General features: G+C 42.1%; 1 protein-coding gene across 1 annotated transcript; it reads right to left on the minus strand.

The window, feature by feature from the left end:
* Positions 1-13,535: 13,535 nt before the first annotated feature.
* Positions 13,536-16,594, minus strand: sox11a (SRY-box transcription factor 11a). Its single transcript, XM_034222465.1, has one exon. The coding sequence runs from the start codon at positions 16,444-16,446 to the stop codon at positions 15,358-15,360; it is 1,089 nt and encodes a 362-aa protein (XP_034078356.1). The 5' UTR covers positions 16,447-16,594; the 3' UTR covers positions 13,536-15,357.
* Positions 16,595-72,089: the final 55,495 nt, after the last annotated feature.

Below are 72,089 nucleotides of genomic sequence, written 5' to 3' on the forward strand. Positions count from 1 at the left end.
ATAGCACTCTAGGCAGCAATAAGCAAGATGAGATGCAGTAATATGCACACTGCAGGGACAGACTCCTCTTCACTGGAATCTGAGCTACTTTAAGTTCTTCAGAGAAAGAGGTACTTAACTGATATTTCTTTTTTATGTGTTGATTGCTTTATCTCATCCAGCCATTATCTCAGGTGTGGACTTCTACACACACACAAACTCACACAAAAAAGACAATATGCTTAGGTTTCCAAAATAAAGAAATGTAGTCCTTGAATGCACTAAACATAATTTTCTGTCATTAAAGGTCTCTCATTGAATACAATAACAAAAGTGTGGTGGTGTACTGTACTACCAGGGCCGTCCCTGGCCAACATGAGGCCCCACACAAAGTTATATGATGAGGCACTCTGTTTCGCGAGCGTCGACGGGGGACGGGGTGCTAGTGGAGCCTCGCAGCGGCGAAACTGTGCCGCGCCACACTAATTGTGCAGCATAAGCGCATAGGTGCGCCGCATTTTCGGCTCAGTTGAGGCACCCTCCGCAAGATGAGGCCCCCTCCGCAAGATGAGGCCCCCTCCGCAAGATGAAGCCCCCTCCGCAAGATGAGGCCCCCTCCGCGAGATGAGGCCCCCTCCGCGAGATGAGGCCCCCTCCGCGAGATGAGGCCCCCTCCGCGAGATGAGGCCCCCTCCGCGAGGTGAGGCCCCCTCCGCGAGGTGAGGCCCCCTCCGCGAGGTGAGGCCCCCTCCGCGAGGTGAGGCCCCACGCAGTCTGCATGATCGGCCTGTAGGGAGGGATGGCCCTGTGTACTACAATTGGACATAGCATGGCTCAAGGTAAAGACATGTTGAAAATAAGTAAACGCAAGTATCTGACCATAAATAAAAACACTACCAACTGACCAAATGACAGTGTTCAATTATGTAAAGAAAAGTTTTCCTACATTTCCGGAAAACTAAGTGTTAGTGATGTCAGCAGCAATATATAGTCTATAGTTGTTTTTGTTTTTTTACATTTTATTGCTGTAAAGTTTCATATTATACCTTTAATCATAATTGTCCTCACTAAGCAGATGTTACCACATCTAAGGCTAGTCTCAGTAACTCCTAGTCTTCTAAAAATACACATAGCTGAGGTGGGCAATCAAAAAAGAATGATCAAATGAAATCATATTTAGATTAGGCAAACAATGTTCTTATAATTCAACTAACTCTTAATCACATACATTGAGTTTTGTGAGCATTGTATGCATGTCAAACCCTCCATCAGGCTTCTACATTGTACATAAATCATTTCTAGTGCAGAGACTCAAATAAGCACTGTCTGCTCCTTTCCAAAACAGTAGGTTGTCACACTTTCAGGAACATCCCCTGATATGATGGTGTCCATCCCCTGCTATGTGATAAATGATTTTCAGCTAAGAGCGCTATTGAGGTGTGCAGAAACCAAAAGTACTATAGTATGACAGGATGATGCTGAGGCCAATCATCACGTCGACAGACAGGAGCCTGGCAGCTCTGTTTTTTGTATGTGTATTTCTCTTCCAGAAAGGCTGCTTTTAAAACCTGGCCTCTGTCTGTGCAGTGCTTTTAAATTGTTCTCCCTTATCTGAAGGGGAATCTGCAGGAAGTCACAGAACCCCAGCTTATCTTGGCTAATTGTGGAGGTTTGTGTGTGTGCGTTTGTGTGTGTGTGTGTGTGTGTGTGTGTGTGTGTGTGTGTGTGTGTGTGTGTGTGTGTGTGTGTGTGTGTGTGTGTTGTGTGTGTGTGTGTGTGTGTGTGTGTGTGTGTGTGTGTGTGTGTGTGGAAAAGGAGGAGGGGACTTGAGAGGGTGCCAAATGCCGCAGGATGCAGCAGAGCACGTCGGGACAAGAGAGGCAGAGTCACCGGCAGGACTGACAGACACAACACTAACATCTGACGGACACAAACAACACAAGTGCATACACAACAACGCCCATACAGAAACTGACGGAAACACCCAGGGCATAGGTGACATTTAATCCATCCATCACATTTGAGCCAAAAGGCAGATGTCAAGGATACTCAAACCTTGTGTGTGCACTGTTTGGGGGGTAAATGTAAACCCTGAGATGATTAGTGGCATGGAAGAATTTTAATATAAGCAGCCTAATGTAACTTTAAACATAAAGGGGTAGTATGACAGACGTTGAAAAATGCTTCTTTGCCACATTTTCATTTAGAAAAAGCAATTACTTATTGTTTTGGGGCTCATGTCCAATAGTAATGCACCAAAGGGATACGCAGCATGCAGTTGTGCAACATAAGAGATGGCTCCAAAGGGTGTCTTAAGGAGGTGATAAAAAGGTCTGTGACCTTCCCCAAATGAAAGCTCCCCCCTGATTTGTGAGCCATGGCCATGGAGAGTGTTTAAGGCAGAGAGAGTGGGTGGTCTGTCTCTGGGTTCATGCACCTTTCTCTCTTTACAAACAGCCCACATTTACATATTTGTAATGGTCGCTGTGTCCACTGGCTGTTATAAATCAAGAGAGAGGTTTTAACCTCTAGGAGCCAGCATGGGTTAATGCTGAGGGCAACAGCCACTGCTGTTTTGGCCTAGGACCGAGCAAAAGGACGCCCTTGAAAACAACATGCTTCAGACTGTTAAAGGGCATTTTTGTTACTTTTGGCTTCGGTAGCTGGTATATAAAATAACTTAATGAAGAGCATGTGAAATGATGTCATATAAGATGTGACTTCCAATATGGCCTTTTTCAATAGATATACAGTATAATATTCACATAATAGAATATAATACGTAGAGCAAATGGTGTGATAAGTAAAGATGTTTACTGGGAGATTCTCAATGACGAAAGCCATGAATGAAATGCAGAAAACAATTGTGCTTTTTTTACCCTTTCCTCTCCATATTCATGCACAATACTTTTCCCCACTGGCATTTTCCTCTGCCATCATAAAGGGCATTCACGCATCCTGAGATATCCCGAGCATAAACGAGCAATCAGTGTAAGAGCAACACACCTGGTAAGGCTCAGTACTTCTCTGAAAGGCCATCGGCGCACCAGGAGAATTGGCTCCCACGTAATTGAGATCCTGGCTGATTATTCTCATTTGATTGTCTAATGATCATCTGAATGAAATCCCTACCATAATAACAACCCTATTTGACCAGGCGCTCCAAGAGACCCATGTGTCAATCAGATACTTTGCCTTATTAATTATATATATGCAGCATGAATATGGTCAAAACAATCAGAATATTTAGTTTTTGCTAGATTTTGTCTGCATAAAAACATAGAAAATAATCTTCTAGTAGTATTCACTCTAGTATTTGAATTGGAGCACTGGGGTATAATCTAATTAAAACAAAACATATTAAATGGAGAAATATGCAGTATTCCTATGTTAAGACTGTTGTAAAGCGTGACTTATGACCAACAATACAGTTGACTTTACAATGTAAAATGAGGAACATTGTGATTGATTAGAATTCTGTGGCAAAGTGGCAATTTTTGACCTGTCAAACCATAATTCCCATTTGTCATTGCTTCATCAATGTTGATGGGGCTATTTCGGAACAAATTCTCTGAGCAGAAGAAACATGGGCTTGACCTCATGCAACAATATAAAACATTGCTTTACCCAACCCGCCATGATTCTCCATCCACATGTTGCACAGTTCAAATTAAGTTATCGATTAAGCTAGCAAATATGGCAAGGCAAGTGAATGACACCGCACTTAGAGATCATTGCACAAATGTACCCTAAATCACAAAAATGGAGGAGGGATAGTTACTGGCATGGACGTCGGCCTTTTCGAGGGCACTCTTGCATTCGCTCAGTGTTTAATCAATGGATAAAACTGTCTATCCATTCAAGTATTGATGTTCCTCTATGACAACTGCTTATCCACGTAAAGCAGGAAGACACCAGAGGCCTTTCAATCATCCGCCAGCTGAAAGTGAGCACTGAGAGGAAGAGGTGGGGTGTGATACGTGAATCTCTAATACTGGATTCATGCCGCATGCTCAATTATCCCAGCGCCACAGTGCACGTTAAAGCAGAGGAGGAGTCAATCACAGGTTCTGCCACTGTGTGAGAGTCCGACTTGGTCATTCCCTTACAATGGCAGTTAATCGATATAGATCCACTCCTTTTGATCTGCTGCCTCTGACCAACAACAATCACTAACAGCAGTGTAATTGCAATGACCATAATGGTGCCCATTCATATCATCCTAGAGCGAAGGAAGAGGAGGAGGAGAAAGGATGAAAGACGGCATTTGGCCTGTAGGCTTGTGAAGTCTCTCAAACATACACTTCTGCATCATCATGCTCTGCGCCATTGTGGTATAGACAGTCAGTCCAGTCACCTTATTAACATCATGTTTAAACACATATCGACAGGACTGCAGTGGCGATCAATCTGTGGTAAGGAAAGACAATAATGCAGAGTTCATCCCGCATTGTCTTATGTCTCTAAGGCTCTTGTATACTTGTAGATAAACAATAATCAATTCCCATAGCTATGCATGGTAGCACTCAATGATTGAATTAATATCAATTAAACGCATTTCTTATTGACTTTTAAGTAAACTATTTGGGCCATTTTGCCAAGGGCAGCATATAACAGGCACAATATGAATGCAGACTTGGATTTATTGAGTGCTAAAAGGAGTTTTATATGATGATGACAGCCTGCGCTCATACTAATAGGAGCAGGATCACTTAGCGTTTGATGACTAATATAGCTTCTTAATCTCTTTGACGGCGTGAACCTATGACAGATCTATGAGATGATGGAACAGACCTGTAACATAATAAAGGCGCCCTTCTTCTCACTCAGCATCTCTCATATTAATATTTTCATCCTGTGTAATAACTAAAAGCCATTTCATTACTCATTAATCAGTATCTGAAGCCGCCGCTTTCCAGTACACATGGAAATATGATCCTACGATTTCACAGGAAGAGCAATGTGTAATGACCCTGCAGCTGGCGGAGGTAATAAAACACAGTATGCATGTTGTCTGTCAAGAAAACGTACCTAGGCATACAAAAGCACAGACAGGCCAAAGTGATATACTAGACTCTTTCCAAACGTGAGGACAGAGACATTGTATCGTTGTCGTGTATCATCCAGGCCTCTGTGACAATCAATACTTAAAACAACAGCTAGAAAATATGTGGAATCAGCAGCTATGAAGTAAAAGAGCGGCACAATTGATTTGCAGAAGCTTCGTTCAAGCATTCAAGGGATTTAGAACAGTGGACAACATTTCTAGTCAGATCACTCGTCAAATCCATATCAAGCTGAGGGCTTATCAGTTTTCTTGTTTATTAAAGTGAATGATGAATAGGATAGGTCAGCATAAAACAACACTACCTGAAAATGGAGAGACGTTGAATCTGATTTATGCGTATGGTCATCTGCGTCAAGAAGTTGTGCGTGTGTGTCCATGCATGTGTGTTTTCTTTGTGTGTTTCAATCAATGGTCATCCCCTGATACAAGATGGCCTCATAAATCATTGTTTGTTGATCACTTGTCAGGAGGCAGGGGCCTTATGGCGTTCTCCTAATTATTTCAACTCACAGCCCCACTGGATGAATACGGACAGGAATGCCAAAGCAAATCAAGGCAGCGGACTTTACAGAAATATGGTCATAAAGGTGGTTTAGTTTGGATGGATGAGGTGGGGGTTGCAGGAGCAGAGTGAGGAAGTGCGTGTGTGGGTGGTAGGGTTGGGCAGGTTGGATTCTAGGGTGCACTGAAGTGAGGAATCTAGTGTATGAGATATCAGTCACGCAATTCCAATGTGCTAGGGGACTCTGTCATGACAGGAACAAGCCGGCTGCCTGATTGAAATTGGACAAAAACAACTAAATCTGATATTGTGACCACTCAGTCACTTTGATGCCTTGTATCTCACTTTAAACACAATTTGAACAACATATTTGTTTCCACTCTCAGTCTATTCCTCACCGTTATTACCCTCGTGGACAACAAGTCTCTGCAGTCTCTGTTAGGGTCTTGCAGCGTAATAATCCATGAACGCCAGACCCTGACATAAAGTTAAACGTTTTTCTCTAATTTTTTTTGCATGCTTGCCTTTGTAGCGTTCAGAGCAAACGTGGGAAATGTAAAATCCAGTTTTTGAGTAAGGAACTGTGTAATGACAAATGCTGTCAAACGGTAGGACTAAGTGGTTGGGGTATAGTATTGGCTTTCAGTGTCATTAACTTTTCAGCAGTAAGCAGGTTTCTGTCGCCACTGACCAAATTGCTTTAAATGCACACCAATTACATGGTTGAGGCTGGCGCTTAAAAGATGAGTATAGTTACTGTAGTAAGACCTAATGGGATTATTAGTGAGTTTTTATGAGAGGGGAACTTTCAGCGCACAGTAATACTAGAAGTGGGATTATGGGTTTCAGTGATATACCGTGCCAGCCAGATGCTCTTCATGTTAATTACAAGATTACCCTTTCTAATTAAGAATTATATAAAGAGGAGTTTAATAATTCATAAATTCACAGTGGAACAATTCCTTCCTCTTCTTCCCTTTATACACATTTGATTTTTTACCTCAGTGGCTCCCATGTGCAGGCACAAAGGCCATAACACCTCGTTACTCGGAGTTAAAATGTGTTGGCTTGAGGCTTAAACATAGCCGAAGCATGTTTAAATCATGCTGATCATATCATAGAGGCTGTGCAGGCTGTTCCCTTTGAAATGTATTTGCAACATAATGTGTGGTTTTGAAAATCAATGAGCGGTCCTCTTTTGATCACAGTTGTGTCCCTCATCTCATCACTTCGAAGAAATGGCGTATGACCGTCGTGCCGCAGAGGTGAGCCACATACAGACTGTACGGAGGCACAGCTTCAAGACTGGGTCTGGGGAGCAGCAATGACCAAGTATTTTGATTAAGAGTCTGGTGTGAATGATTTAATGCAGAATAAATGGTTGAATGTATGTCTTAAATTAGGTGTGTATAAAAAGGATATCAGTTACACACATTCACCGTTGAGGGAGGCCCAATGCAACCAGGAACCTATTTTCTTTAGCTACTGCCCTACCCGATGCTTCCTTATGTTCTTGAGTAGTTTATTAAGATATTAAATAATTAATTTATAGTCTGAAAAACAATCCCAGAGTTTATAAACATTGACCTTCACAGGAGAATTTAAAACTATTTACAATATGCTGTTCTTGGCAGCAATACCTCGTAACATGTATGTTTAACAGGATTGTTAATCCAAGTAGACATAATGAACAAAAGTTAAAAAATGGATGATTTTGGGAAATATATTTTCTTTATGCAGGTATTTAGTCTTAAACAACATAAAATACAATTTAACAGATAATACGTGTTTGTATATGTGAAATTAACTCTGGTACAGTACGTCTATGTATTTTAGTTGTATAATGTATGAGCGAAAATAACACTATTCTGTAGGGTCTCGGATTAGCGATCCGTGATTTCATCAGGTCCAATATGAAATATGTGAAGGAGGGAAATGTAGGTCATGCAGAACACCATCAAACAGCAGCACTCAGGCAGCAGCATGCAGGCTCACGTTTGTCTCCTGTATCTGTGAGGACATTCACAACCGCCTGTGGGTATTTGTAATGACCCAGTGACAGCATTGCTCTGCTGGCGGCTGAGGTGCTCAACAAAATGAATAACTCTGACGAGCCAGGAGAGAAGCAGAGAGAGAAGGCGAGTGTGTGTGTGTGTGTGTTTGTGTGTGTGTGTGTGTGTGTGTGTGCGTGTATGTGTGTGTGTGTGTGTGTGTGTGTGTGTGTGTGTGTGTGTGTGTGTGTGTGTGTGTGTGTGTGTGTGTGTGTGTGTGTCACCAGTGTTTGTGTGCATCAGTGGTGAGGAGTGGGGCTACATGTCACATCTCCTCAGACACTATAGCTCCATTCCCCACCGGCTACAAACAATCTACAACCACCCAGAACCTCCCACAGAGGCTGTGTGCCACATATGTGGCAGTAGTGCGTAAAATATGTCGCTACACTGTCTTGCTTGTCGCCTTGACCCGGCCACATGTTCCTCTGGTTTAGGCCTCAAAGTGAGAACGCAGAGGAGACAATAAAATCAACCTACAGGCCCCGCTGGGAAAATATGGGAGTTGCAAACTGTGTACTTAACTCCCAGAAATACAGATTTACTTACTTGTGCCCCAACAGGCTTTAAGTTGTAGCTTTTGGTGTGCTGTATTTTTCATGAACAACGCTCCATAGTGGATATAGATTCAGCATGATGCATATGAATTGTTCATCCATATACTTATGAATTATTCAGCAGCGTGATTCGGTTTGCCCTTTTTTTTTTGGGTTCAACATGCACCGGAGGGCATAGGGGGAGGAGGGGTTTTTAAGTCCCACTCAGCTCCTGGCACATTTTCATTTAGTCGCTCCATCTCTTACAATAACATCTGAAGTTGCATCTATAGTTGGACAGAGAAAATCTACATGCAGTTAATGGATTGTTTGGCAGGAGATGCTTTTTTATATAGGCAACTCTGAGAGCACATTACTTTGTCTAAGTATCTCCTTTACTAATTAGTGAGGTCACATACACATCTGGCAATTGTTTCTGGTTTGGTAAAATATGTATTGCTTTACCAGAATAACACATGTATTCAGTAGAGTGAAGCTTGACACTGATGCTATGATTTGAAATAAATGTTGTATTTGACTGCTGAACATCCACTATAATGCATTACACAGTATGTTGGTGTTAAAAGATGTTTTACTCTCTCAGTGACTAGAAAAGTATATCAACATTTCAACTTGACTGATTGCAGCACATAATCGCATTTAGTTCAACAAAGCACCTAAAAACATCTGTTTTCAAGAATTATTCTCTCATCAGCTTGCACAAACTCACAGAGCCAAAAACAGAGCATTTTATTGTACACTAAAGCTGAAAAATATCACAAATTAAATCAAGTCTGTTTAGCTTTTCCCCATTCACATTCATAATTAATTCTAGAAGAGTATGTGCAATGTTTTTTTCACGTAGACAGTGTTGAGTAGGAGGCAGGGGGCCCGCTATCAAAAACCTTGCAGGATAGCAATCATTAGAACCTTAGCCCCCCTGGTAAGCCAGCCATGCTTCCTGCATAGGGCCCTAGAGGATTCAGTGTGCTAATTATTTACTGAAGCAGCAAAGACTATCAAATGAGACCCTGCGTCGAGTCTAACTGTGAGGGGGGACCCTGACAGTGTAACCTGGGTTACATGCAAATGGAGGGAGAGAGGGGGAGGGCAAGAAAGAGTGAGAGAGAGCGAGGGAGGAAACACAGCATAATGGTCAGAGTGCATTGGAGGAGTCGAGGTTCACTGGTGAGTCAGGAAAGGTGGGGCCACGGAGGGGCACAGCAGCAGAGTATTAGATTTCAGATGCATATGAATGACCAACTGCTGGCTCTGCTCTAGCTTTAGGGGGAAATTGCATGGGCTCCCCCCTGAGCTGCAGTTTGAATCTAGATTACTGCCTGACTTAATCCTGGGGTGGGGAGGCAGGGGGTCATGAATGTCTGTTGTTGGTATCATTAAATTGAAGACTTGCAGAGGAGTAAAGCCATTCTCCTTAACTGAGTTGTATTACAACTACTATACCATGGTGTGTCTGTGCTTTTATCAGAACCAGCACACTCAATGGTTAGAACCAGTATACTGGTCTATGATAAATACCCGATAGCCCCCCAAAACAAGCAAATTATATAAGCTTACAAACAAACAGCCACATACACAGACTCACACATGCAAAATCTCTGACTCCAAAAAACCGGGGGAGGGGGTAACGCTGCTCTTAAATCCATGCATCTGGGCAAAAAGCCAAACAGACTATTCCTCAGCAGCTACACACATGCAATAAGAGAGCAGTGCGCTCTAATAATACACTCCATTTGATTAGAGGGCAACACCATTATCTGGTCAACAACCGCATATAAACACATATGGACCACCGGATTATCTGAGGCTATAAAACTAAACTAAATGATTGCGACTTGATAAAAACACACACCCTTACTCTAATGTGGATTAAAATGTGATTTACTTCTAACACGCTGCGTATATTATGACCCATTATGACCCTGTTGGACTAATATAGTAGGATTATGCCCTTTTTTCTTATTGGAAAGAGCAAGGGACTCCCTCCTGCAGCTGCTGTAAAGCTCTAAGATAAATATCTGGCATACAGGCACAATTAATTCCAAACAAGGTTATGTAAATCCTAAACTCACCGCAATCAGGCCAACCAACTTGCGGGATTGCTCTCTAAACAGAGCTAGATGTCATTGCAAGTTGGATCTAATTACACTGAGCCCATTATTGTGGCATTTTTCAAATCGAAAGGGCTCAATTTATTTTCTCTCAAACATTGAGTGGTGCACATAGCACATATTGAACCCTACACTTGCAAAATGTCACCCAGGAAACTCCATTCAATTAAAACAATACTCTAGAGTTGGGATTGAAAAAAGAAGCAGGTGTGCAACTGAGTACCTGCCCTCTTAACAGATCATTCACATGACTGATGCGCGACCTCCGGCAGCTACCCACAAAAAAAGTGACCTTCTCCCAGTGAGATCTTACCACGTGTCAGAACATATTCTGGGAGGAGTGATTGAACTGTTTGTTTCTGTGTCGACGAGACAAAAGCACCGCCAGTTTCAACTGCTCGGGACAACCTGCTGTGTCTGCTTTTCTCACCCAAACTCCTCTTCAATGTCTCATTGCCTTTGCTAAATAATGAAACACTACAATGAAGTTGTGAATGGGAAATTAGGCAGCCCCAGACTGTGTGGGTTACTTGCCTCCAGCTACACACTTATTATCTGTTACACCGCCTTTTTTTTTTATATCCAAGCCACATCAAGTTAAATCAAAGTTTAACTCTGGTTTATAGGCACCACTTTTCCACTCCATCCATTTGCCCTCTTCTTTTACTCTCATTCACTTCCTTCTAGTGTGTGTGCATCTGCCAGAGTGCTAAAACACCATGAGGGAATTGGGCCTTCGCCACCCCTCCTTCTCTCAAATGTGAAGGGATAGTAAATATCAGTGCAGCAGATGGGGCCGATGCTCCCTCTCTGTTTCCCTCCCATACACTGGGAGGGCAGAGCAAATGGATAGCCATCAACAGCAGCAGGAGTCGCCCCAGGCCAAGACTGGAGCAGAGGACACAGGGGCTTGATTGTTGCAGGCAATTTTACAGACACATTTGCCCTGACTATCAGCTATAGTCAACTACACAACATTATAGGAATTCATACTTATATGATCATTATATCTTATATTTCTAGGAAGGGTATCCTAGAATTAAACATGTTTTCTGGATTCATAGGATAATAAATTATATTTATAGCCGAATAGATTTTCTTTACCTGTTTGGATCATAGCGCTGGCCTCACTATTGCACAAGGGACCAATTGCCCATGTGTCATCTCAGTACCTTGTCACTGGCAGTGCCTAACAGCATGACAAGCTTGTGTACCAGAGCAGGAGAGAGGGGTGTCAACACCGTCCCAATTCCAGACAACAGATCTGGAGCAGATACCATAAATCCTGCCCACTAGTCAATTAACAGACAGTAAACAGGTTTAAATGTAGGCAAGTGGTGCTGTTATTGTTGTTATGAAACCTCCAGCATCGTAGAGAACATATCAGTATTCCCAGAGCAATATTAGACAGCCTCCCACTGGGAGAAGAGGAGCACACGTGGATCAGCGATGACACAACATGGAATCTTACTGCGCAGCGGCATAAGCTAAGCAATGATGTAATGCAACTGAGCTCACTGGGTTAGATTCAGTGCGGCGGAAAAAAAACACATAACAGGTCTTATTATTACTGGATTTAACATCAGTAGACTTAGACAGCGACCGGTCACATAGGAATTTTATCTTTGAGCACAGATAGCATTGGCATATTTTAGATGTCCAATTTAAGCAACTTGCAAAGCGAGAGATCAACCTCCACTCTTCAGGTCTGTGGCAGGGGTCTTTGTATAGGTGTCACGTAAAGCATTTGACTGTGACATCCTGGGTTCTATGAATGATTTAAACACTCAAGGGATTGGAAATGACTTTCTTTTGTCGCCACAATATCCCCCTCGCTGAATCCCTGGGAGGACGCTATCTCACTCAGCGTCTCCGGAGCATTCCAGATTTCCATTTATTTATTTAAGGAGGAAATAGAAGGAAATTTCAACGGGTCACTAATTTCATTTCAACATGTACCGGTGGCATTAGCCCTGAGCAGATATTTCAGAGGAACACAAAATCAATGTTGAGATTCTATTGGGAATAGCCCTAGAACCCATTAGCAACTTTGACCAATAGGTCAGGTAAAGTAATAGCTAGATAAATGTTTTATTACAGATTTGCAAACCGACTTAATGGGGGGGCTAGTACCTGTGCAGCCATGCATGGCAAATATTCATCATTAGATTCTATTGCTGTAATGAACACAAATCTCTCCGTGGCCAAGGCCTCTGGTTCTCTATATGCAATCTGTTAAAGGTGGGTCTTTCTAACTGGGCCTCAGAGGAGACAAAGGGCTGCATCTGTGCTTCCCTGGGGGCGAGACTGTGAAGATGTTATCACTTCAAATTAATGGTTTGCTATGCTAATTGTATTTTACATGACATCATATGTGGCTGGGATGTGCTGTGTTATAGTTCATCTGTTTTTTTAAATAAATAAACCACCTTCATATAAGAGTACTTACAAACAGTAGCAGTGCCTATGACAACATCATTGTAGCGCAGTCTGTGTCATTACACTTTCAGGTCCGGTGGTGCAGAAACACATTGTAGACAATAATATAAAAGCATAAATAACATAATCCTTTATGCTTTTCATCTTATAATTGACAAATGTTTATGTTTTTCTTTATAAAATGTCATACTCCTTGTCCTCCATTATTGCTTCCCTACTTGTTTTGTGACCTACTAGCTATTTACTTTTATTTAACTGAAATCCCAAGTGCAAATGAGGCACTAAGCGATGAGAGAGACAAGCTGTACGCACGGCGTGCGACCGGCAACCACTGGAATCATTACTTTAGGCAACATTACTATTCACACTGACCTACTACCCCTGTTCCCTACTGACATAAATAATTAGTGGACTATCTTTAGTTATTTTTCACATTTAAGTTATGTTTCTGAAGAAGAATCTACACATTTTCATTGTTTAAACAGTATCCGTTTGGAACAAGTTCTGATGTTTATCCCTGAGTGAACATATGTCACATTTAGAATTAGTTTCAGCCCTCTGTTCACACAGCACTCACGCCGTTCTGTGCCGGCAGAGTGCTACTTTTCTGAATGGAAGCCAGACAGACTGAGAGCTCCCACACACTGCGAAGGGCGGCTCCTGTTTCCAGCTCCGTCTCCAAGGGGACCACCAAGCCCACCAATCACATCGCTCAGCACGGCGGAGCGGGGAATTCAATTTCTTAAAGCTGTAGTGTCCGTTTTAAAGGAGTCGTTGGGAAAGAAAGTTCAGTGAAAACAGGGTCAGTAAAGCACCTCCACACTGCAGTTTAAAAGTTTCCTTTTTTTCCTTTTTATTAAATGTGAATTCACATGTTAGTTTGAGCCCATCCAATACAGATGATCTGCCTACATACAAAATAGGCATCAATCTGTCATCACATCGTTTGCAAACGTAACAAATAACACATTTGTGTACATATATTCACAAACTGAAAGGACAGTCGATGGTGGTAGGTACTTATTTACTAAAGATGAGTCAAAGACAGTTTCACACTTGGAATGTGAAGTAACTACTGCCTAGAACTTCCAACAAAATGTCTTGGTAATAATTAGGTCATATTCCAAAACCTTTTTATCAAACAGACTTCATATGTCCCAAGACCCACATAAAAATAAACAATATCTGCTTTTTTTAAGTGCAAGAAATAAAAAATACAGGTTTATGGTTAATGTTTTAAAAAAAGAAGGCAGTCTTCAGTTTTAAAATAAAGTTTCATTTCATGAAACAGGACTATGGAATGTTCTTTTTTGCTTGCTTGTCAAACTAATGCCAGACCACCACTGGATCAGACTATGCCCTTCTGCAGAACTCTGTTTCCCCTAATTTACAGTCAGATTCTGTTTGGAGTCAGATATGCCCATTATGTGTCAAATTACATTCAAATCGTGATAATCAATCTGTTTATATAGTATGCATCACACCATGAGGCCATATTATATTGTTTTGTATCAGTTCCAGCTGATTTGTTTATTTTTCTGCCTGGACAGGCTTCAGCATCATAACATGAAATGATGTTGACAGTGCACAAGTCTGTTTTTCCATCACTTGCTACAATTGTTGATGGTCTGAATCTTAAGAGTATATATTGCACAAAAAAATGAGAGGGGGAAAACAGTATGTGCCATAAAAAATACCAAAATCCAGTTTCACACCTGCGATTGGGACCCATCCACATATCACGAGTATGATATACATAAACTCCTAACTTTACTATATTACAGTACATATACAATCTTGAAACTAGTTCCAGCTCTGAGGTATGTGTTCCCCATGATGCCATTGTATCGTCTACAAATACTCAACAAATCTGCTCTACAACTGTACAAAACCTAGTTTGAAATCACAAGGCATTTTTGATGCAAGTTTTAATTTAACTTAATCCTTAAAACCAGGACTCCCTTGCATGCTAAAAACAAATGATAAAGGGAAGAAGTGCCTGAAACTCACTGAAAGCACAGTAAGAACATTCCCTTTTAACTGTACAAAAATATGCCTGAAAATATCTTACTTTTCTTTTAAAAAGATGAGGTCTGTTATGTATCAAAATGTTTCCTCCACACCTGTAGTCTGCAGAGGTTTAGGCTGCTTAAGTTACCAAACCAGGAGGTAAACTGAATCAGTTACAAAAAACAAACAAACATTTGCGGCATTTAGAAATTACATAAACCGTTGTAAAGTAACATCCTGAACATATTGTCAGTTCACAGATTTGCTTTGAGTCAGTCCACAGTCCGTTTTAAGCTCCCTGCAGTTTTGTTTTTAAGAGGATAAGATGCATAGAAGTTCACGTATTTTTCCCTTTGTGGTCCGTTTAAGCTGAACCGTAAATGCAGACCTACTGGGAAAAAATCCATAAAACCCTGTCATGCTGCCAGAAAAAAACGTCTGCAGACTTTGCTTTTTTTTGCTACCAGCTTCATAAGCATCTCATTCCTCAAACCTCACCTCGCCTCTTGGTCCTCCACCACCCTACAGGACCGTTCAGAAAACCCACAGGAGGCAGGGCTAGGGACAACTTGACCAGGACACAGATATAATTTACTTTCTCCCTTCTCTGTTATTACTAGAGGAACTTTTTTTTCTCAATTCAGTATGTGAAGACCAGGTCGGAAAAGTTCGCCTCCAGCCAGTCCCCGGCAATCATCTCACTGAGTTCTGGCGTGCAATAGTCTGGGAATTCAAAGTGAGAGCCCAGGCTGCCCTCACTGAAAGAGTCCAGGTCCTTATCCACAAGAGACAGGGAGAGGTTTCCTGAATTGGGGTTGCCCAGCTCCGAGCCTGGGGCGCTGGGGGCGAAATTTAAACTAAAGTCAAACAGCAAATCGTCCGCTTCCTCGCCGGAAGAGGAGCTGCTGGAGGAGGAGGAGGATGTAGAGACCGACCTGGAGGATGCTGGTGAGACAGAAGCAGCGTGCAATGTGCTCTGCTTGGTAATGTTTTTGATATTATAAAACAGTCTGTTGTTGTTCCGCACTTCTTCGTACATGCTCGTGCCCTCGGACTCGGCCGAGGAGCTCAAAGTTGGGCTCGCGGGAACTTTGGCTACGTTGTACGGCCTCAGCCTCTCCTCGTCCCTCGCCTTAATCCCCATCCGGTAGTCCTCTTCGTACTCGTCGTCATCGTCCTCATCGGTGAGCTCACTTTTCACAATCTTTGTAACTTTGAAGCTGGGAAACACACAGTCCTCACTGTAGCTGTGAGAAGACTTGGAGCCAATCTTAGTCTTTATCTTTGAACACTTCTTGCTGGGAGTCTTTGTAATTTTACCGCACTTCTCCGGAGACGGTGCTGATGATTTTGAACTGTCGAGCTTTGGTTTTTTCTTGGGTCTGTACTTGTAGTCGGGATAGTCAGCCATGTGTTTTAGCCGCAGCCTCTCTGCTTCTCTGATAAACGGGATCTTTTCGCTGTCCTTGAGCATCTTCCACCTCTTTCCCAGGCGCTTGGAAATCTCCGCGTTGTGCATGTCCGGTGACTGCTCCATAATCTTTCTCCTCTCGATTTTGGACCACACCATAAACGCATTCATGGGTCTCTTGATGTGACCGGTTGCCGTCTTGCACCAGTCCGGGTTTATCGGCACGGGGCTGCATGCCATAAATTCACTCTCCTCGGAGTCGGTAGCCTCCCTAGACATGCTCCCGTCCGTCTCGCTGTTGTCTGTGTGCTGCACCATTGTCCTCTGTTTCAAGTCACTTTGTGTCCGGACTTGTGCTGCCCGTGTCTATCAGCCAACACGGCTCAGCTCTGAGTGTTGCGCTGGTTCTTCCACGTCCACTGCGTTATGTATAGTCTCAAGCTCTGCACTCTTTTTCCAGAGTTACAAACTGCCTTCTTAACTAGTTATCAGGTTTTTCACGTCCACTACGTCACACACAGCCATCCAATCAGCTCCCTTCTACTCCGCCCAGCAGACTCCATCCAAGACTCCCCCTAACCCTTTTATTCCTCCCCTCCCGAGCTCTCATTGGAGTGGAGGTGGGGATTTGTGGTACACAGTGTCTGGGGCAACACGCCGGGGCGAGACAGGCATATTAAACACACAGTTAGCACTCTGCGCTCCTGAGACACACACCACGCACCAAAGCTCACATAAGACTCAGGTCTATAGTCTTATTTTAAAAAGTGAAGAAAAAAACACACGAAAGAACACATTGGCTTCCTCAGGCAGACGCTCTGTGCAGATGTGTCTGGAGGAAAAGATGTAGGCTATGTCATTTTTTTCTCCCTCCCTCAGGTTGGGAACTGAAGGTGGCGCTTGGACACTGTTGCAGGCGCGTGGATGCGTCGGTGGCCTGCCTGTCTGCTGTAGAAGGATGCATTTTAGCAGCTGGTAATGGCTTTAGAGGAAGAGTCGATGCCATCATTAACAGTGGTAATACCTTGTGCATTTCAGAGATAATTTAGAGGGGCTAAGTATTTTTTTGGCACGAGTTCTTTCCTGTTTCTTTCCATGCCTGCATTTGAATGAAGGAACTAGGTCAGTAGTACACTCTGCTTAGTAAATCTTGTGTGTTGTGTGTAAGCACCCAAAACACATCTGCAGCATCCCAAATAGACCCATACTGACACGCATTTTGCCTCTAAGAAACACATTTTTTTTTTCTCACAAAAATCAAATGTATAATAATATAAAAACCAGTTCCCTATAAAAAAATAAATCTGAATTTTGAACAGAAACACATGCTTTGATTTCTTATCCATTTGGATTAATGTTCTTGTACTACAACATAAAGCATGCAAGCAAAGTAATAACACTCATTCAGATGGCTACATTTGGCTGTGCAGCCTTGAGTTGAGCGCATACTGCCAGGCGTGGATGGAAGGCTCCCTGCTGAGTTTGCTGTGTCAAGAGGCAATGTAGCATCGAGCTGGCGTCTCCTGCAGCCCCCGCCCTCCTCCCCCTGGCTCTGGGTGGTAGCCAGCAGTGCTATTGGAGGCTGGGGCGATAAGGCGTCCTGCTTTTTTCTCTCTGCTTCGTCCCCTAGAGGGCAATCACTTACCCTTTTGAAACCCTCCCCCCACCAAGCCACCGTATTTTCCCCAGCTGGGGCTTAAGAAGTGTCTCTACTGATACAGAGAAAAGCGGCTGGAAAGGCAGAGAGAGGAGAGCAGGGAAAAATAAAGAGTAAAAGAGGCACACAGGGGGAAGGAGACAAGGCTAAGCAGACTGAGGTAGAGAAACGCTGAGATATAGAGGCGCTCTTGCCTCTCAACCCTTTGAGCAGAGAGGCAACCCCCTGTCTGCGTCTCTCTCAGACAGAGATAGGGCTGAAATGCTTTATCATGACCACCCTGTGCTGATTAACCCTTATCAGATATATGTGTCGGAGCAGCAGTCTCAGGAGGTTTGCGTATGCACATGCATGTTTTACTGTCAGCCTGTTTTTTTCCTGATGGATTCATTTGAGAAGTATTTTATCTTCTGATCAGTACAGATGTGGGGAAAGGAGGTAATTTCAAATGAACTGATAGCATGGTGTCAAATGAAAAATTTGCAAGCAGTTATAGACTGCATGTATGTGTTGAATTTCCAGGAAATTCCCCATTTAAGACTGATATTCCACCATGGTATAAAAGAGAATAATTTATTTCGTAATTTCCCCAAAGGGTACTCATTTCATAATACAACTATTTCTGAAATATGGATCAGTCATATACAAAAACAGTATGCATTATGGTCCTATAACCTTTTCTTTTTCATTTGTCTATCGTATTTCACCTTAGCCCGCTGCAGCCAACCTTATCTCTTTATATGATGGTTTCATGCTGGACATGAATCACGGGACTGCTTAATGATGAGCATGCAGGGTGGCTGTCCTGCTCATTAGCATGGCTCATTATTGGCTGTGAATGAGGTGCTGGTGTCAGCCCATACATCCTATGAGTCATTTAAGGGAGGGTCTCATTGCCATGTCTACCTCACACAGCAGTATAGCCCCTCTCCCCCTCCCTCACACTCCCACACCACCCCAACCTCCACACTGAGGGAGAGAGTTGTGTGATACTAAAACATGTTGTGTTTTCATTTCATTTTCACTCTAGAGATTACATATGATTAAACAGTGAAAATCCAGGGAGCTGCATTATCACTGTGTGATTTCTAATACAAGGCGCTTTCCAATACCCCAAAGGCAGATGTTTTAATGCTTATTTGCTGCTTCTCGTGTCAAGGGAGAGGACATTTTATTCCAGAGCGATGGAGTGTTGAATTAAGTGATGGTTTTCATGTAAGAACATTGAAAGAGGTTTTCAGGAGAAACAATTCCCTTTGCATTGCTTATCTAAAAGGCCCCCAAAGCAGCTGCTGCTCTCACAAAGGGCCAGTGAAGCGTGAGATCAATACTAACCCTGGCTAGAGGCTATCTGATGCTCAAAATGCATGGATCCATCTCCTCTGCATAGCCCTGAGACAGGTGTGGACTTCTGGAAGCCACTATCTGATGGCCTCACAATGGTTAAAGGAGGGTGGGAGGGGAGGGGGCCTCAAAATGGGTGGTGGGGAAAAGAGGGGGTTGTTTTGGTAGCACATAAAATTGCAAATTAACTTTTCACTTGACAGACAGATTCTTGAGTACCCTGTGTACTCAGGTTACTATGTTTATTGCCATCCAGTGAATTGGTGTTTTGCTAGCCCATAGTGGAGTCACGTAATGGGAATGTAGTGCTATGCATAGAATTGATGTAACAAGTTCCAGCAGTCAGCTATAGATAATGATGCTCTTGTCTATTTCCATACAGACTTAAAGCCCTTTCTATCCAGGCTGTGGTTAGAGGTGGAACCTAATATCAGCTTTTGAATGTGAAGATACATGAGTTGTAAGCTGTTGTTTTTTTGCCAGTAACTCTTACCCATCCGTTGTCTTAACTTGTGAGGCGATACTAAAAATGAGCTATGTCAGCTGGCCTAGAATTTGTTTCGCTGACCGCCTGTCGCTCCGGTCTCATTCCTCAGAGATCATGCTGTCTTCCTCTCTCTCTCTCTCTGTAAATGACCTTTAATATGTTTAACCTTTTGTAGAGGTGGTTATATTTGTGTGCCGATGTGGTAAAGTTTTAGTTTTGTACTTTTATTTTGATAGTTAAAAGATCCGGACTTTTATTTTTGAAGGGACTTTTGCCGGAAGTGAATAGAGAACGGAGGAGTGTAAACCAAGCTCCCAGGAAGTGCGCCGGACTCAGATGAAAATATTCGTGCTGGCCAAACGGCGGTACTACACTTCCATTTGGTTGCCAGGCCCGGAAACAATTTTTCCCATTGACTTACATGGGGAAAGAGTGGTCTGTAACTCGTTGGATATTTTTTTTCAAACTAAATAAACTACCCAGTATGAACACTTGTATAGCCCTTATTAAAAACATTCGTTCCTCAAGTTGTAAAAACGTGCTAATAACGTTATTCTGAGAGTTATTTCCCTCTGCATTATGAACGAGCATCTAACCCACGGGACCGCGCCGCCCGGCACGTTCATGTTACGTGTCCCGACCAATCAGAGCACACTGTGCTCACAGGGAGGGTGGGGGCTGGAGCTATTGGAGCTACAACGAGCCGTTAAAGGCAGAGAGTGAAATTCAGTGAATAGGCTACAATACACGTAGTTTACAGAGATGCTGTTTGAGAAACCAATGTGAGTTGCGTTTATCTTTACCCATGGATGCACAATACGAACGGACCCATATCGTCTTACTGCCATCCCACGGAGCTGTAATAATGGATATATTGCACATGTTTGCTGTAATTCATTATCATACTACATGGGCTGTATGATTAAATCTTGTACCGTAAATGTTGTATTAAATCAAGTTAATATTACTTATTATTATAAGTATATATATATATATATATATATATATATGTAGGCCTATATATTATATACATATATATATATATAATATATATATATATATACAGTGCAATCATTCTTTCATGCTAAATGAAGCTCTGTTGGATATCACTAGATCCTGTTACAGCGTAATATAAGTACATAACGATTGATGTGGACATTAGCATAATTACTAGCTAGCCGCTAGCTGCCGCCTCGTTAATATCAAATCCATCATAATAACAAATCATTACCATGCTGTCATGAACGTGCGGTGCTGTTACGTGTACGCAAATTGACGTGCTTGATGTGAACAAGCATTTTGGTTAAAGTTGCGCATGCGCTATGAGCGCACATACGGGTACTTCTCAGGCATGCCGGGTAATCTGTGACGTTTCGCTCTCTCAAAAGTTGGGCCATTTTATCATCATGCGCTAATGAGCAACTCTCATAGGAATGAATGAGGCCCCGCCTCCCACGCTGTATCCAGTTCTTATTATACATCCATGGTGTAAACCAAGCGGCAAACTCTGGGGAAGAGCCGGGACGCCAATACGGAAGTGCCACACACTGCAGTTCATCTAGTGGCCAGTAGGAGCAGTCTGCAGAAGGGAGCAATTTCCATAGACCCCCATGTTAAAATGCCCAACTTTACAGCAGAAATAAACATGTTTACATCGTGGTTCAAAAAACCATATTCTCTGTATAGTTAGATTCCCCCTTCATGACTACTGTGTGGGGGGTGAATTTTTTCTCAACTCATCTGTTTAATTAATATTAAGCTTTAAAGTTATGCATAAATTAGGGCGTGGTCACTTTGATGGACACGTACATGCCTCACTGTCAGCTAACAGCAACTTGTCCACTCTGCTAGGCTACAACCAGAGCCATATATGCTCTGGCTACAACCATAGAGGCTATAACGTTAGTTAGTTGTAGTTACTGTACTTGACCCTTTAGCCGTGTTCGTGGTGATTGTGCCTTTTAGGGAATATTGTTACAAATACCAGACAATTAAAATGTTGTGTTGTGTGCTTGAATGTACTAACAGAACTTCCAAGAAGTCTAAAATGATAATATTATACATGTTAACCCCGTTCGCAGGTGTTTGTGTGTTTAGCTTAGCTTGCTACTTATTAGCCAGCTAAGTACGTAACCCTTTATACATACATATACATTTTAGTTTATGATTCAGCCTTGGGTAAGACTTTTATAGTCTATGGCTATGACGCCCATAATGCTAAACTGGAGCAAATGTTAATAGGGGACCCAATTATCCCAGTAGTGGCCGCCGGAGCTAACGGAGCCGCAATGAAAATTGTAAATAAGCAATCTGTATGTAAAAAACCACCTGTATGTAAATTGTAAATAAGCCATCTGTATGTCAAATATGTCTTATATGTCTTAAATGATATGATTAATTGGAAATGGGGGACCCTGATGTAAACAAGACGAAAGTCTTTCTCTGGTCTGCATCCCTTTAACAATTGTATGTTTTGAGCTGTACTGTACTGTACCCAATATACAAGCTGTTAATAAACTTTTCAATCAATCAATCAATCAATCAATCAATCAGGGGGCTAGCTCCAGTCGGCGTCCCGGAGCTAGCCCACTGCGGCTCCGTTAGGTCCGGGCGGTGGAATCCGTCTTTTCTTAACGTGTGAATGACAAGCATTAAGAATAACAAAATATAGCTAATTCTCTTGCAGATTGTCTCATTTGATTATGAATGTAACGTTTATATAGGGGAACTACACTGTTAGCAGTAACTTGGTATGCATGTATTTCATGTTAGCTTAGCTTCTTAGCCTGAGCTAGCTCTGTTTACTTCCAGTTCGGAGGCAGCAGGTCCCGCCTCGGCTCCGCCTCTTTGCCCTTATTTGGGATTAGACTCTGACGTCACAGTCGAGCCGTTAGTGGCCGACTCCGCCTACTAAGGGCTTCACGGCAACTCTGCAGAATCCTATGGGTGACGTCACGGACACTACGTTCATTTATATATAGTCTATGGAAGTGGTTCTCAAATGGGGGTACGCGGACCCCTAGGGGTACGTTGGAGTACTGCAGGGGGTACGTGAGATTTAATTGTATGTTAATGAAAAAAAAAAATACCAATTTTAGGAAATGTAACGAAGTTTGAGCAGTGTGGGTTTTATATTAACAGAGTTACACATATTTCAAAACGCGAAGTGTAATAACTGCAGTGGCCTTCCTGTCACTGAGAATAACAAAGATCCTCAGTGAAGCACAAGCCCATGTTTCTCACTATATTGTAAGTACAACTTATTAAAAAGATCAGTTCAATGCAACTAATGTCGTCTTAGTGTTATTGCATGATGTTAAAATTGGTTTGCCATGAATTTAGTGATGGATTGTAAACATTTGAAATGTAGCATTTAAGTGTTTCTCAGTTACAAGGTTGATGTTTTAATAAATTAGACACCGATGGTGCAGCACTGTGCTGTACCTCTTTATATAGGCATTTCTTCCCTAACAAATTGTTTTTGTGCTGATCAGGGGGTACATGGCTGAATCTTTTTTTCAAAGGGGGTACATTATTGAAAAAAGTTTGAGAATCACTGGTCTATGGTGTAAACACGTGTAATGACCTGGTAATGACGGATGAATGACGGAGAAATTAACATCAAATAATTAGTTATGTTGGGTTTTTAGCACCTGGCTGATAGCGGCACAAGGTTTGTTATTACTTTAATTAATATGTGTATTGATATTATGTGGTATTATTTCGTAGTTTTGCAGAGTTTTGAGTCCATGCTTTTGAATTAGCAAAACTACTATATTAGCCTACATGCGTTATGCTCTGTTAGTTAGGGGGCAGTAGTGAGCTATAATTGCATTATTTAGTTTATATTAGAAATGTAACGTTTATAAATGCAAGAAATGGAGATGTTTTATCTGTGAGATGGTGGCTAATTATTGTGTTTTCTTTATTTTCTTAGCTCTTACGTTGGTACGTTGATACGTAATGTATACATGCAACAATAAAAGGATACCATTAGTTCGAGAGTATGACCATTATTTAGCTGGGGACGCTACACTCTCTCTCTAAGATAAGAAGGGCTTTGAAAATGTGGAGGATCTCACAACAGTTTGGAGGTTGTTGTTTTGCCACTTAAGTGTTTGGTGCCTCCGAGGCCAGTTTATGCCCTGCCGTTGCTTTACATTCTCGACTCAATGCAAATGTATCTCCAGGGTGTCAGGTTGTTTGTTGACCTCCTTGATGTGGCCTCTGTCTCTCAAGGTCTAATGCTTAGAGGATACTTGAGACTGGAGTATCTTGTCGCAAATGTAAACAGCTGATGCTTGAGTACTGTGCTGGAATGTTTGTCTCAAAGACACAAACGCAATCAGAGGCCGAAGCTACCGGTGCCATGTGTACACTTGTACTTGCAACAGGCCCTCAACTAACAAACACTATTGTGAGTTTAGTCCATTCATGCTTTTGGATAAAAGCCTTCAGCTCAATGCAATGTAATGTAATGTAATGGTTTCACAAGAGAACATTAGACTATTTGTTGGTGGAAAGTAACTAAATAGTGAGGGTACTGTCCCTAAACACACATTTGAAGTACCACTCCATTTTCTCCTAAATATTTCTCACATAGAAACATTGGATTTTTTAGATCCGGTTCCATTATTACAGATTCAGAACTATCAAACAGTATAAATCCTACTTACAATTAGCCAACATTTTATTAGCTTCAACAGTAAATACTTCCTACATGTATATCCATCAGTAACAGTGGCGAGCCGTCAGGGCCCTCAGGGTCTAAGATATTCTACAAAATAATATTTTAAAAATATATTTTATTAGTTATATTTTTCATTTGTTTTACCAAAATAACTTGATTTAATTGTATTTCCAAATAAATAAATCCTTCGAATCTGCCTATTCAGTTTCTGTTTGAATGTGGAGGGTTAAATGAAAGAAGCTCGTCTCTGCGTCTCTGTGAAGACAGGAGCTGTTGGACGTCCAGCTATGAATTCACAGAGGGCCCAGCTATAGTAACTGAACGAGAGTAATGTCAAATGACAGTACAATTGACCAATCATATCTTCCCTCTAAATGGGTGGGTTTTATTATCGCAGACTTTATGACAAGTTCCACCCGCTGTGAAACTGTTCTTGTTTCCATAGAAACAACAACTTCCTGTGAACAGCGTAAACTCGCCTTCAAAATAAAAGCATGCCAAATTACACTTAAGACATACAACTGCAACGAAAGTAACAAACACAATGCAATATCCTTTTCAATTTCAAAGAACACAAATAGGGTTATTTACAGGTGTTGTTTTGTGTGGTAGAGGGTCGCTTTCATGTATGTGTTTTGCACCCCTGGCCGTTGTTTTGATATTCCGCTGAAGTATACGCTGTGACCTAATAACTTTTTTTTTGAGGGAAGGGGTGGGGGTCAGAGAGGGCCTAGGTATAAAAGTCACGGCTCGCCACTGATCAGTAATATTAACCAAATATAAGATAGGGGGATTTTGCAGATGATAGTAAATCAATAGTTTATTGATATGAACCACTTTCTCTGAACACTTCGCCAAAACTGATGATATAACCACATTCAACAACCTCACAATAAACACGCACGCCACCTCTCCAGCATACATTTAACCCCTGAGGGAGACTGTAAAGTTAGAGCGTAGCCAATGTGAGACACGAGGATCAGCGTGGGTGTAGGGAGGCCGCAAGTCAATGTGTAACCAAACACTTTGTCACTGAGGCAATTATTGCACATAGGAACTGGAGATACAAGGGAGATTTTTTTTATTAGCTGGCTACACATAACCAGCCTTTATACAGGTGACAACTGTTTGAATTTTGTAAGAAATCGTGAAGAGTTTCCTGCCTCAGCTCCTCTATCTCTCTCTTTTCATTGTACAGACGCTGCCCCACAAAGCAATGGGAATCCACAATGGCCTGAAGGAGATGACATCATCCTGGAGCAACTCTGGCTTACATAGTACAGTATGTTCTACAGTAATCATATTGCCATGTCATTCTCCATAAGCTAGGGCCATTTAAATCCTTTAATTATACACCAGCAGCACCGAAGCAGTGTTTACTGTAAGAGTCCAGCGAAGCTACTTTTGTATTGTACAGTGTTGCTTGTGTTAATAAACTTGTGTGGAGGAAGAGCCCTCCAGGCGCTCACGGCCACTGTAATGAGAGTGTGTTTAGTCTGGAGACTGTGTAGGACTAATGCTGATGGATTGTATAGCTGCAGGTCAGGTCTCACACACACACTGGTGAAGACTTTAGAAGAAGTGGAGGAAAGTTTAATAAGATTATCAAATCTAGTGTGGGACAATAAAACATAAAGTTATGAGAATGTTAATACAAGCTAGATTAAAATAATAAATACAAAATGTGGATTTTGTTATCAGTTGTTGGTGGTGGAGTGGTCATACAGTTACTCGATAACGTGTAGTTGCTGTAGTCAACAACAAAACACTTTCAATGAAATACATCTGTTTATCACCGTTAACTCAAGCAGTCAGCAGATTTCTAAGAAGTATGGGACAGTTCCCACTGAAACCATGTGGCTCTGTTTTCCTAAAGACCAGCCCAGACTTGCCCCCTAAAGAGATAAGATAGTGTTGACTACAGGCCACTCTGTGTAGAGACCAGTGAGGGGCCTCTGCCGTGCTTAAGGGACCGGTATACTCAATCACAACTGCTTGTCGATGGTCAAATAGCTTTGGAAGCAACCCCCCCCCACACACACATACACACATCTTTTCAACATTGGATTAAGGGGGCAGAGTCTGACCATTTCTGTAACTTTCCAAGTAAAGCAATATGATAACAAAACATAACAAAAATAAAATATATGTAAAAAATCCTGGATTTAAAACCCATTCCGCTCCTTTCTATGAAGGCCACATTTTTACACCACCTTTCAATGTGTGGCAGTGCAGCTCAGGTATAAACACTTTTGATTACCAAAGTGTTCAAACAACACATCCTGCGAACAGAGTAACTGGCCGTTAAGTCACCCTCAGTCGCATCCTGTGCTCTGAAGTTTTACTGGTTTATGATCTTTGCACCACCAGTGGAATAGTGACAGTTCAAAGCAGCATGACAAATTGAGAATCTGTGCCCCGTGGACAAATCCGAGGCAGCATTGTGTTAGGTCTTTAAGGTTTTTTAATTAGTAGGTAGGGAAGCCTAAACTTTAAGTCAAGGATTGTTAGTTTTATTTTTCTCTTGATGGCTTACTTTTATTGATTTCTAGGGTTAATTAATTAAAGTAAATGTAAAATAATGATTGCGCAATAACAGTTGTAACCCAGCATCTGGTGAATCAGTCACAAATTGAGCTGTGCATACACACAATTATGCTATTGCTCTTACCATCTGATGTGTTTTTATTATTCCAAAACAACAACAGACATGCATTTCCAAAGGCAACTTCCCTAAAGCAAGTGTTGTCCTTTGAAACCAAACCTGACACATATAACATTCAAATCTGTTCAAGAAAACTGAAGCTTGCTTGTCAATCATCCCATGTGGATTACTTCTTCAACAGATGAATGAAAGAGATTTAGCCACAAGCTCCAACATGGCTGGAGAAAAACTGCATTGCGAAAACCGGCTGCATCAATCAGTCTATAACCTTGAAAACAAAAACAAGAAGAAATGGACCCATGCAGAGACAAACACCTGAAGCAAATCTGAGCATTCACTCTTGTTTGAACAGTGACCAGATAAGATAGCTCAAAGTTATCAGCACAAGATGAATTCCCAAAGGAACCCAGTGGAGGGGTTTCATCAATGTAGCAGGAGGGAGAAAATCAATCCCTCAAACCACATCTAGAGACAAATAACCAGCTAAAACTAAAGCGAAAATTAGGTGTTCCTCCACAGCTTTTTCAGTCTATAACCAGAAAGTATAAAAGTAAAGGGATATCAAGGATCTTCATTCCTGCACAATGATAAAAACTGCAAGTAGACATTGTGGGACTTTTAAAACTCAATCATCCTCATGTGGGCCAGAATGAAAATATATTTTCTTCCCTTGTTGTGGGGCCAACAGAATCAGAAATCAGACTGAATACCCTTTGGCCTGATGTATATCCTCATTCATCACATTCATTCATTTAACATAGAAATGACAACTGGACATTATTAGAGAACCTATTGGCTTGTATGTAGATTTGAACTCCTTTAAATACCAACAGAACTCTATAGAGAAGGTCACTCCAATATCAACCTTTATGTGCCTCGCTGAATCACAAGTAAAGTTTTCCTTGCATGTATTTACGTTCTGACTGTATGTCTAGAGAGACCAATGGCGCCACAGAAAAGGAGAACACTTCAATGGAGTCTGGCGACTTCCTTTTTACTTTGCATTACATATGCACATATAGACTGGTATTTTTCCCAGCATCCCATCCGTATCAGAGTCTCAGTATGTCCTCTCCATACACTGGCTCACTGCCCTTTCCTTCATGTCTCTTAAGGATTTCTTAGACAGACTTCAAGAAAGATTTTCATAAATGTCCTTTTTTGCAAATCCTCCACAACCCTCTGAATGCGCTGAGAGCTATCTCTATCTTAACAGTAAAGGTCATTGGAGGAGACTTACGGATATGGAAAGGCTAAGCTGTGTGCTTGGGAGAGTGTTTAACAACTATCTAGAAATCAATAATAGAAGGTTTGGTAATGAGTGTGTCAAATCACAGTCAGAGAGTAACTCAGGTGTGGCGAAGCTTGTTGCTTTCTTCATATTTAGTTTTTTGAGGTGTTATGAACCATTTGGATTTTTCAGATTATTGTAAAAAAAAGTGTTGTTCTATGTGTCACATCCTCTCAGTCTTTGTTGAATATAGCACCTTGATTAGACACTGATTATGTAAATATATGTGTATGATTTTCTTTACTGATTATGTTAATGTGTGGAATTAATCTTTGAAAAAAATGATACCGGCTTTACTCACGCATATGAGATATTAATAAAAATCTGATATCGTCAACACAAAATCTTCCATTTATTATTCTGGTCTTGTGAGGTCTTTTTTTAAAGAGTTCCAGTGTGAATAGAGGAGCTCAGGATTACAAGATGAGAGCTGTAAGACAATTCAGATAATGAACAGGAAAGCAAAGTTTGGAGAAGGCACGGAAAGATGGATTTAGACATAAAAGTGTGAGCGGATTAGCTCTTCTCTTATTTCCAACATTTCCTCCTTGATACGTCCCTACACTAATCTCATTATAAGGGCCTGTCAAGCATACATGACAATTCATTTTAACAAGGTAGAGTTTCTTGCTCGCTTTAAATTCACAGCCGACGTCACAAATGAAAACACATGAGAGATTCCTCTGGAAAGAGCTAACAATGAAAAGAGAATAAGGCTCAGCATTTTTGATCATTTAAAATCCTGATTTACAGAAATACTTTAAATGTGAATGTGTCTTTGGCTTGTTTTAAATGTCTTTATATAATTCACTGTCCCTTTATACTGAATCAGTGCTGTGAATTATTGTTGGGCCTGTTAGGCAAAAATCGGTATTTTTTTGCTATCGTTACAATAAAAAATGCAGTCCTACCATTGAAGTATTTGAATAAGAAAGACTCATAAAGCATTGTGTTCTAGATACACCTGTAGAGGAAGCAACACATAATTAGTGTCTTGTTGATTGGCGAGAACCATTATAGTGTAGTTAGTGTGATGCTGGACTAAATTGTTTGCCAACAGACCATAATGATTATACACGCTGTAAATCTGTAAGAACTGCCTCCCTTTTTCTTTTAACAAGAAATGTGAAAAATATCCTGAGGCATTATTTTTGAACTACTTTTATATAACAAGCTTATTGCATAAATATTACATCGGCTCTCTGTGAGCAGCTTATAGCGCGCCCTGTTATATCACTCCTGGTATGTGTAACTTGCAAAGCCGTACTAGCGAAGGTGGCTATAATACCCCTTCAAACTAACTGTCTAGATTTATCACGACCCCTGCGATCTCTATCTGTCCATCACTGCAGTAATCTGACCATTGCTGATAAATACTGTGAAAGGTCTCAAAGCACTAGGAACCAGTACCTTAATCATGGCTAATCCCTGGTAGCGAGACATGTCTTGGGGGGACACAGGACGGACACATCACCCCAATTAGCAGTAGCTATAGCTTTAAAACCCTGTCATTAGGCGCCCATAACCTTCCTGTCACTCACTGTGGCTGCTGTAGCCTCTACTTAGTGCACCGTAACAATTTGTCACATTCATGCACGGCAGTCATGTGGATTTAAGCACATGGTAGCATACTCATAAGACAGCACGCACAGAAGCAAATGCACACGTATACCGCAAGGATTTAAATGGTGATACTTGGAAGTCAATGCAAATATACAGATTTCCGTGAGGCAAATTGGGCCTACGCCATGTTGCTAGAGGATGTAGAACTTTATTAGGCTGGTTTATGTATGACGTGCCTCAGAGGATTAATATGTAGAGACAGTGTTGCCCAAGCCATACAGTTCCCACACTGTTATGCAATGTTCAATATACACTGTGGCTGATGTATACGAATTGCAACTCAGAAGAAACATGCATTTCAAAAACCTTTCTTTCAGTTAATAAATGATAGGGGAACATTTACATGCATTTTCAATGTCCATATAGCTATCAGCTCAGTATGCAGATAGGGTCCCTGGTGTTTTAGTGTGAGATAGTCTTTGCAGGCCTTTGCTGGTAGACAGTGGAGCATTAACTGTTATCTTGGCGAAAGCACTACCATTAAGCCTTCAACAATAAGACCAGGGTCAAGGATGAAGTTGAATGACAGCTCAGGATGAATATAATTTCAGAGGAAGCGATAAAGAGGGGTCTTGTACTCGCATTAAAAAGCAGAATAATAATTTATTCACCAGGTTGTCTGTTCCTACATATTTTTATTCTTTGCTCCATTCTCGAGTGAAGGGGTCAGATATAAAAGAGGACAATGACCAAGCTAGTGAGATTGATGGCGAGGATGAACAGGCCAGCGTAATCTCGGCTAAATCAAAGCTATTCACCGTTAATGAAAATAAGAGAGAGACCCCACTGTAAATCATCTTATGGTCTAATGTATTAGTGATAATGAATTCACGCTGCCACATTTAACCTTAGTTTTGCAATTCATTATATTTGAGATTAACATGGGAGGGAACTTAAGTGAACTGTCTTCAGGGAATTACAGCTGGGGCCTCATTGTCAATCAAGGATTGTGTTCCGATGTCTTTCATTAGGGTTGGAGGAATTAAATAAGACTTTCTTTTAATGGCGGATGGCTCTCCCATTTAACGCTCCTCTTGCTCTCCCAAGATGGTTAACTCTTCATTACCCAAATTAAAAGCATCCATCTATGTTGGCTCCTGCCACATTGCCATGACCTCTACCTGTCAAAACTTTCATGTAAGCTCTGGAGTGATGGATGATACCCCCGAACCTCATTGTCAAAATTATCCAGTGACTGTCCAACCCTCTCTGATCCATTCAATCCATCTCCCCAGGCTACGTGCCACCAGCCATGATTCAACAATGAAGCAGAGGCACTAATTTACTCTCACAGAAATTAGAAACTACCTTTTAATTATATGCCTGGGAGTGTTCTAAGAGTTCACTACGATCACCCCCAAAGCTTTTAACTCGACTTTGTGGGGCCCAATCATTTATATTCTTCAAACGTGTTATTTCAGGGGTCGTTCAACATACCCAGGACCAGAGGGAATTGGATAAAACCATCAGGAACATAGGAAGGAAGGAAAAGGTTGAAATCAGTGTTCACATTTGAAGGTCAAAGCAGTTGTTAAAATGATTAGATAAGATGGAGAAAAATGCAACACATTTGTTTATCTAGTCTTACGAGGACATCTGTTAAAAAAATCAATAGGCTATTGACTTCATGACTCATTTTGAACACCGAATATATGCACGTGGAGTTCTGGTCAATATGTGCTGTGGGTGTTACTGGTTCGACACTGGGTTCGACATGCTCAACTGTTTACACAACGTCTTTGTTGACAAAGGAATCACAGTTCTCAGAACTTCCTCCCTCTTCTTTCCTCTCTATTTGCATCACCTTCAGACACATGTAAATATTCAAACACATGCCACACGTCATGCATAAAACATGATATAAGTGGTCCCATTCTTGTCTGACCTCTTGTCCTCCTGCTCCTCACCCAGACAGATGTAGATAACGCTCTAGACACACCTCACTTCCTGAGAGGAGAGTTATAGCTTCCTGGGAGAGGCATCGCCCGTCCCCTGGAGCCCTGAGGACTTCGACAGCTACCTATGGAGAGGGCACGTCTCTGACTTGTAGACCTGCTCTGAGGCTTCTCCTCTCACTTTGAGATCCTCCGTGTACCTGTCAAAGGGTCAAAAGGGTACGCTCACTGCAGTCAACAGGACTGTGTTTGTGTGTCTGGGTGTGTTTGTGTTTGCCCGTTTTCACATGTGTGTGTGTATGTGTGACCCCCCCCCCCTGTGACAGATGCCATGCTGTTTATGTGTGAGGTGTGGGAGTGCTCCGCGGGCAGGTGGGTAGACGTGCATGTGTTTGCAAGTGCATGTGTGAGGGAAAGCATGTGTGTGGCTTGTGCAGTAGTATAATGTGAGAAACTGTACTTGTCAGAATGTGCAGACATGCGTGTGAGTGCATTTGCATACATGGGCATATGTGCGTGCACGTGTCTGTACCTGCACACACTCCGTGAGCTTAACTGTACCGGAAGTCAAATGAGAAGCTGTTACCAGGCTCCATTAACATCGAAACCCAAAACTGCTGTCCCAGAACCGGAGCATAACAGATGGGGGGGGCGGCAGCCAAGCAAATGATGAGCTAATCGTGGCAAAGGAGGTGACCATAGTTGGTTACAGCTTATTCAGGATTATGACTCAATCATGGAAGCTTATGGCACTTAGGTAATTATTTAATCAAAGAGTGGAGGAGTCAATAGAAGTCGACAAGAGATTAATTATAAGTCGGGGGTGACTTGCATTGTTTTTACTGGTCCTCTCTCTGGCAGGAGGGAGAGTTGATGGGATCATTGGGAGGGTGAGTGACAGCTCTACTGGAACAGGAATAATCAGAGCAGTATAGTTAACACTAAACACCCCGTAGCACGGATTGAGATCAATACAGTGCTATCCCTGATTAAAATGTTTAATTAGCTGTATTAAAGTGCAATACGTTGCTGGTGAAAGGAGAGAAAACATCTCTTCTCCTGTGTATGGATCAGTGGGGATCTTAAACATCAGCCCATGTCAACTGTTGCTTCCTGTTTCCTCATCCCATTACTCCTGGCACACACATTATGAAACACTGGACCTCATGCAGGAAGTCTTAAACGTACACATTTCCTCTTGTTTTTATTTGATCCAATATGTGTTCTTTTTTTGTTAGTACTCTTTGATTTCTTGGATTTACCAACAATTTATCATTTTTGATCTTCTCTTAACTAAGAGAACATTTTACGACCGAAACACGAGTGTTACATCTCAGAAAAATAAACAACGCACAAGTATCACATTTTTTTGGTGGTACTTATAGGAGCAAGAGACGTTCACACTCAACACCTACCCTTACAAAGTGTTTCAGGAGGTTTGTGTATGCTATTATTCAAATTCATCATCAGGTGGGATTCATCATTTGGCACAACTGGCCAAGAGCAGATTTTTATGTTTGGTGCATATGGATTCCTCCATTATTTTTCTTAAAGAAGATGAAGAGAAAATGTAAGACATTTAAGAGAAAATTGATGCATGAGGCCTAATGTGAAGCTCTAAGTGTGAATGTGTTTGGGGGGGTGTTTGTGCTAAGGGCAGGGTTATACAACACAACATGTGGGTGAACCATGTAACTTGCATTAAATACACAGATGTTGTGTACTCAGTTCTGTGTTTGTCACCTCCACAGAGCTAGCCAATCCAGATGTGAAGTAGGTGTGAATGTCAGATTGAGTAAGGTATAGGACTAGTCGTGAACAGGCTCTCTTAATCCAACGTCAGAAAGCTGTGTGAGAGGGGGTTTCCAAAGCTTTTCGACCATCTGACAAGGAGCACTCTCTAGTATACTGGCCCCTTAAGCCCTTTATGACAGCTATAGGAGAAGAAGCAGGCCAGTGGCAGCAAGGAGAAGGTGTATGAGTCACTCCACCTATCCTTAGTAACCTGCCATTATTTATAGCAGACAGTAGGAGGATGAAAGGCACCGGAGAATTCTCTCTTAGTTATCTGCCAACAGCTTTCTACTAATAACTGTCATTCCTAAATGTATAGGCTCTTTCATGTCGGCAGCATTGACCTGACACATTTTAGAGATTAGAGTGATGACATGAAGAATAGACTTCTCCCAATTACTACTCAACTTCAGACACATGACCTGAGGAAATGGCTAATTTAAGCAAAAAGTGGTGCCAAATTATGTTCTATAATTTGTTTTATACTGTTTGACTTACTTTGATGATATGTCAGTTTAAGCAATATAATTACTACTAAACCGCAAGAGAGTTGTTTAATCTATTTCATGTTTCTTGTATCAGTCATCTGAGCATATCTCTCCTCTAACCAGCCTTCATTCCAAAGAGGAGTGAAGCTCTGTGAAGCTTCATGCATGCTGATTCTAGGGAATCCCCTCTGTGTGTTTCATCCAGTCTCTCTGTTTAAGTTGGCTGATGGAGAACAGGATGTGAGATTTACACCAGCAGAGAAAAACGGGGGCAAGTTGAGACACAAGATGGACATGGCGGTTAACTCCCGGATCGTGTCACCAGAGAAGAGAGATAAATGGTGAAAGGAAAACAAGCAAGGGGAAGCTGACTATTTTTCTAAAAGCTGCACGGAAGTTTCTAATTATATCCACTCTGAGACCTGTAACCTCCGCTGAGACACTCAGCCGCACACTGACACACATTCGCACAGCGTTGCCGAGCCCTAACCTTTGCTGGCCTTGCAGTCCCCTCCGAGCAAGAATCAAATTAGACGGCGAGAGGAAAATAATGTCCCCGTCTTTACTGATGTTAAAGGCCAGTAATCTCTCATTTACACTGACATTAAGGAGACGCAAGTTACACACTAACATACCCTGTCATCAAAATTGCAAAAGGGAGAAAGAAGAGAAGGTGTATGTGTGTGAGTAAAAGAGGTTGATTGAGGGCAGGGCTGTCATGCCTGGTAATATGGAAGCTAAGCCACAGAGGCCCCAGCCCCATGCGGGCAGATGGTAGGGTGGGCAGTAAGGGGCGAGGGTCCCCTGTCTCTAATTCTCAGCTGCACTTGTAAGATATGCGCTATGTATGAAATGTGTTGGCAAGCATCCATGTCCTTCAACTCCTCATGTACCCCCAGCAGCTCCACCCTAACCAGCTGTGTCTTCGTGAGCTCACTGGGCTCTGACAGCAGGGATCAAAACAACATGTGAACCAGCCGTGACACCGACCACCATCATAACAAGTGAGCAGCCACGACAAGGATCCCATCGCTACATCACAAGGCGGGTGAGGTGTGTTATACGAGCGGCGCCGGGCATTCTGTGTTTGTGTCTCTATCAAACAGGACGATGGCTAATGCATTAGTCAGTCATCGTGTCACACTGTGATGTATCTGAACACAATTAGCTCTTTGAGCAGCAGTGGAAAGCAAACGTGAACCAACATGAACCTCAGAGCTTTGTATCCAGATCAAGGGAAAGCTCAAAGCTCTAGGAAACTTTGTTACCTTTTTTAAAGTGAGCACAGACTTTCATAGCTCAAAAAGACAGATAGAAAGACAGGGTAAGCTTGAGACAGTGAGAGAAAGATGAAAAAAAGACGTTTCAGCGGTGTGCGTGGATCTTGATGGTTACCTTCCAGTCCATATGGTTTGAAGACAGGAAACGTGTTCCTTCCTGTTTGATTATTTTGGAACAGAAGAATCTCAAAGATAGACACGGGATGGTAGAAGTATTAGATAGGTCTGCTTATTTTAACTATACTGCACAGGTGTTCTCAATGAAGAAGCACATTTACGGACACAGTTAATGCTGAGGGTCTAAAAAAGGAGCAGGATGAAAGAATATTACGAAAGAAAAAAGAATGAGGCAAACATCAAAGCTCAGAAAGATGAAGTTTCAATCAATTCATAAATGCCTCTGGACTGAAGTTGTTCTCAGTTGCAAAAAAATAAAAAGGAACTCCCATCCTTTGAAACTATAAATCACGTTAATGGAAATGTTAAGGGGGGTTCAATTCATAAGACCTGTACAAACTGCCTTAATATATTAACCGTATGAAAATGTATTGTTTACAATCCTCGCTTTGCTTTACTGTCGATCCAAACAAAGTGAGGGAGTGAGACGACGTGCATTGAATAGTATATCGCAGCCCTCCCCTCATATTTCACGCAAGTGCATTAAACACACACACACACACACAACTCCTGACTTGGACCAATTTATGTTGGCAGCGAGGTATTGTCAGTAGTATTTGTGGGTGACTGGAACAGATAATCAGTTGTTTAGCTGTCCTCTCCTTCCCACAGGAAAGAGCTGACAGCTTTAGGCCATCACTTAGGTCACATATTAGAGGCCTGCTGCAGTACCTTTGTGTCTATCCACACACACACACACACCCACCCACACACACACACACACACACACACACACACACACACACACACACACACACACACACACACACACACACACACACACACACACACACACACACACACACACACACACACACACACACACACACACACACACACACACACACACACACTCACCCACACACACTCTCAGCAGATGGAGTCCTGAGTGACACGTCCTGGCAGAGGAAGGTTACATCATGTAAATAATGTGATACCCTGCCAGACTTTAATGACATCAGATTGTAATTCCTCCTCTGTGTTTTATGCCACACACACCTCTCATCCAACTATTTGCTATGCTGGTTTGCATCTGTATGCCTCAGCTGGCATTGAAATTATATGTATGGTAATTATGAACTTGATTATGACATTCTAACTTAATGTATTTTCTAAGTTTAGAATACTTACTTGCAATGAGAGGTATTACGCGGATTTTTCTCCACTTGACAGCGCGGCCCTGCTAACCATATGCCATTGAAAACTGATTATTAGATTTGATTAATGTGTCATACACAATTACTGAAATATAATTGAACACAGTGGTCGTTTTTTGGCACTGCTCCCTGACAGTGGACATGTGCCGACACGACTAAGGGAGTTAAAAAGGCCAAGCAGCTGCAGAGGCAGACGTGCCTTCTGCTTGAGCCAAAAAACTGTTATATGTTGAAAGTATATTTCACTGTATTGTTTACTTAGAAGCCCCCAGATGTTGTGAACATGTGGGTGTTTTATATGGTAGTTAACAGCAGGTCACGCTTGGACTGCCACTCCCTCAGAAACAATTAATAAACCATAAACAGTCTAATGTCCTCTCCGCTGAGCATTAAGTTCATACTGTTTCCGACAGAGAAGAAAGGCAGTGAAAATCCGCTTTTAGTTCATTGGGGGGGGGGGGGGGGGGGGTTCTTTTAACTTTTGTACAACTCTTCTGCCGCAGAGCTGTAGCTGTATAAATAAGGTGATTCATTTGACCAGCCATGTAGACGGCTGCTGTGACAGTAAACTGATCTTGGTGCTGAACTTCCTGACCCGGCCTGTTGTTGTTTTGCTGCCGTGCGCAGAGACACCTAATCCAAAATGTAAGAGTAGTTTGTTTCAAGTGGGGCTTGTTCTGACATGATACAAGTAAATATAGCTGTTGTCTGGTGGCGTCTGGTCTGATTAGTGTGCCATGAAAGGCTCCATTGAGCACTGGAATCTGGTTTATGCAACATGTCCAATTATAAATATAATATGTGGATGACTAGATCCAAGCTTTGAAGGCAGATGGAAAAACAAGCACACAAAATAAGTCTAAATGGGAATCATGGTAGCTATTTTATTTTTATTTTACACTTAATTCAATGGCCTGTGCTTAAGTTGTGAAAAATGTAATTGCTTGTAAGAGCACACACTTAACAGCAAACAAAAACAGACTATTTGTATAAATTCAGTTTTGAACATGAGAGCCCATATGCAGTTTGGGTTAAGTCATCACACATGGCTTCTCTCTTACCCAGGATCCTCTAGCAGGGGTGAGGGGTCACCCAGCCATCAGAGGAAGCCATCATTGAGTAGCTGACCCCTCCTCGGGCCCACACCTTGCATCTGTCTCTCTGATTAGTTTGCCCATGTGACAGATAGCAACTTAAAATGAAACGCCCCATAGACACTCCCGGGAGAATCTCTCAAGCAAGATATATATATATATACACACACATTCTTGCTGCTCCTCTATTGAGTGCACTTTCAATTACAAGAGGAGAGGTGTGGTTTCAGATGTTCACTACTCATGGCTCAGAGCTCTGCTAGGTCTGTTGGCTTCTCGAGAGTAAATCTATCCATTTGGCTTCGGCAGCATATCAGGTGTCCTCTGCCTTGTCTCTCGTGTGTGATTGGTGTGTATCTACCCTGCAGCTGCAGATGAGACTCTGCCTGATGTGGTGGCATCCAATATCCATTCAATCTAGACATTATGTAATGGACAGCTTACAGAGCTTCAAACTAAACCTCACAGCCACTGTGTCTTTCCAGCCAATATGTGGCTTTTGTGCTTATATAGAAGGAGGGAATTGTTATTATTTTTCGCACAATTGTTTCTACAACTGCTTATGATAGCTTATCTGGCATAAGGGAATATCTCGCCCCCAGAATGACCATTTGTTCATCAATTACTCGCACTGTTTTACCTCGCATTCTTGAAGAAAATAAAACTTTGTATTTCTCCTAGGTGCGAATGGAGGCCACATTTAGCAACAGGAAAATGATATCAAACATGGATTTATAGATGGATGTGCATACATTTAGCATTAACCTTACTATTTAAAACACTTTGACATGTTCAATGCTTTCACAGACAAGTAGCATGCCTGCGTTAGGATGAGACTGTTTATGTTATATAAAAATGTGTTTGTTTTGGAAAAGATGTGACTGGATAATGAGACTTTGAGTATACTAGACAAGTTCTGTGAGAGTTTGTAAACTGATATCTTGACATAGCTTTAATGATGTTGAAAGAGGACTCTGTTTACTTCAATTCCTCAAGATTTTCCCCCAGTTTTCTGATTCTTTGTTTACTGTGGAGGCATGCGAGAAAAAATACATTTTCTCAGAAAGGTGGTGAAGAGTTAATATATACATAGCTATTTTGTGGGTGAGGTTTTTTATTTATTTAAGCTCTGCTATATTTACAGGTTACTGTTCATATGAAACACAGGCACTGACTTTCCCCGGTAGTAATAATTCAAAGGTGCATTATTCCTCTTGAGCGATGTCACATTGTCAAGTTCATGAACTTACCTCTACCTATTGTAGAGATGTGACAACATAATTGTATGAGGGATTTAAAGGTGCTCTTCAGAGAACAGGTAACCTTTGTAAGAGTTGATTTCAAGATCTCCTCTCGCCTTCCACTTAGAGAAGTGTTGGCTGCGTGTTGATGCAGTCATCAGGGGGTGATTTGGCTGATATACGAGGAGACCTATTGCTCATCAGAAAGCTATCCGCCATGCTGATTGAGTCATATGTAGAGCCGCTGGGATAATTTGTCGCAGGCCTGCCAGGTCAATGGACTTTGATTGGAACACTGTATGAACTTGAGGATTTCCACTGAGTTGAGTACTCTCACACCCTCACTTTGTCTCAAGATCTTTCCTCTCGCCCCGCCACTTTCTGATTCTCTCTTCCCGAAGTTTTCCGAGTTACGCCCCTGCCTTGTTTCTTCTGTTTTTTCCAAACTTGATCAAAAACTATCCATCTCGTCTCCGGTCTCTGTTTCTTTCTGCTCTCTTTTCTCTCTGCCTTCCTATATTTTCCTGGCCTCTCCCTGGCCTCAGCCTGGGGGCCCGCTCTGCTTGTTGAAAGGTAACAGAATCTTCCGGAATGACCAACTGAAATCGCTGGGTTGATTCACTGATGTTTCTGTCAAGGAGAAGCACAAAGTACAGGACTGTATTTCCCCCTCACAAAAAATGGAGGTGTCCATTACAGTCAAGATCTGTGTAAAAGAAAAAGGGGGCCCTGAGCCTGACTGACCTGTTTTAATGTGACAGAAAGAAGAGGAGATCAGTACATACCCACGCACAAAAGCACATACACAAACACATATTTCCAAGAAGAACAGAAACCTAGTCTGGGACACCTGTTCATTTTTGCTGTTAAGTTTGAAACTTTGAAACATGTGGCTTAGCTGGGGAGCTGTAACTCTGCCAAGTGCTTGAATATACAAGTTCAGCTGTGCACTGTAACTTTTAACACTTCACAGTGAAAATCACAGCCTTGCCACTCCTAAGCCAAAAAACTTGGTTCCCCTTCATTACCTTTCTCAAGAAAAAAAGGAAGGGAAAAAAAGAGGGAAAGACAGAGCGGTTTGAAAAGAGGGAAGAAGAAAGGATGTGGACTTGAATAACTTCCAGAAGGAGCATGGCAAAATACCTGCAGTGAGTTTAAAAAACCCACCAGATCTTTCATCTGACTGTTTTGGCATCGCGGGGTGGGAGACCTCGACACTGACCATAACATAGGTATGCCTAATCCTCTTTCATCTACAATATCTCACAAAGGGAGTATCTGTCCGACTGAAGAGGGAGATTCTGCAGACATAAAAGGCTGACAGGGGAGAGTTGCATGTCTGTACCAACATTGTCCTGGTCCTTATTATTCTTTGCACATAGCTGTAAGTCTAAACAAGGCCTGCTTCCTGAGGAGGACTGCTGTGCACTCACACTGGCCCTGGTGTTGTTCTGCTCCAGCGTGTGTGTGTGTGTGTGTGTGTGTGTGTGTGTGTGTGTGTGTGTGTGTGTGTGTGTGTGTGTGTGTGTGTGTGTGTGTGTGTGTGTGTGTGTGTGTGTGTGTGTGCGAGAGGCTGCTGCGCTGTTGAGATGACCCTGCTTACTTTCTATAGGGGCTTTCACTCTGCAAGAGCTCAGCCCCTGTAAAGAGGGAGCCTGTGCTGGTACCTCTCTTAGCCTCTCTTTCTTGTGCAGGCGTCTCTTCCCTTTCATTCTCTCCCTCCCTCTCTTTTTTTCTCTCTCTCTCCCTCTCCCTCTCTGCAGCAGCAGCAGCTTGAGTACTTCCAGCTGCCGACATTGAATACCGCCTCCCACACACGCACACACTCAGGTACAAACTAGTCCACTATAGAACACTTGTGTATACACACACACACACACACACACACACACACACACACACACACACACACACACACACACACACACACACACACACACACACACACACACACACACACACACACACACACACCTCCCTCATTAACTGAGATGCCTGCAGTACTTTCTCATTGCCTGTGCATTTGTCCTTCTCCCGCCTTTATATGTTCTGCCTATATGGTGCCGGGCTCCACGCAGGCCTGTCCCTTCACCCTCATCCACCCTGCTGTGTCTGTGCCCCCAGAGAGGGTGGATATGGGTGATGAGTTATTACCCCTATCCATAATGGACCCTCCAGTTTGGTCACAGAGCGAACACAGGCACTGCAGTACAGCAGGTATCTGGCCAGGAAGCACACCTTCCCAGCAAGCTGTTTCCCCTTACAGCAAAAGACTCCAGCAAATCAAAACAAACAAAAAAGACAATGCAGATTTTTATCACTGACTGTCTGTATGCTGACTGGTTTGGCCTTACAGAGAAATACAGATGTATATGCTCATACACACCCACATATACACACACAGGAGTAACACTACAGTCCCTCAGTAGCAGCAGTATGTCTGTCAGTTCTTTCATCGTGTTATGAAATAAGAGGAGAGCACCAGAGGAACCTGTTGCTGGGCTATAAGACTGAAGCAACGTAGGGAAAAATGGTAATGCAAGTGGAGCAGCGGCAGGGGTCTGCCGGGGTGTAACCATAGCTGCTAAACTTGCATTCAGGCCTTTTCCAGAGCTGGGCTCGGGGTATGCAGACAACCTAGGGGCTGGAGACTTAGGGAGGACTTTAAGCCTCTTTGTCAAGCTCCTCGGAGCTCAGTCGACCGCTGTGAAGAGGCCAAGGCATGCAGCTGTCTAGCAACAAGAACCCCTCATACCACAGATACTGGCCTGTGGTTAAGGAGTGTGTGTGTGTGTGTGTGTGTGTGTGTGTGTGTGTGTGTGTGTGTGTGTGTGTGTGTGTGTGTGTGTGTGTGTGTGTGTGTGTGTGTGTGTGTGTGTGTGTGTGAGTTTTTAGGTGGTTTGTACTGTGTGCCTGAACATGTGAAGTTGTGAAAGTGGGCTGTTGATGAATATCGCACCAGGTGAGACACTAGGTATGTGGAAGGCTGATTAATCTAATATAAATGCACTGTACTTATAATTCAAGTTAATACAAAAAAAATGTAAACATATTTTTGATAAAAAAGAACAGTTTAAGGATGTGTTCACTTTTTCCCCAAGTCTGTCTTTAAAAAATATCAACTTTTAGCATGTAACTCCTACATATACTTGTCATCATAAAAGCAATTTACACATTCTGTGTAAACGTGTATTCTTGATTTCAGCTGAATCCAAATTGACATTATTTTTAGACACATTATTAACCACAGCTCATAAGAAACACTGTCATGGAAACAAGACATCGTTTTTTGGTGCTACAGAAGGCCTTAACGTAAAGACTTAACCTAATTTGTCTAACTCAGATTGATGAAGTACCATATTAACATAAGAAGATCTGAAAAATGCACTTTTACAAAGAATAAGGACAGTGGACATTGCCCCCTCCATCACAGTGAAATCCCTTAAGAGAGGGATCTCTTAATGACCACCATGGACAGGAGAACTAATTACAGCAACCAATTACTCTTTCAGTACATATGGGCATGTGAGTATTGTTTTAAAATTGACTTTAAATATGTCAGCCTATCATTTAATTGATCATGATCCATGCAATGAATCATTGTTTTTATGGCAATTGTGAAAAGCCGCAATGACTGTCATTTATCATGGCTTCAGAATAAATCCATGGTAGTTTTAATAGACACCTCATTTACATGTAGTACAGTTGAAACGTCATGCACATCAACACACCAGTCTCATTCCTGAGCCCTGTGACATGCGCCGCAGACAGAGCCTGAGACGTTGGACAACATGGTGAACCTAAGTGCTGTCTTTCCATAAAAGCATTATTAGTGAAACTAACACCTTCTTTGGAATGCCAAGGAGCTGCCTGGAGACATGGAGGAGCTAGTTTTATAAAGCCCGTCCCTGCACTGCTCCAAATGAGCCATGGTGAATTCTTCACCACCAGTCAGTCCCTGGGGAGGCAGTCAAGAAAACCCTATTATATTTGGGGGCAGGCACCGCTCAAACTGACAGCAACTGCTGCGACAGCAAAGCTCGCAGAAAGAGAGAGAGAGAGGTATGTTCTCCATCTCTACGTGACAACAGAGTAAATTGCACACAAGTTGGTCTCATTTGCTTTGGATGGTTGAACGGCACGAAGAACAATGGACTTTGCAGTTAAAATTGAACAAACCGTCTGAATTATGCAAACAACTCCAATTCAGTATTACCGTCCCCGCTCTTTTTTTGTAAATGATGCTTTGCTGATTTTACACAAAAAGAAAATCCATAAACCAAGCTCTGTTCTTAAAAAACACAACTCTATGTTCAAACCAATTGGTTACATAAGTCTGCAATTAAAGATCATTTATCCATTTAATAGTCCACTCAAACTGACCGCACCTGTAATTATAGTCCTAAATGGCTAATGCCCACACAGAGAAAACCACAAACCTGCCATGGAATGCTTTTGGAGCAAAGCAATTACCGCAGGCATGTGGTCAGAAGTTCCTTCTCTTTGATATATGTATGAAACATTAAATCAAACAGCCTAAACCCAAGATGTAGCGAGCAGAAGCATGGGAAGAGGCAAGTCCACCATAGTGTTGGTTTCAATCTGAGCGATAACATGGAAAAGGTCAAGTCTGAGTCGGCAGATCACACATAATCACCTCCCGCACAATGCTGCTGTCCTATTCCACAGAAACCTCCTGATGAGAGGGGGAGATAGATAGACAGAGGAAGAGACAGACGGATAGAAAGCAAGGGATTGAGGGAGGGAGGGAAAGAAGGAAGAAAGACTGAAATAAGAGGAGAAGGCAGCATTATCATTCCAAGCATCAACCCCATAGCAGATGTGCTTCTTGTCTTGGGCTGTGAAGGAGTGGCGTGTGACCTTGTTCACCTCTAGCCTAATGAAAGATTGACTGACTCACTCACCTCACTATGCCAGCGTGTATGCATGCTCTCTCTACCAAATAGTATTGGATGCAGGGCCTGGAAATGATCTAGGAGCTAAAAGAGGATGGGAAATAAGGACATCACAGGACATCGTCTAAATGCAGAGCCACAAAGTGAACTAATCAGAAAGTGAACTACGGTCTGTGCTACAGCAAGAACAGAACAGCTAAATGACAAGAGATCTGTTTGAGTCTAGTTATGCCAATTATTTGAGATGGGTCAGGACTTGAGGTTCCAGGGGGACATTGAAGCTGATTTACAATCATAGTCAGTGATTTAGGAAAAGCAGAGAACAACTCAGAACAGGCACATATAGTTATATGTTTGTGTAATTATGATTGTATTGAAAGGTTATATTGTCTTTCACAAAGTATTTTACAGGTTATTATGTATGCGTGTATCAGTAAGTAGCAGCATCCATCTCATTCGATGCAAAATAAAAAACAATTCTTAAAGGACATCAAGCTCAACCTTTAAATGGACTTTGCAAAAGCAATTGACTTAAACCACTTTGTACGGCCAATGTGTGGGCATATTCTACAAAGCCTAAAAAAGTAAGACTTTCCCCAATGTTCAGTTGTAACAGTATGTGGAGTGATTTATGTGTAAAGGAACAAAAGCTCCCCTACAGCGCTAACAGTGTGCACCACTAGTTAACATTAGCTCACAAATGGAGTCCAATAGCGTCAACAAACAACCAAGACCAACACACCGTCCTACAAAAGAGTCCAGGTAAGCTCACAATTCGTTTTTTGTTAGAAGAAAAACACTGAACCGTCTACACAGATAAGGTTTTTCATTACTGCAAAGAATGTGAAATATATTGACATACACGTTCAGTATTAAATGTCACGCCATGAGCATCATTAATAAAAATATGTATTTCTTAAAACATACATTTGCCTTCTGTGAATACACAAACATCACTCAATATGCAGAGTGAAGGTCAGTGATTGTTTCTCTGGCAAAGCATAACTCCAAGACCCTATACAGTAAATTAGCCTGTATCCCACCCCTGTCAATGGTCCATTTCTTTCAATGCAAAAAAAGAGATTACACAGAACACACACTGAGCAGCCTTGGCTTAAGAAAATAGATAATTTCTGCATGCTACACCATGTTATTAAAGCTTCCTGATCAGCACTCCTAAAAGTATCACACAATTTATGTTTACGCTGCAGGTCACAGAGCAAGGATAAGCAACTAATGTTGACTGAATGCAAATAGGCTACGGACATAAAAGCAGCCATTCATGTGCTTATAAAAGGGAAAAAAACATAATTATTAGATGTAATTATGAGTTCAGCTCAAGTTGTTTTTCCCCTCTGTGAGTCTGTAATTCAATAGTTTTTATTTACAGTAATTCATTAAATGTCATAAAAGGTGGTGGAGATTGATTCCTGATATATGAAAAATCTCTGACTGCAAGAGTAAAACTGATAAAGACATACAACAAAACCATGTTTTCCATTTAACAGTAACTACTGAGGAGAGATTAGGCATCTTTGGAGATGTCAGTCAGCAGAATTATTGCAGCAATTCATGTTTCAAATAATGTTTGCCATATGAATTAAGTTCTCCAAATCAGATGAGTGAACCTCAAATCATCTTGTGTCAAAATTAATAATGAAGTTCTACAGACATCAAGACGGGTGACTCTTTCTGCCATATCCAATTAGTTCCTCAGTGCCGTCTGGGTGCCTTTACAGTGTCAATCAGCAGGCAGTAAACATTGTCTTTCAGCAGCAGTCTACCTCAGGGGGACTGCCTTTAAACAACAAAGTCAGCTCTTTGATTCCTCCCCTTCTCACCTTTCAGCACAGCCATCCCCAGACGTAAAAGCACACCTTCCCATAAAACACAGTCACAAAACACTAATACACCCTCTTTTTAGACTTTATGGGCTCTCCTCACACAATTACCCATGATCACACAATCAGCGTTTGATTTTACGACTCAGACCGAAGCTGTGGGTATGTATATGTGTGTCAGGAGAGGCGAGGGGAAAGGGGTGGGGGCGAGGGTCTGGACCGGGGTCGTGCCTCAGACATGTGGGAGCGAAAACGGCACATTTATGTACAGACCGATGGGCTCGCGCAGACACAAACACAGTCGCGCACAGAGAGCAGACGCATGCATGCAAACACACAAACACAGATCTTCCCCTCAACCCGCTGCCTCTCTTTGGCCTTTCTCCCCTTGCCATTAGCTGTTTCCCAGATTCCAGATGACGTCCTGACAGGAGGGCTGAGTGACTGGAGGTGAGGCCGTGTGATGACAGACCAGGGCCTTTATCAGTGACCAGCACACTGCAAGCTTGCTGTTTGAAGATTAACTGGCAGATTGAAACCCAAAACTGCTGCCGCTCCTGCTTGACTCCCTGCGTCTACATATTTCTTTTTTTCCCCCTTTTAACCCCTCGCTGGCCGTCTGCAGGAGCTCTCCGGGTTTAATGTAATTGGCCTATTTCCTGCATTTGAAGTTCCCGGTTTGTTGTAATTGACTAGGTCTTTTATTGGCTGTGAGACAGGTTAAATGGGAACCAAATGGAGAGGCAACACAGGAAGCTTAGGTCCGGGCTATCTGATACTCATCAAATCAGCCAACCTGGACGCAGAACAGCTAAGTGCTGAGAATGTGGCTGCAGTGATTAGCAGCTGCACGAGGGTTAGTATGTTAGTATGGAGTTGGCGTATGTTAGTCAATCTTGGCAGTGAATAGTTCATTTAGATGTAGTCAGTTCCATTTTATTCCATTAAGTTAGTGCACAAGGGATATTAAAAGCTTTTTCTCCCTTTTTTTTTTGCGTATGGGCTAGAGTAAATCCTTATCAGCCAAAGATGTCAAGATCAACTTTATTTTTATTTATTTGATCATGTTGTTTTGTAGCTGCAGCCCTTATAATTTCCCCACAGTTCTCTCTCGGTGAAGGAGAGGCCTGGAGATGTGGCTTGTTTCATCAAAACATCTCATGCCACAGTAAATGGCATTCAACAAAGCTGATATTCCACTCTTTGATGTTTGCCAGAGTAAATGGACTATCAATGCAAAGTCTAAACACTCCTCTATGCTAATGTTCCTCTGGGGGTCTTTGATGGCACCAGTAGTATCTGTGAAGTGTGTTTTGAAAAATTGCATTGGTAAGCCATCCAAACAGCAAGAATTAAAGCCTATTCACACACTGTGCCTTTTCAGCCGGAGAGAAAAAAAATCTAGATTTGGAAAATAGTACACTGTAGTGGGGGAAAATTGGAGCATAAACAAGGAACAGTGAGTGAATAGTGTAACAGGCAGCACAGGCCAACCAAACCAGCACTGTGGCAGGGGTCCAGTTGACTGCCAGGTGACATCATTTGGCATTGTTTCACCACTCCATTTATTTTATTGTGCTCATTGTCCTCCCACATTCACTCAATCAAGTGGGTCTTTTTGTGCTGGTTGTTTAGGTAGTCCAGGTGCACCATGCTAGTGGAGCTTCCTGTCTCCCCAGAAGTCCTTTCAATGCCTCTCCTGCCGCGGGTATTGTCATATCCCACAGTGCATCTGAATAGAAGCAGCAACCCTGCTTAAATGTCAGAGAGGTGACTTGTTTTTAACTCCTAGCGGGCACTGAATGGCTTGAGTGTGTGGGTTTGACTGTGTGTGTGTGTGGGTCTGCCAATGTGTGTGTGTTTGAATAAACCAGCTGCCTCCTGTGAGTATTTCCTCCCTTTACAGTGGATTTACACTGTGGCGCCCCCTGTTAAAAAAGCTGCTCCCTTTAACCAGTTTGTTGACATTATGATTTACTTGGAGGTATCTTTTTAACTTTGCTCTTTTGTTTTTATACAAGATGCGCCAGCAAAGTGTTTTTTTTTAATCTGTATAAAACAGCTTTTTGTACATTAATAAGAGAGGACTACTATGTGTTTTGATTTTCTGATTGGCAAGGAAAAACGAAATGTCCCTGCCTGAGGAAAATAGCATAACAAACCCTGACAGCCAAATACATTCTTCATTGTGGCAATTGGCTGAGCTGATTCCACCAGTGTTTGTGGAGATTTCACACTTTCCAGCAGAGCTTCACACTTTCCAGTAACATTTATTTTCGATCATAGAGGTGCTACATCACTCACAATGAAGGCTTTATTAAGAGGATGTGCGTTTTAGCAGCACAGCAGGACAATGAGACGAACATGGCTAATAAGTTTAGCATGAGTGAGAAGACAAATAGAGGCCGAGCCAAAGAGGAAGCCGCAGAAGTAAAGCCACGTCAGGTTCAATTAGACCATCTGAAGAGCTAAGCAGGCACAGCTGACAAAGTCCAATTTGTCCAACATATTTCAGCCCACCTTTCCCACATGTGCTGGCCACTCACAGCTTTCAGCACCACATTTGGACAAGTATTCACACTTTCCCACATAACCCTCTAAGGGAAAGATGTCCTGGACTTATACTCGGGGGTTCAGTGTATCTAGGAAAGCCATCAGCCAAGTTTCCTCCACATGTAAGTTAATTCCCCTCTCCCACACACCCCAATTGACAAGGTATTAGTCTACGGAAAGAGAAAAAATACACTTTTCTGTCTGTTTTCCGGCTTTCTCTGCTTTTTATTCACCCACGGTCTGCCTTTCTGTTGTACACACACCAACACACACAGAGCTGTACCCTGTGGTGAATGTCTCACATATGCCATCCAGTTAGCGGGGTATTTTTGTCTGTATGAGTGGGCAGCGGTGTCACTCAGCACGCTTTGAGCTCAGCAGAGGGAGAGCTGTGAAAGCCAGTCACTAACAAGCAGAGAGATTCCCTCCCTGCATCCCACAGCCAGATGGCTAATCTCGGCAGAATAAGAAACATACTTTATAATCAGATTTAGAGAAGTGGAAAAAAACATACTAACACCATAGAAATTCGAATACCTTGTGGTTACAAGTTGTCTGCTGGGATGACAACAACATAACAAAGTCTCTTTTTGTCAAAAATGTATTCAATAATTAGACACACTGGAATGACCTCGGTTAGCTTGCAAAACAGACACCAGTGCTCGAGGCTGGCCTTGCAAATTGGAATAATTTGTGTTTCCAGGATTAGTCCAGGGTCTGCATGAAATGGATGATGGCTGGAAATAAGCAACAGATTTATTTATTTATTTTATATATCATCTTGTGTTGTTCCTGTGAGGAAACGGACAGAATTCACCACATCCCTGCCTCCTACGAAAACCCTTAAAAATTAAAAATAAATAAGATAAAAAGCTAAACCCCCTCCTTATGCCTTCCTCCGCCTGTGGCCTAAATGATGACAAGTTTGATTCCTGCTGGCGCCGTGCCAGTGCATTGCCCGAGGATGCCCCCAGGTGTCTGAGGCAGCGTATCCATTAGCTACCTGTGTAGACTGCTCCTCCGAGATACACAGACACTGATGTCTGCTTTCCTACCTTTCCAGAGATCCATGACCCACACACCCACACATACACACCTGAAGCCTACCATCTGGCCAAGGCTTGAGGACCATGCTGCCACGGCCTCCAATGGTGTGACCACTTAGCCCTCTTCCTGTCACTCAGCCTCGTCAGCCGATGCTGTCAGCACAGGTGGCATTTCCTTATTCCTTCTCTACGGAGAGTGAACAACCTGACCGCTTAGAGCTATATATACACACAGTGACCAGAAAAACACAACCCCTACCGTGTAATGCAATGTAACACATTTTTACAGCCCTGCAATAAATAGCCTGCTGAGAATGTAGATTTAAAACCACTGTACTTTTTTATGTTGTTTTGTAGTAAATTACACATGTCTGTTCATGTAAGACATGATAATTAATAAATGGAGTCTTGAGACTGGTGGAACAAATACTATAAGCATGTAATATAGGTAGGTTTCAAAATACTAATTTCCCTCATGTTTAAACACAAGTGTGAACTGAGAATAGTATAACCATGGTTTGGCATTGCGTTCACCATTACAATCTTAGCATGCAAGTTTGATGAATTGAGCTAGCTGTCGTTAGGCCACTTTACTTGTTAGTAGCAAGCTAGATCCCTAACCTATCATGCTATATTTGAATAATATATTGTAGGGCCATACCTATATGAAACATGTCTGCAAAGTATTGTTTTCAAAATACCAAACAGATCATGCATTTTAGCCATGCCTCATTTCGCTCTATTTGCTATTTTTTAGCCCTGTTTTTGCTGGGCTGAATCTGTGAGAAGTCTTCTTCATTCATTGGACCTTGTTTCTGAAGTGAAATGTGAACATTAATAATTTTTTAGCAGTAAGTTAGAAAATTACATTTGTTGCTTCATCATTGTGATTTGTTTCAACTGGATGAGGTTATGTATTTAAATTGAGTCTTGATTTACCACTTCAACAAACATGCAACGCATTCAGCCAGCTCTGATTTGTGAGCCACATGCAAAGTGTAATTTATGTTATTTACACTCTGTAGAACCAGACTGATTTTATGAACACCAGGAATCAGGAACAGCTGTTTGATGGAGACAAACTAATGATGTCATGCCCAGAATCATCTGCGGGGAGCCCAACACCATGGGGGCTGTCACTCAACAACAGAATGTCCGCGGCAGCAGGGTCTCTGTTTGGGGAAGGCACTTGTCAATCATTTCACAGGCAGTAGGGGAGCAGGTGGACTGGCCAATCAGAGACGGTCCCAGCACAGCAGGCCCGGGACCAGGAAGTAAAGCGCCATCTGGAGTGTGGACGAGCTGTGAGTGGGAAACTGAAACAAAGTGATGACATGCTGGAGGAAAGCTGGTGGAGTGTGTTGCTGGATATAACAAGGGCATTTGGATTCATGCTGCCTATCACACCAATTCTGTTGTTGATTCTTGTAGTCAGATGGTGCTTATTAAAGATGTGCACAGGCAGACATTCCTCTCATATAAGGGTAGAAGACCAGTCTGTGTGTGTGTGATTGCCAACTAGTATGATGGGTAGAATACTGTTACCAGCATTAACACGGTGAACAAGACATGGTATCACAATACTTGCAATGATTAGTGTAACAGCCCTTCCATCACACACACGGAGCACATTCATCAGTCAGATATTATTCCTATCCCAGGAACAGTCTATTTCTAACTGTAGGACGCCACTTTTACTTTGACAGTTGACCATTTTCCAGCTCATAAAATAAAAAAGGGAAGAAATGATGGCAGTGAAAACTGTTAAATTGAAAATTATGACGTTGAGTTTGATTTGTGGGGAAAAGATGAAAAAATCCATTAAAGCAGGTTCTGCATGGAAAGAGCTCTCTCTGTTCTTTTATGTAACAATGATCTTTTATTCTTTTGATAAGAGACAGATCTGCTGAGAGATAGGTCAGAGGAAATGGAATTGAATGGAAATCTTTGCGCTACATTTACTGAATCATCAATGTGATTAATAGCAGTTAACACCTCGTAAAAATAGAGCCGCAATTACAGCGGAAAATTAGGGCCCAGCATTACCATCGTGCTAATAAGTACCGAATATAATTACATTTATCGCAGTGTTGTCACAGAGATTGATAAATTCACGCTCAATCTCGTTAATCTCTCAATAACATCCAGCACAGAATGTAACAATTATATTTTTTGTCATTCTAAATGAAAAAAAGGGCCGAAACAGAAAGAGGTGAGGGATTGCGAGAGTCAACGTAGGTAGGAAAAGATGGATAGAGGCAGTATGAGGGAAAGAGAGATATGCTCCTGTCCATCTCGAGTATTTTTCATCCTATTCCCAGCAGAGAGGATAAAAGAGATAATTACCAACTCTAAAAAACTGTGTCTTTGTGTGCTGCTCTGAAAGGAGAAACTCTCCAGCACTGAAGAGATAAAGCTCAAAACAAAAGCAGCCTGAATTGGACCAGGATTAGCTTTAATGGTGGTAATTACCAGAGGGGATAACAGCCCCGTCCTCTCTGCCCATCACTGAGGCCCAGAGCAGAGGACAGCAGGAGGGGGAGAGAAAGACCTGCATCACGGCCCATCCTTGGCTGCTTGTGTGGCTGCATGGTGGCAGCGCTTTAGCACATGCAATTGTAAAACACTTGGACGACCCATCTATGTCTGGCCTCTCCTGTGCTAAAAGCCACTACTGTATCTCACTGCCCCCATAATGGTTGTGCATAAAAAAGGACGAGGCCCTCCACACTGTTGCTTCTTGAATTACAATCTGAGCTGATGGCATGGATAAGAGTGCCCTAAATTATAGCAGCAGGGGCACTGAGGCCTTTCTTTCTCCTGTTCTCTTTCTCTGTCTCTACTTCATCTTAATGGCTGAGTAGCATCAGCAAGCCGAGCCGTGTGCACCAATAAAACGTTATTATTTGGACCATTGACAGTGATGGGGTCTGCTGCCTAAAAACAAGAGAAATTAAAATGCAACATGGTGCCACCTTACACCCACTGTGGAACATGGGCCCCCAGACATTAGTGGTAACAAAAGAGAGAGGCGAGAAGAGCCATGTGCGGGACATTCAGCTGCTCAGGGGGATATAATTTATCTAGCATTGAATCTCTTGCAATCCCTAATTTGAATGTCAGCCCTCTAGCCCCCGCAGCATTGAGAACTGATCCTAAATCAGATATAATGTAACTGTATTCTGCCACTCACCCTATACAATATTTCAACATTCCAAAGGTGTGCGTGGATGTATGACCTGTGGTGCATTTTTGTTCCTGAAAACCGGATCAATAAAGACCCACCAGACAACAAATCCACAGGGGATCTGGATCTATAAATATCTCATATGTCCAGCTGAGCCAGACTGTCCGGGCTGTGGACTGCATCAGCTGATCTCACAGATTCAGGATGCGCATAATAAAATGCTCTCCCCATGTTACTCATCTTCCAATTGATCATATAAATGTGTAAATTGCTTCTGTAACCACAGAAAATGTATGTGTTTATTGTTTCTTTATCAGTGTCAAGCAGATGAAGAAGAAGAGCCATGAGCCTCAGAGGTTGTGATTTGTTACCAGCATATGTTTAACCTGTAGACATTCAGGGCCTTTAAAGCCTTACATTGTAGTATGGGAAAGTAATGAGAAACACCCTGCTGCCTGGTATATCTCTTTTAATTAGCTCTTTTGAGCTCTAACAGAAAAGCCTTCACAGGAGAGAATGGACCTGCCATTCAAAGCTCCACCTGTGACAACCAAGCTGCGTCTGTCAGTTCTACAGCTCTTATCTAGGGGATGAATCAAGAGGCATCATCACATTTCTTGGCCTGTTAAAGCTGCTGGATGACCCCCTCCGTCTGCTCTCTGTAGAATTTATCTTTTTAATCTATCCACAATAAACCAAGAAGAATGTCTTCTTGTTCACTTCACATGCAACGTGGATTATTTGCAGCCACATGTCTGGATGGTAATGTAAAGGGATATTGGAAAACATAGCCACAACCAGATTTAACTCCGACATTTGAATTCCTGAATTCCAACATTGTTGCCTATGACTATAGGAGGTGATACCAAGAAGGTGATGCAAGATAGCGCAGCAAAGCCAAGCAACATCTATACAGTCAACAAATGATCCAGTTGTGCAAACAAATTCCATGTGGCTGACATCAAACGTCCAACCACATGTCTGCCTGCCCCTGTGAGGAAGTGGAAACCCCCTTCCTCCCTCCCTCCCTCCCTCCCAACTAAATAAGTTTGTGGTTAGTATATTTTTTTCTGCTTCATTTTAATCCACAAGAAACTCAGATGAAAGCAGAGTAATGTTGCTAATGTGTGCGATAGTCACAGCCACATAAACCCACCACAATAAATTAAAGACCACAGGCGCTCATCTTGGCCTCATGTGACCAAACCCCCCAGATAGAAACAGACATACAGTCACACATTGTCCTCCAACGCCCTCCAAACCAGAAGCAGCCAGCAAGCAGGCGCCCACGTTCCCCACTCCAGACCTATCTGGCTGTGGAGATAAAACCTTACTGTAAACACAACATTTGACTCATCTCAGGGACATGACTGGGAAGCTAAATGACGAGGGGAACTAATAGCACTACTGCGCTGGAGGATATTCTGAGTGACATGTTGATTATGCAACAGGGTTCATTGCTTTGCAAATTGAGTGAGGTATGGCTGGAACTCTCTTGAGCCATACTATGACTCTGCTCTTCATATGTGGTCTTCAAAGGTCTTTAATGTGAATCTGACATTGGTGACATAAAGACATATGATGTGTCGGAGTCGGAACTCTTCACACTTTACATTACTTGCACCATGTTCAGTTTAAACACATGCTTTTCCTGCACACACATACACTGACAATTTATGTATCCTCAGTCTCACAAACACACGGTACCCATTAAATTCAGATGTCTCCACACTCCATCCTTTGTAAGACCTTATTGTCCTGGTTATTACCCTGGGTATTGTTACAGAGAATGTGTATGCTTATCAAGGCCTGCAGTCTAAAGTTGATACGACACTGGCCTGGCAGCTTCATTAAGATTGATATCCTGCCGCAGCACACCCAGATGAGCTGATCTAGGACATACTAGTGAGCAGTGGAGCAGAGTTAGAGAGAGTGTTAGAGAAAGATAGAACGAATAAGAGACTCGGAAAGAGAAAGGGACCACAAAGTCCAACCTCCCAAGTAGCTCTGCCATCTATTGAGCCACTTGAGCTCAGGAGAGAGCCCAGGCATGCATACCTCTCTTTTAAGGGGACGCTCCGCCTGTAACCTCACCCTGCCAGTCATAAATTACCTTCCCTGGCTCAGTCCTTTCACAGTGGATGCACAGAAGGCTCCTATAGCCTCTCTATGAGCAATTAAGGCCTCAATAGGATGGTATCAAACCAGCCTGACCTCATCCAACTTCTTCTGTTATTGTCACCTCCTAAAAGGTCCCCTCCACTTTGTCCCCAGAGTGCCACTGCTCTCAGTGTGCATGGTGCAGGCAGAGTGCATTTTACTGGCCATCCCTGTGTCAGTTTTATCTTAAGCAATATAAACAAGGTCAAAGGTCAACCGGACTCTTTTTTTTAATGTCTTGAGCAATGTTTACAGCTGGTTAAAGCAGGCTAGTTCCCTCTAACGGTGCTGAACTCTGACTAAGTTATTTCAGTAGTTGTATGACAACACTACTGTCTCATTTAACAGATTATTTTCATTCCGGCTGATGGCCTCTCTTGCCGTCCTATCATCTGAGACCAAATTCACGCTGTGTAGCCAACTGGAATGAAACTTCTGCTTTATGAGAAATCCCAAGTGCTAAATCCAGCCTGTATAGGTCAGTGAAGATTGCACTGTGGACATTAACAGAGCAAACTGGCGTGTCTAATTTGCTGCAGTGGACAAAACAAAGGCTTTCATTGATATCTCCATATCGAGTCAACCCTAGATTCAGCCTTGGTTTCAACTGGCCAGACCTAATGATTTATTGCACCGCTGACTAGCTGCTGCACTATCTGATTGGCAAGGCTAAGGCCCATTAAAAAGGCATATATTTGTAATCACCGTTTACCATGTCAATAGCAATGCTAATCACTTCAAAAGTGTGTTAATATTCTAGTGTTGGGTTAGGAAACCTGAACGTGTCCATCTGGTGTTCTTTTTTTTCTCAATTTCAATAACAAATTATGTTGAGTCAAGCATTACTTTAAAGCTTTCCTTTCACCTTTAAGGACCTTGATTAAAGAAAGGAGCCCCACATGTGAGCCACTGAGTAAACATCTGTTATTGAAAGACATAATGTCAAGCCAAATGTGCAGCATCCTCCTTGTGATGACTCTGTATGTCATGTTTAAATAGGTGTAGCGCCTTTCAGGGAATGATAAGAGTGGGTTGAAATGAAATTCTTTCATTAAAATAATCGCTTGCGGACACTCGTTCAAATGACATTGTAAGGGAGTGATCCTTTACTGTCAGTCTTATCAGTACAACAGTATGATCAAAAACGCTAATTTTATGTTTTTGTTCCGATGCTTCCCTACCATTATGCACTTGCTTTGCCTGGCTATGTATGACATTATATTTATTCTAGCATGTTAAAGAGTAAGGGATAACGTGACAGAGAGTTTAATGTGCATGTGGTGAAATGTCAAGCTCTATCAAGCCCACTGGCCAGCGTAGTGTACACAGAGTAGTATTATGGAAGTGGGGCAGTTGCAGCAGGCCCCTCTGATGGTCCATAGAGTGCTCCCTATATGCACAGAGAGTCATTGGGCAGATGTGACCTCGCCTGCACACAGAGGCTCTTTGTGTCCAAGGGATTGAGAGTCCCCTGGGCCTCCTGACTCTAAACATTAACAGACCTACTGCAGAAGGAGAGAGAGAGACCCTTACTCTGCTGACATGCAACATTAACCGGGGCCAACTCTCTCCATACTTACAATATCAGGAAGGGCCCTATATGTACGGATGCATGTAAAGACGCATGTGGTGGGCTGATGCACCGGCAAGATCGCAGCTCAGACAAACACTAATGAGGTGGAGCAGCGTACTTAGTGAAAATATATCAGTTATTGTACTGACAACAAGTATTTATGTGGCCCTATACACACACTTGTTTACATGCAATAAATGCAAGGTCTCAAAGCACTCCACTTAGAAGAGTCCAGTACAGGCTATATTAATTTTTATGCTTCAATTTAAGCATAAATCAACTCATCTCCCAAGCTGCAATTATTGTCTTGACTGGAACGTGTTTGCATGACATGCCACCCTGTTTAAAAAGAAACATTTTAAATAACGGATCTAATTATCTGTCAAGGTTTGATGTTATGAGCCCGACATACATGAACTTATCTGGATTATTGGCGCTTTCTTTCCTCCCTGTAATAGTGTGATTATTCACCACCGTAGTTAAGGCTGCCTTGTGATTCACTGATATTCTCGTCAATTTTGCTAATAATAATGATACACCATTTGCATAAAGGAAATTAAACAGGTGACATCTGCATATATAAAACATTTATGCATATAATATGTTTGCTCATTTCAGGAAACTAGGCAAGAGTAAGACTAAGACAGGAAATAGAAGGAGCACACATCCACAGTAAATATTGGCCTTCGTTATCTGCCATCCCCTCAGACAGGAGGCTGTATCATTTTTCAGCAAAGAGCCCCCTGTTCTTGAGGACTAGGCCAGGCCTTGCTTTATTAAATTATCTCACTTGCTTCGCAAATACAATTTCCTGCATAAATCACTCAAATGATCCTTCAGACTGTCAGGTCCAAGAGAGTATTTTCTATCCTATCTGCCTCCGACCAGGTTATGCAAATCGCTGCCACAGTGTGTTCGATATCTATTGAGATGCTTCAATTGTCTGCATTTAGCCCTAAATCCTTAGCTTGTCCCCATATTATTCTCCTGCCCTTGATAAAAGTGACACTAAGCATCAAGCCATCACCAAGTCGGTAATCCATTTCCAAAAAAAAAAAAAAAAAGAGCATGCCAATTTAACTAAGCCAGAAACACTGACCCTGCAACCTTGACCTTGTAAACATTACAATGGAAAGGCCACAGTTTGTGCATTGGAGATCTGCTCGGTGGAGCATTGGGAAGGGCTTATTAAGGCCCCTAAGCTGGGGCTGAATTCAATCACATTGGAAAGGGGTTGAACAGAGAAATCTTTACTAGGGGTCAGCTTGGTTTAAGACCCCAATGTGGAAATACATAACTGGACCAAGTCATCCAAATAGAAGTCAGCATTATCACCTTCCCTACAGCTAGCTAGCCAGCAGTCTAATTCTGGAGGATAAACATCTGTAATGCATTGGCTAAAATGGGAGCCAGCTTAGAGTGACTTCAGCTTGATCCCAGACAGCTGTTTGGGGAGCAGCTATGGCCTGACTGCACAGGGGGTCTCGGTGGACGTCCTGAAAAGGGACCTCCAAATATCTAAAGGGACAAAGGACTCTCCTGAACAATGTTCTTGCTGATACAATGGTGGAGCACAGGGAGGAAGGGGCAAAGGAGCACTGCCTATTCTGGGGTCCTGAATGACCAGCGCATTCCTCTCCAGTCGCCGAGCAGTGAGGGCAGTGACCAAGAGTGACAAGTCTTTACACCGCTTTGTTGACACTCTGTGTGCTTGACCAATACATTCCTTCTGTTCTTTCCCTCACCCTCCCTTCTCTCACCCTTTTCCTCGTTCTGCTTCCTTCCTCCTATGCTTCCAATTTTGCAACAGCACTTCAATTGGTTTTATTTTGTTTCTGCGTGGGTAGCCTTGAGCCCACTAAGCGTTGTCAGTGTAGTTACATATAGCCTATATTGAGAATATAGCACGGTACGGCACATGAACATAAATACTCGCCGGGGTCAGGTCACTTCGTCGCATCGCTGACACACATTTGGAACACATGTTTGTTCTCCATACAAGCCTCACATCAGCCCTTTGACAAGTGAAATGGGTGAATATAACATATGGGACAGTATCAAGGGTTCATGTGGAGGACAGGGAATTACAGGCTTCCTTCCTCTCTCATACACCCTCTCTCTCTCTGCGTCTTACACACACACACACACACACACACACACACACACACACACACACACACACACACACACACACACACACACACACACACACACACACACACACACACACACACACACACACACACACACACACACACACACACACACACACACACACACAGATCCCTGGACTGCTAAAAAGAAATCCCCAAATCCGAAAGACTAACAATCTAATGCAAAAGGTCAATCCCTGATTAAATTCAAAGTTATGATAAAGTTGGACGGTTGTAATTGTAAGGAATTCATTTAGGAATCAACTGAGAGATGTGAAGCAAAGGCCATATAACAGCTGGATATCAGGTGAATGGTACCTCTTGGTTGATTGCACCGACTTTAAAGGAAATGCAAGTTATACCTGTCTGATTAAAACTTGAGTGATTTTCCTTGACTGAGAGGCCTTGGTGTTGCCACTGATTTGAAGAGAAAATAGAGCGACACGGGGAAAACAAATCTACAGAGTGCATAGATATGATGCTTGCTCTGTGTGAATGGCTTATACGCCTTAATTGACTGGGTTAGGGCTGTGTTAAGTCCCACATAGCTTCAGCATCAGCAGATCCACACCTGTGACAGCAGTGCAAGAATGATGGGGCTCATTAAAAACTTGATTCAGATCTTCGGCAGGAACCCTGTTGAGTCGCTTTAAAGCAACGCGCTCACCGAAATGATAGGTGGCAAATACAGTAGCGGGGGGAAATTGGACTTGAAAAGGAATGTCTGTCTTTCCACTTTTTAAAGCCTTCCTCTTAATAAGCTGTTTTCCTTTGTACTCTCAAACAAAATGGCTTCTATAGTTGTACACAGGGCCTTTGAAGGTGAGCCATGACTGGCATACATGGATGTCTTCTTGTAGGGCCTTAATTTGATGCTTGAGCACTGCTGAAACTCCCTTATGCGTGTGTTGTCTCCTTTTGAAAATAGTAGACTTTCACTTGAGTTAAAGTAAACTGCATCAATTTTTCATGCACCTGTCCTTAAGATATGCGGCAATGCGCTTTCCAACTCCAAAAGATCGAGTCGAGTCTTATCTTGTGAGCTGGATTCTGCAACTGATGTCTGACCTTGTAACTCTGCCTATCAATGAGGCAGGTGGCTCTGGAGAAGAGTTGAGGTAGTGTATGTGGTGTACATGTGGTGAAAATGAATTCAGTAGAGCTTATGACTCTTGTGATGAGAAATGTTCAGGTAAATTATGACACAAAGCATCATTCATGTGATAAAAAGAGCGAAATATTGCATAGATGAAGAAGATTATTGGTTTGAAGGCGCGTACCTCCAGGCTATGAATATCTGAACTACCTAGTGTAAGAGATAATAAGCACCATCTTAATGGTTTATGAATCTCATTTGATTTATGGTTATTAACCATAGGAGAATTATAGTGGTGCTGTATTGATGGACAGGGGGTATTTCAGGATAGAGATGTGATTGAAATCGTATGACCTGCCATCTTGCAGACAGACATGTAAAGGTCCTGACACACCAAACTGACACCAAAGAACACGTCCCGACGGACTCGATTGTTATGTCGCCTCACGTCTCCTGCGTCTTGGCCAAAAAGTCGCACTGGAACACACCGCAAAGACTTCGGCCGAAGGCCAAGTAGCACGTATGCACTGCGCATGCGTGAGTGGCAATAACTCTCCTTACCAGCAAGCGGCGGTAGTGTGTATTCTTAATTCAACAGAGGCAACCGGAAGACAGACTGCGTGATATACAAACAACAAATAGCGTGCGGTCCATTTTCACTCTCGTCCATCACAGACTGTTTCACATAACGACTTATAATCGAAAAGCATGTTTATTGCGGTACTGGAAAATGAAAAATAATAGCCGTCTGTGTGTGCCTTCTTCACTTCCGTTTCGCTTCTCATGCAGTGATTCGCCAAGCTGAACAGCCAATCAGAGTGATTTATTTTGCCGACAGCCTCCCGATTCAACATGTTGAAGCAGAAGGTGTCGGCACGGCCGAAAAGACACGACGGTGCTGGACACACCAATCTGAGTAGGGCGACAGGACGCTCATCAACGGCCAGACATCTATCGACGGCCGAAATCGGCCCGGTGTGTCCGGGCCTTTAGACAGCCTTGTTGAGTAAACGCTGAATTGTAAGACAACCTGACCCTACAAAACTTCAGGCTTTTACTTCTATTTCTGACAATCTTTTCCACTGGTTTAAACAAAGAAAATAAATAACTTTCTCAAATAACAAGTGTAGCTTCAAGCCAGTCATCAGTTGTTCTTGTTAGTGATGCCAGAAGTAAAACCAAAAGAGGAGTAGGGAGAGGAAAAAATAAAAGGTTTGATACCATTCCCGCACACGCCTCCAAGCGAGCACATCCCCCTGTCGATCCCCTTGCCCAAAAAGCATCAATAAAAGAACTATGGCGCAGATTGGTGAAGGCATGAGCAGATTTTCAATGGGATTTCAGGAGAAGGCACAAGGGGCAGAAATCTTTTGCTTTTGTCTGCCGTTCAAATGGGTCTGATGAGCCTCGAGCTGGAGGCTCTGCTTGTCATAGGGGTCCTGATCTCTTGTGAGAATTGATTTCCATCATTTGGGGGGAGCTGAACAGACTGAGGGTATATTCCTGCCTGGGAGAGCAAGATAAGGGCCAAATGAACTGAGACCAACTTACTGTACAGAAAAGCCTGAGAAAGAAGCTGTTAGGATTGCGAGAAAAAAACAAAATCAGAAATATGTTAAGTTGTCTTGCAGTCCATTCTCAAATGTTGGATTAGTTTTCAAAGAGCAGGAAGCCCTGTCCTGTTGTGACGTTTTCTCTCTGCCAAGCATTTCATCTGATTATGAGTACTTTGCAATCTGCGACAGCATGATTGATGCTCCACTTTCATGAGGGGAATTTTAACAGCACCTCTTCAGCGCTCAATGCGCACCCAATTATGCGTCTGAGCTGGTAACCTTGAATTTATGTCACCATGGCAACAAAACCCCCGGTCATGCATTATGGATTATCATTGAAATTCTACACCCCTACCTAACATAATGAGAGCCCAGGACTTAATCAAATCAGCCCATTCTGTGTGACACAAAGTGAAGAAGGAGCTCTCATTGTATTGGGGTTGAGGCTGGGAGAAGCCAGCCAAGCAAGCAGGCAGGCGAGCAGGCAAACAGGCAGGCGGGCGGGCGGATGGCAGACTGGGCTGTGACGGCCCCAGCAGCTGCAGGGCTAGCAGCCTGATAGATGGCTCCCATATACATCAGTGAACATATAGACAGATGGCCCTCAATGCCTGGAATTTCCAACCCAGGAAGCAGCTGTTCAGCCTAACCTCTGCTGTCCGTCTCACCTTGTTGTCATGGAACATTGAGCGGAGAAGGAGAATGTGGATGGTGACATGGTGCGTCGTGTGGTGGAGCACCACAGAGCTATGGGGTCTGGACATGGGAAGTGGCTTCAGTAGAGGTTGAGGCAGGGCTAGCTGAATCTACATAAGGTGGCACTTTCTTACTCTGGCTCCTCTCTCTGGACCCCTCCTCCTAATTGTTTTTTTTAGCATGAAGATGAGGATCTAGAATCTGTTTGGTACTTGAGTCTTGCTCTTAACCACAAAAACAGAGGTGGAAGACCAAAATTATTTAATCCTCCTCTCTTTTTGTCTATCAAACGGATGACATAATTGTTTTAAATCACTGCACTGGATTAATTTAATCTATTTTTCATCTCCTCCCTGGCTTCTCCCCCTTCACTACTGCGGGCCCAGCCTGAGCTGTTACATAAAATATTGATTGCTTTTGTGTATTTCCCTCATTGTATGTAAGCATTTTTATTAGCTAACGGGCGAGCAGAGGAAACCAGTATTCCCCTCCTTCTCTCACTTCATATAAAAAACTTTTAATAGCTCAGCAGATTATTTTTGTTCCCCTCTCTTCTGTTTCACTACATCATCCCTGTACACTACTGGGAAGCTATGAGGATTTCAGCAGGGGAATACTCGTGCTGAATTACAGGAAATACAAAAATAGGATCCTCTCAAGCAATGCCTAAGAAATTGTAGATGCAAAGGTCTATCTATGGGATTTAAAAGAAATTCCTTATTTTGTGGGAATTATGTGTTTTTTAATAATTCCATCTGAATAATAAACAACAACCTTCTTGACATTCAGTTTGACAAATATGTTCAAATGTTGTTTCAGATGTAATTCAGTAGTCTTATTTATTTGTAGTAACCAAGCACAATATGTCAAATAATTGGCACATTTTGTGTACCTAACCTGTTTTTTATTAAAACCTTCCCAGAAATGCCTAGAATATTTATTTTTCAAATGTATCTGTCTGCCAGGAATTACATTTCTTTCTTCTTTTTTTTTTAAGTCCAACAAATGATTCACATTGACTTTGCAGGGATTTCATGTTATGGCCACAACCTTATGTCACTGGGAGGCACATCCCACTAAACGGATCATTTGCATAACTTTTCATAGGCTCTCTTCCAAAGCAATTATGACAATTATTATTTTTGGGATGTTCTCTCACTGGAAAAAAAGGGAAATGCGAGGCTTGGATGTTTATTGAGTCTATAACAAGCGCTTTTTGGAAGCAAAACAAAGTCTACTGCAGGCACTCAGGCATATCAAATTTATTCTGAGCACAGCAGTGAAAAGGGACAGTCTCTCAGCATCAGAATACTAATATCCAATATTCAGTTGAGAAAAAAGAGAGACAAAGAAAAAAGTATTTGTGAAGTAATAGAAAAAGTTTATGTAAAACAAATGGGAATTCAGTAATTCATGTACACCCCGGGTCCTCTGCAGCTGTCTTATATACATCTGCATATTTCCAATGAACATAACAGGATAATAAATGTTATTTTCTCTGAAGTAAGTGCATCACAAGTGGAGGTGTCATCTAAAATGTATTTGTGATGTGCTTGATGAAGCCTGCTCATCCCTCTGTAATGACACCCCAGCCTCTCTCATGTGTTATGCATCACATCTTGTTACCATCTTCCTCTGAGCATGGCTGTCATCGCGTGTCATTTTTAGACCCCTCCGGAAGCAAAGCATCAGCTAAGGGATATATGGCAGAGGGAGAGGAGGGGGGGGGATCAGCGTTATTAGATGCTTCTTCAACTTCTCAAACTCCAGAAGGTGTCATTCTATATTTGCTGAGGCCACCTTTTTCCTCCTGCCAGACTGATTCATTACAGAGCAGAAGAGGATATAGTAGAATAAGTATAGGTGTAGTAAGCAGTAGGTGTGAGAGCAGTTTGTGAGTCCCGATACATTATTGATGATGTGTTTTTATTATTAAAAACAACAACTATTTTGCATTGTGCATATAAAGTTCATGGAGAGTATCACTTTAGTAAGTATGAGTACATTTGGCCTCTTTATGAACTCATGTGGAACATATAGGAGATTGTTCAAGTTTCTTTCTTCCTTTAAAAGACAGATATTTTATTGAAAGCACTTTAATGTCTTAGTGGCTTTTCAATCCGCTGAATGCTTCCAAAGCCTCTTTCATGATCATGACTAAAAGTCATGAGACAGAATATGCAAGAAGCTGCCTCCACTATATGTGCATTTAAATCACAACCTGCAGCAAATCAGGGCATTCAAGATGTTCACTCTGGATCACGCAAGGAAACATAAATAATCGTTATAAGTGATGCTTCTTAAGTGGTGCATGCATAATTGAAATAAAAGAAACATTACTGTGGATTGAACTCAGGTCTTCCATAACAGAAGGATGCATTAATGGCACAAATGCTCAAAGACAGCCTTTGTCTTATTGTTAATTCTCGGGAGGCTCCTTGTTGTGTGTATCAATGTATGTGCACCATTGAGACGTATAAGCATACAAAAGAGCATGCATCAGTGAAAAGTTACTTCTGCTCATCTTCTTCATTAATCATCAAGAGGAAGACTGAATCTTTATGGAAGGACTGCTACAAACTAATGACTTTGCCTCTCTTTGTAACCTTCCTCTGACAGCTATACTATTGGGTTACAAGGAGAGTCAGACTAGTGCAGTCCCCACTGCCTCATTTGCATAGAATTAATGATGCATGCATATGCAAATGAGCATTTTAAACAATGTTGATTACTGCCTATGTATTCATAGGCCAACAGTCACACTTGTCTGACATGCCACTTCTGCATGTAATTTGCACCACAGTAAAGGGCAACTGGTACCGTCTCTCACGTAGGCTCATCATAGCTGCAGGCAGCGGTGATAACCACTTTATCTGTGTCTCGGCTGATTTTTATTTATTGGTCTGAATCTCTCTTCTGAGATGTGGCCATATCACTGATAATGTCAGCACAGCAGAAATAGCTATGCTTTGCAAGAACATACAATATTTGCTGAATTAGGATAGGCAAAAAGTGTAAGGTTCTACATACATGCTACATGTGCTCTCCTAGTATAACCTCAGTCTTCACCAGGGTCTGCTGTGAAAGGGCTACTGCAAAATAGGTCAATCAAAATGTTCTCAAATATCTGGAAAATCAGTTCCCTTCCAGTAACAGACAACAGGAGCTGGTCTGTGTTTTCAGAATAACTATGTTAGGTAGATAGTGCAGGAGTCAGGACTGGAGGCGGGTTAATGCTTGCAGGCTAATATTCTACACAAAGGAGAAAAATGTACTTAATGTTCACATAAATGCAATCATAACACGTTTTTTCAATTTAGAATGAACCCATTTAAAGCATACAACAAGTTGACGATGCCTTTGCATAGATCCAGCTCAGACATTACAGAAATGATGTAGCAGTATTAGTGTCCAGCTTGAATGAATCAGACATTTGAATCCATACATTCAACTCCTCTGGGTAATGTCTAGACAATTTTAGAGTTACACGCACACACACTAAGAAATCTACAATTCTTCTTTACGGGAAGATAAGTCATGATGGGATCTTGTTTTAGACCCCAGATGTGAGCCTGTGGATGCATCCTAGCATGCTTTCATCCAGCTCCTGAGCTGCTGAGGCCCACAGAGGCCCATGGAAGCCATTCAGACGAGCCCTCTCATTTGTTTAAGGGCTCTTCAGTTGTAGGCCAACAGCTCTGAGAACCTCTGCATGTCAATCCCTCCCCCTAGTCTTCCTCTCCTCTTCTCCCTCGGGTCAGCTCTGTTCTCAGACGGTTGCATTTATTATATCTGCATGTCGTGCTATGTCTTACCACAGCCCTACAGCAGTCAAGAGAAGGGAGTCTCTTTAAAAAAAGTATTCAAACAACTATTTGAATACAAAATGTAATGTGTATATTAAGTATAAGCAGTGTAAAATATACATTTACAATAAAAGTTGCTGCACAATTCTGCCTCTTTTATATACATCTCCACCAAGCAAAACAGAACAAAAAATAGCAAATATTAAGGTAAAAATAATGTAAAGTATGTTTGAATAATGACAAAAATAGAAACAAAGTTCTTTAACTAACCTAAAAAAAAAATCTAATCGATCATACAGAAATTCCTTGATCCACTGTGATTGGATGGGGGCATTAAAATAAATCTGGCTAGCAAACTGCTAAAAGCTACTATTTTTATATAGAAGCGAATGGTAAGAAAATTGAAAATTACGATTGTGACAATAAGCCACAGTTATATCCATCTATTTGTTGATTTCTTTAAACTATTAACCATTGTAAAGTATCTTTCTACAAACATTAACATATTCTAAAATACAAAGCAGATCAGCTGCAATGTTTATTAGGGGACGGAATGTACACTTTTGTAGTTTTATTTTCCCTTTACAATCAGGGTCACAACCCCTGCTTATACAAGGTTTCATTTCAACACGTATTATACTTTACTGTGTCAATATTTACGATCTAGCTGTAACCTACATACACATTATATCTGCGCTTTGTCACAATTTGCATTTATGGACTTAGACTAAATGGCTTATTTCACTACTATATGTTCTTGTAAGGGTAACTCTAAAGTCATTGGTATTTTAATAATGAATGGGATCACAAGCTTTTGCGTACAACACATTTCTCGAATGGCCTGACAACTATAAAAAACAATATTAAAATCAATATACTAATGCATTTTTCTTTCTATTTTTTATCTTATTTCTGTTGCCTGACACAAAATGGTAATGAATGCTCAGGGGATGTTTACCCCATTTAGATTTCATAGAACTTGGTGTCTGCATTGATTAATGTGTGCCTAACCTATGTTTTCATTATAAGAGGAGGAGGTGGTGTGAGCCTGTGTGTGTGTGTGTGTGTGTATGTATGTGTGTGTCTGTTTTGGTGCAGGATGGGGGTTATATTTTGGGGTGGTATGATTGAACCCCCCCCTGCCTCCATGGAGGTAATGAACCTGAAGACAAGCAGCGGCTAGCCTGAAATTTCATGCATTGAGAGAGTGTCAGGGCATACATAAGGCTGGCTTGGTCATTTGTTATCGTTAATCTTTACATTTATGGCTGCAAATATGTTATTAGGAGGCGTGTCCTGAGTATTTCACTTTGATTGGGCTGTGCTCTATGACATATTGATCAGTTGAGCTGGAGAAGGAACATGCAGAGGCCCAAAGTGACCGAGACCTTGACTTTGGACATCTTCAAAGGCATTACCATGAATGCCTGGCTCATATTCAGCATCCTTGGTTATTTCCCTTTGCAGTGGAATCAAGGGCACGTAAAGCCCATCACATTTAGACCCAACACTAGTTGGATGGCTGAGCAAGTGACAGCATACACGGAAACCAAGATGGGGTCCGGCAATGACCAGTAGCCTCCTCTGGATTAAATTCCAGGAAATTCTATCCATCTTCATTCAAGCATCTCAGTGCTCAGTGAAATGGTATGGCGGGATGGACCAGATTCAGATTGGTTATATGTGTTTGTGTGTGTCTGTGTGTGTGTACGCATAAGTCATATCCAAGTCACTGTTGCCCCAGACTTCACCAGCCATTGCAGGCTTTTCCTATTTTGGATAGCTCTTAACATGCATGCTCACACCCCTCCACAGGCTGCTGAATTGAGTCCTAATCAGATGACATGATTCCGGTAGTAATCATCCATGGAGATTTTTATAGGTTAGCTGCGACTTGCCAGGGGCACGGGTCAACGCCAGCAGCAATATCCTGCATACAGTTCATGACTGCTGCCATCCAGGAACGACAGGGCCTGGATCTCAATCAATTATATAGCACTCTGAAGCTATAACAGCACTTGCTATTTGCTAGTTCAAGCAGCAAATCCCCTGATAAAACCAACAGCAACCTGCATGCTAAAAGAAAAATGTGAGGGTTAGTTTGTGAATGAACCACGTCCCGCTCACCTATTTATGCAGCGGCGTTTCTTGCACCATATCTGTCTCTGTAAGTCAGAAAACAATATGCCATTAGTCATATGAAAATTCAGGGATGGAAAATTCATGAAAAAGGTTGCATGTATACATGCAGAGATACATTTGGGGGCAATGTTGTGGAACTCACTGATCAGTGTCTGATGAAGGTAACATTTATCTTTGTCTGCAGTTAGACTAATGTGAAGGGGAAAATCATTTGGCACATTGCACTGGGTGACATTTGTGAAGATTTAGTGATTTGTAGAGCAGGACAATTGCAATATAATGTGTGTGAATCAGCATTATTCCGCAAGGTAATGTCATGCTTGCAGCCATTAACGGGGGCTCACAGGAAGAATGTGCTCGGTAATTGTTGAATGTGTTTAATCCGAGTCCTGGAATGCTTTGCAATGCAGATACGTCACCCTTTCTTGTTTGAGATTGCTTTCTCTGAATATGGGATTTTCCCTGCAGTCATCTTGGTGATTCATGATTTGTCATACGTCCCCAAGCTATTCAGGCACACTTGCAAACATTAGGAAATATTTGAATAAGATGAAAAAAACTATGCACAAAAATAATATAATAATAAAACCATAGCCGGGAAGAAATAAGTTAGAAACAATTCAATTTCCAACCAGGGGAAAATACAGACAGTGTAGTGGTACATGTGATAAGCAGAGTGCTTCCTAGCCCCAGTGTTTGCAAAGTGACAGCGTACTTAGCCAATTTAAAATGAGGATTAAGCTAGGTGTTGACCTGGCTACCAAGGGACTGTAATCCCAATCACAACTACAAGCCATATTTTATGCTAATAACAGCTCATTTTATTAATTTGCTATTAAAATTGGTGATGTGTATACATATATATAAATAAATTATCATGCTAAAATGTCATCAAGATTAATGGAAAGTCCAACAGACATTGCATTTATGGAAATTGCAATATTACTCTTTGTAAACTGTGGTCCCTGCTAATGGATTTCCTGCACCTTTATGGCAGAAAGCCTTGGCACCTAGAGAATAAAGATCAGACGTAAATGTGAGGGTCATTATGCATCTGGACGCCCAACCTTCCTCTCTCCTTCGCCCACTGCCCAGCTCCAGGCAGTAAATTAAAAGGACAAGTTGTGAGCCACGATCACTGTTTATTGCTCTGTTTAAATTCACCTTCCATTCGGAACTACATATTACAGGGTGTAGCTTTAAAAAAAAAAAAAGAGGCGGCATTTAATATAAATTATCTGGTGTTGATTGTGATGGATACACTATGCCGAGACACCTTGCCTTCAAGGGCATCGAGGGATAAGCTATCATTTTCTTCCTCATACGCATGAAGGGAAGAATGACGGAGGGTCCAATGTCATCCCAGTGTCTACAATAACACACCGCAACTCACAGAAACACACACAACCTGATATGTAACAACAAATTGTTTTTACAGGCTACAGGAATAGTGCTGGGTAGTGTGCATGGTTTTAAATGTACTATGAAATCACAGGCTATTAGCTTTTACCCATGTACTGAAATGAAATCCCTTCTTGGTTCTTCTCTGCAAAATGTTTCCCTATTTTTTTTATGGATGCAACAGCAAACAACAGGCGCCGCACTGTTGGTGAGTGGGTGACCTTCTGTCACGTATTTTGCTGAATCTACAGCAAGTTTTAGTCTCAGTGGTGTTTTACCTCCTCTCACCTTTGCTGATATTTCAATAAAGAGAGCCAAAGTGACCCAGCTTTATAAACCTGTGCTCAGCATAATAAGCCTATGTTACGATTAATGAGATACCCAGGGCATTATTTGTTATCTTATATATCTTATTGATTGCGTTGTCTTTCATCTTTGCAGGCGCGCACCCTCTCTCTGTTTCTCTGACTCCCTCCACCAGCTCTTTCCACCCTCTGGCAGTCTGTTTTGCTCTCTCAGTCTTGCTCACTCGTTCTCTCCCCTGAGCCCACTGTTCTTGGTTATATAGGAGTTGTTGAAGGTTGAATAGTCATGGCATGCAAAGTGCAAGCTTGTATAACTACGCTCCCATTACCTGCAGCATGTGTGTGCTAATAAGTCATCTTAAGCCAATGACCCGTATATTATATCAAGCTTCTTCGAGTAGCGATCCGGGATCACTGCCCATGCAGGTCCCCCTAACCATCTTATTTATAACAGACTTCAAAGGCTCAACTGATTCTCCATCAAGCCTCCCACTTTTAGATGTTTGGTAAAAAACAACCGGCTGCAGGGGGATTGAGAGTCACTCACTCACACACACATGAATATAGATGCTCACACATGCACGCACACGCACACCCGCCGTACAAATAGAGCCTAAAGTGTTGATTGACCTCTTCTCAGTTCCAGGATATGAGAGTGACGCCTGCAGGAAGCTGGACAGCCACATTTTGTCTGAACACATCCAGCAATGGGGCTTCTGGCAAATTCCAAATGCGGTTCATTTATTGAAGGAAAGCTCTGCCGTTTTAATGGAAACAGAGAGTATTGGAAGTGACACAGCATAAACAGGAACTGTCACACAATTAAACAGTGTAAACGGCACAGATGAGCCACTGATGAATCTGGCTGTCGGAAACCATTTATCCAGGCTAAGCCAAGTCGCCTGAAAGGTGGTTCTATCTGACCATCTCTCCATCTGTGACAGTTGCTCCAACTGGCTTAGACAGACAAGTATTCAAATGAGTGCCATAGCTGGAAATCTGTGTTTTAGCTTTGAAGTGGGATTTAGTAAAAAATCTTTAAAAGTCAAGCTTAAATCTTTTTTTGTTTGCTGAGAAGATGCCTTTTTAAGAATACGTGATCTTCTTGGCTGGTAGAGCCTGGGAATTTGGGAATGTGCAAGGTAAGTACTACTACCAAAGCTATTAACCTTGACACCAATATGCAAAGCAGAGAATAATGACACTAAAGAGAAGAAAGACTTCTCATAATAGAACAATTGCAGGGAAAGCCAGGAGCAGGTGATACTTCTTAGTGTGGGACAGAGAAAAATGGGGAGAAAGGGAAAAGTATTGTTGGTACCAGAACAATTTCAATGAAGCAATGAATATTAATGCTGGGATGCAAGGTTTCTTTGTGAGTGCCTGCATCACCGGTGTATGTTTATGATAAATGAGCGCTCTTTCTCTCCGTGTCAGGGTCTCTTGACCGACAAATACTGTAGCAGGCTAATGACAATAGCCACAACATATGGTAATAGACCTTTACAATGCTCTGCTATCAGTGACACCTACAACCTGCAGGACGGCTATTCATGTGAACTATATAGTCACCCTGATATTTGGTGTAACCCAGTATTGTTTAGAATGATTGAGTATCCGATTAGCATTATGTTTGCTGCTGGATTATTCACCCCAATTAATTGGGGCTCATTGAAAACGGAGGAAAATCTGTATTTAGGCTTCGGATTTAACATTATTTATTAAAATTCTTAGATAGCGTTGTGATCATTGAACATGATCTTATATCCGTGATGTCAACTTTAGGTTTCCGAAGAGCCATTGTGAGACCTAACAGCAGGTGAGTTACCTTTAGAGACAATACATTTTTTAACAAGGCGGTCTGTTGGGAATTCACTTGCTTTTAGAGCCAGCCTAAAGTGGCAATTCAAGGACCTACAGTTTTTGGCACAGACTTGGCTTGGCTTTATTTTGAGGTTTTTGCATGGTAGAGCTGACTGTTGACTTTTTATATTGACTTAAAAAAACAACGTACTCATGTTTTATGGAAAAAACGATGAAACTTTTTTTGTAACCACGTAAAAAACCTAGTCTTTAATATTATGGTGTGCACATGGTTTTATGTGATAGTACATCTCCCCTAGTGTATTAAGATCATGTTGCCCAAACAGTATATCTCTCTAACATTGGGATTAACTTTTTAATCTTTATTTTAATTCTACTTCAAACAGACCCACACACATACACATGCATTCAGTACCTCCCAAAAGTCTCATCTACACCCCGTCTCCCAGCAGACAGTGACCAGAATCCTGAATCCCCTCTTAGCTGTCTGTGAAATGTAGAATAGCCGTCCTCTCCCCTGTGCTAATCCAGGCCCGTCCATCCCCACAGCACTGGCCTGTGACAGATACAAAGTTACAAAGCTGCTAATCTCAGCGCCCCTGTAGCCCGGGGGTCAGTGGGGAGCTCCTCTGCCTAAGCAGGGCCATCCTGGGAGGCCAAGACAGCAGATAGCTGGGCCTCAGCCCTCAGCGCCAAGCCCTGTCTGTAGGATTAATGCACCTAGAGGGACATGGTGTTTCTGATGGGCCCGCGGGCTCACAGGATCACAACACATAGGACTCGAGTAGTTGTTACAGGAGAGAGTTGGAGATGTGTGCTATCA

This window comes from Gymnodraco acuticeps, unplaced genomic scaffold, assembly GCF_902827175.1.
Source record: "Gymnodraco acuticeps unplaced genomic scaffold, fGymAcu1.1, whole genome shotgun sequence".
Taxonomy (NCBI): Eukaryota; Metazoa; Chordata; class Actinopteri; order Perciformes; family Bathydraconidae; genus Gymnodraco; species Gymnodraco acuticeps.

What these genes read in the sequence shown, in the direction of transcription:
- sox11a (XM_034222465.1), bottom strand. Translation starts at nt 16,446, where the DNA reads ATGGTGCAGCACACAGACAACAGCGAGACGGACGGGAGCATGTCTAGG.